The sequence below is a fragment of the Corapipo altera genome, unplaced genomic scaffold (assembly GCF_003945725.1).
Source record: "Corapipo altera isolate COAL_440 unplaced genomic scaffold, ASM394572v1 61305, whole genome shotgun sequence".
Classification (NCBI taxonomy): Eukaryota; Metazoa; Chordata; class Aves; order Passeriformes; family Pipridae; genus Corapipo; species Corapipo altera.
Genome location: NW_020884909.1, coordinates 310,294 through 370,947, shown reverse-complemented (window position 1 = coordinate 370,947; position 60,654 = coordinate 310,294). Strand labels below are relative to the sequence as shown.

At 44.2% G+C, this 60,654-nt stretch overlaps 3 protein-coding genes across 7 annotated transcripts; 1 reads left to right on the top strand and 2 right to left on the bottom strand.

Moving 5' to 3' along the window:
* Positions 1 to 2,689: 2,689 nt before the first annotated feature.
* CLTA (clathrin light chain A) lies at positions 2,690 to 18,466 on the bottom strand. Of its 5 annotated transcripts, none has more exons than XM_027653218.1 (7): positions 18,223 to 18,466; positions 11,684 to 11,721; positions 8,255 to 8,372; positions 6,829 to 6,940; positions 5,382 to 5,435; positions 4,160 to 4,195; positions 2,690 to 3,133 (listed from the first exon to the last, which is right to left on the bottom strand). In XM_027653218.1, exons 1-7 carry the CDS (start codon positions 18,431 to 18,433, stop codon positions 2,962 to 2,964), a joined length of 741 nt encoding a protein of 246 aa, XP_027509019.1. In that variant the 5' UTR covers positions 18,434 to 18,466; the 3' UTR covers positions 2,690 to 2,961. The 5 variants fall into 5 exon arrangements, with proteins under 5 accessions (XP_027509019.1, XP_027509020.1, XP_027509022.1 ...); XM_027653219.1 differs by having other exon boundaries at positions 8,255 to 8,369; positions 18,223 to 18,459; XM_027653221.1 differs by lacking the exon at positions 4,160 to 4,195 and having other exon boundaries at positions 18,223 to 18,463.
* Positions 18,467 to 32,843: 14,377 nt separating this feature from the next.
* NANS (N-acetylneuraminate synthase) lies at positions 32,844 to 41,962 on the top strand. Its single transcript, XM_027653095.1, has 6 exons — positions 32,844 to 33,027; positions 34,477 to 34,692; positions 38,062 to 38,161; positions 38,431 to 38,585; positions 39,624 to 39,890; positions 40,963 to 41,962. Exons 1-6 carry the CDS (start codon positions 32,896 to 32,898, stop codon positions 41,170 to 41,172), a joined length of 1,080 nt encoding a protein of 359 aa, XP_027508896.1. The 5' UTR covers positions 32,844 to 32,895; the 3' UTR covers positions 41,173 to 41,962.
* Positions 41,963 to 43,720: 1,758 nt separating this feature from the next.
* TRIM14 (tripartite motif containing 14) lies at positions 43,721 to 53,166 on the bottom strand. Its single transcript, XM_027652985.1, has 6 exons — positions 52,684 to 53,166; positions 48,379 to 48,474; positions 47,273 to 47,506; positions 46,541 to 46,703; positions 45,479 to 45,571; positions 43,721 to 44,317 (listed from the first exon to the last, which is right to left on the bottom strand). Exons 1-6 carry the CDS (start codon positions 53,164 to 53,166, stop codon positions 43,782 to 43,784), a joined length of 1,605 nt encoding a protein of 534 aa, XP_027508786.1. The 3' UTR covers positions 43,721 to 43,781.
* Positions 53,167 to 60,654: the final 7,488 nt, after the last annotated feature.

Sequence of the window (60,654 nt, the reverse complement as noted above, 5' to 3'; positions counted from 1 at the left end):
AAGCAAGTTCTATACCAGGATGTTATTCAGCAGGAGTATGCAGCTTCTCTCTCAATGCTGCATGAGATCTTTGCAGATTTGAAGGATTGGAAGTGTCCAGGTTTTCTTCCAGTTTTCACACTGAGTCAATTTTCTATGGAGATAAACAGCAACAGTGGGAAGCTAAAGCCAGTAAAAAGAGGAATGAGTATGCTCAGTTAGGCCAGAGTTAGCACAGAATTGTCACATGAAGTCAGAAAACGAAGTGACAGATACTGACTGACCTCTGAAGAAAACAAGTCAATGTTCAGAAAAACAGACAAGGCTTTGATTTGCCCAAATAAACCCTGAGTATTATTCTGCTTACTGTGACAAGGTCTAAGTATCCAAAATAACTCTCAGACACAGAAAGCATCCAGACCCCAGGAGTGCCGAGTGTAGTTCTGAGCTCCCCCAAGAGAGACATACACACTGAAGAGTTCAACAAAAAGCAACTAGAGCATTTCTCCTGTGAGGGAAGGCTGAGAGAGGTGGGACTGTCCAGCCTGGAAACAAGAAGGCTCAGGGGGATCTTACCAGTGTATATAAATATCTGAAGGGAGGGTGCAAAGAGCACAGAATCAGGCTCTTTTCAGTGGTGCCCAGTGACAGGACAAGAAGGCAACAGGCACAGACTGAAATGCAAGTTCCTCCTGAACATCAGGAAATACTTTTTTGCTATAAGGGTGACTGACCAAGCACTAGCACAGGTTGCCCAGAGAAATGATGGAGTTTTGCTTCTTGGAGCTCTTCAGCAGCTGGCTGGACATGGTCCTGGGCAACAGGCTCTAGGTGGTTCTGCTTGAGCAGAGGGGTTGAACCAGATGATTTCCAAAAGTCCCTTCCAACCACAGCCAGCCTGTGATTCTGTAACAGCACTGATAAAGGAGACAGTGAGCTAGCATACTTGAATGTAAAATTAAGGAAGAAAAGGTAATCTACAAAATCTCAGCACAAGAGCTAGAGGAAATAACCCAAACCCACAGAGCTGCCTTTTAAGTGTTCCAGCTAGATGAAATACATAAAAAAAACTGCAAAGACCTTCTTAGCCTCTGCAAACCCAGCTTATAAAATACTCCTTTAATATTGCTGTAATACTGCTCTAATAGTGCTTTGGCCTTGAATTTGAGTCTTTGCCTATTTTCTTGGATTGCAGCTCAAAGCCATGCCTATAGCTAGAAAAAATGTCCTGTAAGACAGGGCAATGTGATGATCAATAAATTCCATAATTAAGTGTGCAGAAACCTCTCTAATACATTCATTTTTCAAATCCTACTAAATTCATATTAACACTTTTAAGACTCTGAATTTCACATAGTGGAGTTTTCTTTATTAGATTATCAATTCATTTTGAAAGCCGTTGTTTTTAGAGCCTTGGAGTCAGCAGAAAAAAGGAAGTTTTCAGCCAAGGTGCCAGCATTAGTCAAGGCTAGCAATGGACTTGCTCTGTGTTTCAGTCCTATTAGACTCACCTGGGATATCCTTGTGCAGTTCAGAAAATATCTTCCTGCTTTAATATATTCCATGGAATCATCAAGCTTCCAGACCTGTCGTCAGCAGCAGACTACAGCAGGTAGTTCCAGACTACCATTCTCATCACCACTCATCAGCGGCGTGTGAATACACTTGCAAAGATGAAAGTAGCTCCAGTCACTACAAACAACAGTAAGGTACAGCTTAACTTCTGAAGCCCCACTGGAAACCATTTATTCTCTGTCTTACCCACCCAAAGTGGGGACAGCTGCTAGTAAGACAGTACATTTCAGTCTGCATCTGCAACCCTTTTCAAGCTGCCAGGTCCAACCTTCCAGCTTGTGTGTAAAAGGGATTAAAGCAATTATGCTACACAGTAGTTAAGATACTGTGTCTTTGATAAAAATGGTGGAATAATATATGAGACTGAACAAATTATTCTGACAGGAGAGACAACTAAGGTAAGCCTTAACAGAGCAAGGCTGGAACAGAGTCCCTGTGAATGCAGGGTGACCAAGGAAGCAGAACGGTGATTTTCTGGAATATTTTTTTCAGATTCAACCACCTTGGCAGACAGAGCTCCAACCCGCAGACAAACAGCAGTAAGAGCAAGCCTTCCCTTCTCTTGCTCTCCAACTCTCCAGTTCACCACCCTGGTGGGAGAAAGTCTCTGCAAAAGTTAGTAAGGACAAAGACACAGTTCAAAAACATCCAAGCAGCCTCTGCACAACTAATCTTTTGCACTGAATACTTAGCAGAACAGAATATGCAGTAGAATATCAAAAGCTTTGAACTACTCAGTGCCCTGTACTGTATATTGAGTCTAAGATGGGCAGCCAGAGTGACAGCAGAAAACTACACAGAACTGCTTACCTGCAGAAGTCAGTGTCCTCAGTTCCACTGAACAGAGATAAGCTCCTTAACAAGCCTGCTGCTGCAGTTTCCTAGAGCTTTTATCTAGTATGATAAATTGGATAGGGGAGCAGTTTTTAAACTAAAGCCCTCAAGAGCTTTAAGAAAGCTTAATGAAACAAGCAGGACAGCCTCACAGAGACCAGGAGCACTGCTGCCTGGACTAGTCACCAACAAGGTGAAATCACTAGGCATTATGAGAAATGTTTGCTCACACCCAGTTCAAACACCATCTGTCAAAAGGGAGCAGGACACCACCTTAATTCATCCAAAAGTCAACAACACATTTTGCTGTTTAACAGATCTTTAATATCAATAATGTGGGAAGTGACACCTCAGTGCACAACAGCACAGAGACTACAGTTTTGGAGGTTCTCCCATTTCAGACACAGAAAGGAAACATTGGGAAGAACATGCAATCAAACAATGATCAGATCTAGATACATCATGATGTTGTCCAAAAAAACACATTGAAACAATTAATCAAATTACTGCAAACATAGCTTCTCTGAGTAAGGTTAAGATATTGCATTTGTAGTGTTTCCATTGAGCTTTGCTTCAGCGAACCAGCGGAGCCTGCTTGAGTGAGATGAGGACCGAACGCATGCGGGACACATCTTTTGCCTGCTTACTAGACTTGGGATTAAAGTCACAGAGCTGAGCCACACGTTCCCACTCAGTGCCCGGAAAAACGTCTTCTGCATCATTCACAAAGGCTTCTTCAGCTGCCCTAAAAGCAATGCAATGCACTTTGTGTTAATGCCCAGCATATAAGACACTCCTTCTCTCTTACAGGATGCAGTTTCTTTCATAAGAATGTGACCTGACAGCTGTTTGTGGACATTATGGCCACTTAAGATCCCACTGCCCCAATCCTGGAGATGAAAGTAGATTGCAATAGTATGCTATGCACAAGCAGTGCTGAGGTTTGCTGTGTAAAATGTTGGAATACAGGTGTTTGGTTTTAAGAACAGTCATTGAGTCTTTGCCTAAGGAGTCACCACACAAACTGCCAGGAAGTAAGGTACTTCTATGTAGGCATTTTATTTATGGTAAAATGCCCAGGTCTTAACTAGTTAAGACCCTGCCACTTGATGGCTTATATTGGACATTTGCCAACTGGAAATTTACAACTGCCTGCGAGCATATCTTAAAACAGATTCCATTTGAGGATTTAAATCAGCCCCAAGGCCTACAGGCCATCATAAAACTATCTGCTGATGATTCCCAATGCTGCAGTGAAGCAGCACGAATCATAAGAATTTTGTTATGAATCCCATGCTTGTGAGTGCTATAGACTATGCTGTATTTTGGCAGAGGAGATGACTCGTTTGAGGTCAGCTCACAGAATAAATATGTTTCCATTGCTCTCACCCTACGGACACTCTAAGGAGGCTTTGTATATTACGTACAGGTTAGTGCCAGTGGCTTCCAGTTGTATTATTTTAGCATTTCTGTGCTGCCAATAGCATTGCTTCAACACAGGGATAACACTCCAGCATCTAGTTTACGTGAACTGTGGGGCCCTGGTAGCTGCCTGAGTGCAAGAGCAATAAGCATCAAGAGGTCAAACCAAATCCATCTACTCCAACAAGCAGTACAGAGAAAGCAGTGAAAATGACTTTCCCATGAGGGTTCAGCACTATTCACAGGGATGATAAGGTTACAGACACCACTGAAGACAAGGATCACTACAACACTGCTACTTTATGTGACATGACACTTTTAAGGGGCAGTGAAGATTTTTTTACTTAACTGTTCTAGGCTGTAGCAAGGATGATTTATGTTTGTGCTTAAAGGTGAAGAGAAGAAAAGAAACAAGGAGAGAAAGTTTAAGTCAGATATAGAAAATGAGAATGAGTTTAATGCAGATGATTAGCTGGCTGAACATGCACTAGTAGCTTAGCCTACATTCAGGAAACAGGCAGCCAGTTTTATTATGCAGCATTACACTGCACATTTGCATTGGACATATGAAAATAAGGGTTTTACTGCAAAAAAAATTTTAACAAAATCAACTCCAGGAGACTTCAGAAAAGTTAAACACCACCTGTAAGTCCATCATTTCACAAGTCTTGGTTTACATCCACCTACAGTTAGCTAATGAATTCCACACTGAACCTTCAATATTAATCCAGTCAAAGCCACAACACGGCTCACCAGTACACCTTCTAAAGGTGTCACCTTACAATCTGTGACGTCCATCTTTTAATTCAAGTCTACAAATTAAAGGAAGAAATTAAAATACATGAACAAGCCAATGACCACTGCATTCCTTCTACCCCTTGGAAACAAGCATACTCACTGGGGCTTGAAAGTCATGGCTGTGTTCTTATTGACCCATTAGGCTGGCAAAACATCTACACAGAGCTGCTCCTAAATGTCTTCCCAGCAGCTTTTGCTGATTTTCCAGTACCACCTTCTTGTACTTTTCATCTGTTCTCTTAACAGTCCCCCCTATTTCTACATGCACAAACCTCTTCTATCCTGATTTACGTCAGGTGATTCCTTTCTACCTTTCTTGGCTTACAGAGCTTTATGTGCAAGCACTGCTTGAGTATTTTTCTGATTATGTAGGCAAATGCCTATTACAGACTTAAACACTGCTTTTCTGTGGAAGGACTAAATACAGCATCCATGTGAAACTCTAGTCCCTAACCCACATACCCAGCAAAGCATCTTGCTAAGCAGTGTTCACTGGCCTGGAACCAACTGTAAACCCCTATGTCATTACCAAAATTCCAGTGGTATGTACACTACAAGACTTAATCTGAAAGCGCTACTTTGTGCAGCGCATACAAGAAAACTGCACTTAATACTGCAGATCAGAGTCGGTCCAAAAAGTAAAGGCTATTTACTTATATGAGATTGTACTGCCCTGATATATTCAGAATTCACCTTAAGACACTCAGCACTACTTCTGATCCTCCTCAGTATCTCGTTGACTAGCAAAGAGAATTAGTAGTTAAGCAACATACACATAACCAATCACGTCAGCGAAGGGTTGTTTGTAGAAAGCTTCATCTGCCACCCTAGGTAGCAAGTAGTCCAACAGGCAGGCAAGCAGGCAGGAGAAAAGAAATAAGGATGAGAAGTACAGAACACAGCTGAAGGCAGTTTTAACAAGCACATTAACCTTGCATCACCTAGACTTACTGTAACAGGAAAGCAGTTATCACATGGAATATATTAATTAAGCCATTGATCAGAGGGGCAACACAAAAGTTTTGCTACATCCTAGAAGTGTGGACCAGCTAGTTGAGGACTAGAGCTCCAATGTTAGCATTAGACTACTTCCAGTGAACAGAAACTACCATCAGGCAAGAGATCTCACCAGGCTCATGAGAACGCCAAAGACTCCAGCACAACACTTGTTTAATGGGCCCTGCTCCAGAATCCATATCCTGCACTCAAACATTGGCCATAATAAAGCTGTGGGGGTATCATGAGCTCTGCTCACCACATAAAAAGTACCAAACCTGTTTCCCTTTCTTGGCCCAACAAAAAGATAGTGGATTCCTCAGTGAATGGAAGTGGCAAAGCCATAATTCTGTAGGCAGTGTAAGCCTCCTTTCTTCCTTTAGAAAGAAGAGTAGTCTACCTAGGACTCCACTTACTAAAGACATCCTTGATGGCCATTTTCAAAGAAAAATGGTGTTTCAAAAAAAAACTCCAACCAACCAAACAAAACAGCAGTTCATCTTGAAGTCTGTGAGTTCCCAAAGTATACAGCAGTCCTGATGACTACCTGGACAGAATGAAGTAGAAATCTAAGTGGTGTTACATCGGTACTATCACATTTAGCTTTACGTAGGCTTGAAGTCAAAATTCCACAGGGAACCTCAGAAAGTGTAAGAGCTTACTGGACCAGCAGCCAAGTCATTAGTTTCTGCCACAGGGCCCATAATTAGACAATTCAAACCACCACAGACACAGTCAGCATTTAGTTTTTCACTAGTAGAACTGACTCACAGTATTTCTGAAACACTTCCAAAAGGAGCGGCAAAAGGTTTTAACATATAAATAATTTGTAGCAATGTCTAACTAGAACTCCATTTCTACGTGTTCTACAGATGGCAATAAGAATGCTGGTCTCGGGGTAGATAAATGCTAAAATCACTGAAGGCCTGTGCAGCCAGGAGCATGTCAACAAGTGGATAGAAAAAACATTTTCTGGCCATGTTCAAACTTTGTGTCTTAAGGAATCTTCAGTGATTCCGGATCATTCTTAACGCTTCCTCTTGCTATTCTTGGACATTTAATCTAGATTCCTTAAAAAAACTTAAAACTATAGTTAGTAGGAGTGTTTATTTTAGTGATCCGGAGGACTAATGCCTTAGGACATACCAGAAGTATTCTAACCTCCCTCCCCAGTTATTTTCATCTCCAGTACTGTAACTCTTCCAATGGCTGGACAAACTTTACCTGTTACTGGCTTTTGTTTTCTCAAGCTTTTCATCTTGCCTTGCATACCACTCTTCCAACTCCTTTATTGCTTTCTCTTTCCATTCTGCTTCCTGCTTTCGTGAGTTTGCATCTGAAGATTTAAGAATTGATTTGTCAGTCATGTTTGTTCCAGACATAAATTATTAACATTTCAAATGATGGCTCAGGATGCACTCCAGACAGTTGCTTCATCTACTCAGATAAAGGTAAGGAGATTTCCTGATTTATGCTATGAGAATTCTAAATACTATGAGCATTCAAAGGATTAGCTAAACAGAATTCCTGTGCTGCATAACTGGGACAGTCCACTTCAGTTCAGGATAGTGTTGTATTTGTAGACTAGTTCAGACTCAGTAAGTCTATTGCTCTGCAAACTGCTCAAACCTTGCTATGCCAGTATGAGAACAAACCTCATCAAACTTTGTCACTTTAGACAAAGTGAGGGAATCTGGCACTCAGCATACTTTTACAACAACCTACAGTTCAAGACAAGCTCATCTGCTGTAACTAGCCCAAAAGAGAATCAAGGTCAGCTCTGTCCAGAACCACATTTTACAGAAGTTTCTATCCTAACAATTTCAAGCAAAGGCTCTTTCACAATGCAAGTGAAAAGCATACCAGTTTATAGGCTCTTAGCATGGGTAGGTATCACTGCATTTAGTTTAGTTAATAATCCGCTACTGTCTTAATTTAGCTATTAGATTAAGATCTATGTGGCAACAGATGGCCTCAGCAATTACAAAATAAGCAATCTTTATACTTTGGAAAAAAGTACTGAGGACTGCAGTATTTATTTATTATTATTACTATCTTGTTTTACTTACAAAAGCTGTTCATTTTCTGTCAGCTTATCTGTAAGTACAGGTTCAGAGAGCCACTTGCTTGCTGACTTCCACACCAGTATTAAGTCTGCTTGCTGGAACACTCATCCAGACTTGCTGCTCAAACTCAAGAAGCATGTTAAGACTTGGAAGAGGCAGAGCCATGGCTGAGAAATCCACTGCTTAAGAATCACAGAATGGCTTGGGTTGGAAGAGGCCTTAAAGATCATCTAGTTCTAAGTCCTTCCTTCCACTAGACCAGACTGCTCGAAGTCCCTTTCAACCTGGGATGGGGCATCCACAGCTTCTCTGGGCAACCTGTGCCGGTGCCTCACCACTCTCACAGTAAAGGATTTCTTCCTAATAGCTAATCCAAACCTATCCTCTTTCAGTTTAAAGCCATTATAAAATGGTAAAAAGTCCCTTGTAAAAAGTCCCTCTCCCGCTCTCCTATCGGTCCACTTTAGGTACTGGAAGGCTGCTTTAAGTTCTCCCCAGAGCCTTCTCTTCTCCAAGGTGAACAACCCCAACTCTCTCGGCCTGAGAGCAGCTGACACTAAGTTACTCACAAATACCTTCCTTACCAAGTTGCTCCAGGCGTTCCTTTTGCTCCTCTCTCCACTTACGAATACTTTCTGGTTCTGACTGCAGTCGATCTGCTTGGGATATGGCAGCATAGCAGTTTGTAGGACCATTAGTCTCCTCAGAGAAAAGGAACAGTACAGTCATTTATACATGGCAACCGAATATTTCAGATAACTGCCTAGAAGCTACGCAAAATTAGTCTCTGTTTGAACTGAGCCCATTCATCTGATGTTATAACACACTTCCACTATTAATAGGAAAAACATCTTGCCAGAAATTACATCACGACTGAAGGAAATTAATACAGGACTGTCTCTAGAAATCAAACAAAAATTCAGGATGACTGGCAAGACAAGCACCACATGTACTTAGTGGCAGAGCACCAAGCCTGAAGAACACAGAAGACAATGCCTAGCGCCTTACTATACATTTGTAAGCCTAGATATTATCCAAGTTCATTTCACCTTAAATTTTTACTGTGAAAGTAATTTTTTTTATTATTTTGTGCATAGGAGTTTAAAACATTCTCTGCAACTTACTTGTCTACATCAGAGACATTTGTAAACCCAGCTGATACATTACAAAATTTGGATTGCTGCGTGCAGCTTATAACACTAGAGGCATTTCAATATTTAAGCATCAAAACAGGTTGAGTACTAGCATACTTTTTCCTATATAATAGCTCAAAGACTTGCAATGAATCATGGCTGGGTTTCGCCAACGAAGATTTAGGAAGGCTCTATCCACATTTGTTACAGGCACGTTGGTGGCTAATGAGGCCAGTATGAGATAGACACGTCTGGTTGCAAAAGGCACAGCAGAAAGACTCCTTAGATGGTATATTCTGCAAGACACAATTCTTTCTGCGTTGTCTTTTCTCCTCAAGGGTGATCCTGTGTGTGTTCTCAAAGGAGATAGCTGCATTATAGATGGTGTGTCTCCAGGCCTCCTGATTGGAGGCCAGAGTAGACCAGTTCTGTTGATCAATATGGCCAAGGCTGAGATGTTGTTTCAGGGAGTCCTTGTATCTCCTCTTCGGGGCTCCTCTCTTGCGGCAGCCGGTGGCAAGTTCACCATAAAGCAAGATCTTAGGGAGGCGGTGGTTGGTCCTTCATCCTTGAGACGTGCCCTGCCCAGCACAGCTGTGTTCTCATGAACATGGCCTCAATACTTGTGACTGCTGCTTGTTCTAGAACAGATGTTTTGGTCACAAAATCTGACCAGTGGATGTTAAGGATTGTACAGAGACAGCGTTGATGGAAGTGTTTGAGGAGTTGCAGGTGGTGGCGGTAGATGAACCATGATTCAGAACCACACAAGAGAGTAGACAGCACTATGGCTCTGTAAACACTGATCTTGGTGCTTTTCTTCAAGTGTTTATTACGCCAAACTCTTTTATGGAGTTTTCCCAAGGCACTATATGCCTTTGCTAACCTGTTGTCTACCTCCCCATCAATCTTACCATCCGAGGAGATGAGGCTACCTGGGCAATGAAACTGCTGGACTGATTTGAGCTCTGATTGGCCAATGGTGATATGGGGATGATGGAAGACTTCCTGAGGTGCAGGTTGATAGAGAACTTCTGTTTTCTCTAAACTGACTTCCAGCCCAAAGAGCTCATCAGCGTCTGCAAAGCAGGATGTTAAACGCTGCAGAGCTGCTTCTGTGTGGGCAACAAGGGCGGCGTCATCAGCATAAAGCAGCTCCTGGACAAGATGGTTTAAGGTCTTGGTATGGGCCTTCAGTCGCCTTAGGTTGAATAGGCTTCCATCAGTACGGTATTGAATGTAGATACCGTCCTGATCATCAAGGGCTGCCGTGGCCCTTTGGAGCATCATGCTGGAAAAGATTGTGAATAGGGTAGGAGCGAGAACGCAACCTTGTTTCACACCATTGGTTATTAGAAAGGGCTCAGAAAGTGCATTGCCATATCTGACTTGGCCGTGTTGATCCTCATGGAGTGAGATGATCACTTTAAGGAACTTGGGGGGACATCCTAAACGTTCCAAAATCTGCCACAGACCTTTTCTGATCACAGTATCGAAAGCCTTGGTGAGGTCGACAAAGGTTACATAGAGACCTTTGTTCTGTTCCCTACACTTCTCTTGCAGTTGTCTGAGAATGCAATGAATAGTGCTATCATTAATACACCGAATTCACAAAGCTAATCAATATTGTGCTATTTGCTATAGAGGATACTCCAAGTTTAACAATTTCTATTGCTTCATCCTTTCTTAGCCCTTAACAGAGCTAAGAAACCCCTCTCCTCAAAGTACCAGATTGACTGCAGTTAACAACAGATTTATTTGGCTGTGCCTTGCCCCTCTTTGGACCTCCTGTAGTCCTCAAGGAAGGAATAATGCAAAGAGAAGGAGTTAGCCTGGTGCAACACCACCAGGCTTCATATTCCATCCAAAGCAAAATACACTGGCCAGCTGCAAAGCCAACTAATAGCTAAAACAAAAGTTATATATAGACCATTCAGTCCATTTTTCCTCATAAAGAGGAAGCTCTATCAACCAAAGCAACTGGTCTCTTAGAATTTCAAACACAAAATCAAGGTATTTCATCTACCCTCTGTTGTATAAGGAAGCACAAAGGGCCAATAAAATACAATTTTCCCATCAATCTCACAGCAATGCTGAGGATATAGAAATATTAGCAGCAGTGAAAGTGGTTTGTGTTTCCACAGAGCTCCGCATTCACTTAAAATTCTAAGGAGAAGTAAGTAGCTCATATGTTGCTTCCTCCCCAAGCATTCATTTAATCAGGGCTAACCAGCCAACTGTGACACCAGGCAATGACAATGCCTTGGACAAACTGGTGTGAAATTCAGTTACAACACAGTGATTGCCTTAGCATGCCTCATTCATCCCTGACACTAATAAAGCAGGTATCTCCTCCTGTTGTCATTACCATGGTTGTCCAACATGCTTTCATATTCTGATTGAGCTATTTAGCCACCAGCTTAATTTCATGCAACTCTGTGTCACTAAGAAATAAGTAATGTTTTCAGTCAGCTCCTTGTAAGACCAATCTCAATAAGGCAACCAGGATGCATGAATTATCTTTAAAGAGCAAGCAAATCTGAAAACTCTGCCTTAAACTAGGTAATCAGAGCATGCTTTTAGCTTATCAGTGGCAAATCAATGTGAAGCCATATCACACAGCCTGTCAGCCTGCTTTACAGTGCTTATGTACTACTAAGCCACAATTCAAAATAGAGGCAACTTAAAGCAGCAGTCCAAGTTCAGAACAGGGGCATATTAAGAGCATTGACAACTTTATGAGATGAGCTACTAGAAGTTCCTTTTCAGAGATGAGACAAAAGTACATTAGAGATAATAAACGGGAAGTGTTAGTCTATATTAAGGCAAAGTTCTCAGAGTAGAACAGTACATTCTCAGTACAGAATATTTCTGTCTTACCTGAGAGACATCCCCGTTAACCACTCCATCAACAGCATCTGCAAAGAGGTGACTTGTTTAGTCATTTGAGAAAAGACAGAACAGCCAGATTTACTGATTTCAGTAACTTGTATGAAAAGCTTTACTAAAGTATCTAATGTGAGAGCTGTGAAAATGAGTGTTCCTTGATACCCTACAGGACACTTATTTTTCCCTGCACTTTTCTGGACAGGCATGAAAAAAACAGGCAGGTCATTATTTTGCAGAACCAGTAATATGAGGGAATTTCTTCACCATAAGATCCTACTTCAAACTGTATAAACAGTAGAGCTGATACTGCCGAGAAGCTGCTTCAGCATTCCAAAGATACTCCCACTTTCTCCTCCCAGTCTTAGAAGCTGACTGCTGTACAACTGTTCCAAAATTAAAATGGATGACTGTCACTGTTTCAGTGTCTACTTGGAAGACTGATAATCTGGCAGCCAACACTCAGTAATTCTTATCCTAGTCTGGTTACATCCTAATCAGCTCAAAAGATATAGCTAACATTCCTAGCAGCCACCTCTCTGCTACCATCTGTGATGACGTGCTTGGTAGCTTCCTACTTCAGCTGCAGCATTATTATCCCTGAAGTGACACTGGCAATTGATCCTCAGGAACTGATAAGCTACAGAACCTTAAAATTTCACCTTATTAAAACAGAGACATAGGGAACACATGTCAGTTGTGAGAGAAACTTCTAAGTTTGTGAAACTATTTAAATCTCTGGACTACGCAAAATACACCAAGATTTTCAAGAACTGCTAAATCTCAGCGGGGCATCTCTCTGGAGCAGCATCACATAACATCTGCCTGCATGATACACCAAGTATCTCTCACCCGTAATGCCACCATGGATAAGCTTATCACACAGAATTGTTTCCACCATCTTAATACACCCTTCAGTGAAAGAAGTGACTGTACCAAGCCCACACTACAGTAAGCAGAAATATTAAGTTATTTTGCACCATCTTCTTAAAAACAGATAGCTGACCCACGTAAAACTAAGAGCATTATGCTGCTGTATCTTTTATTTCTTTATGGCTAGGGGTGTACCAGTTTCATGCTACCAGTGTTAATGGCACACAAGAAGCTCTTTATACTCCCTTACCAGGGAAGTAGGTAAGTATTTTAAGTCTTTATCCCTGAGCCATGAATAGCAATCATTAACTGTGCTAGGTAGAGGACTGTAAACTCATCAGTTCAAGAATGGCAGTTAAGTTGGAAGATACATAGTTACCAACTTCTGTAGAAAAACACTCAAGTTAACAAAAATTAGCTTTTCAGTTATTTTTCAGAGAACCTAGTATTTTATAACTAGTATCCTGTATCTCAAACATGGTCGCTACTTTGTCTGATTGCTACTCCTCTGCAAGGTACAGGAGCCTTTTTGAAGACAAAAATCACCAGCTAGGTAAGAGGGCTTTTAAGTTTTGAAGATGCTTCCAGGAACAGTGGTAATATAATGAAGTTTTCTTGTCACGCCAACAGACACTCATGGTCTTCACTACTCAGGCTGGTAGACTGAGGTAAAAGGAACAACATCATTGCCAAGGACTGCAGCTCAGATGAAACAGACAGTTTGTCTTAAGGTCATTTTTCTTCTGCACAGGAACAGCCACTAACTGGCACTGAGCTGTCTCCAGAGGGCAACCAGGTCAGAGGCACCAAAAGTATTATAACAAACTTCCCATCTGTTTTGAGCTCCCTAGAACTTGTAACATGCAGAATCAGCATGCTGACTGAGCATACTGCAAGCAGAAGAGGAAATGGAACTGTACCAGTATGCTGTCATATGGCAATACAAGTATGGTAATTGGAATGAGACTAATAGTCAAACATCCCTTCATTTCGGCTCTCCAGTCTCAGTGCTTGTATAATTAAGTATGAAGTCTAGAAAAAGCTATCTGTTTGCCAGCCTTCATATGAATAACTAATGCCAGTTGTGTATCAGATATTTTTGTGCAATTTCATAACTGACTTCCTGCAGAAAAACTCTGAATACTGGTACTGCCATCATAATGTTTTCATCGGCCCTGAACAACGAGACCCCTCTACTGGCTTCAGAGTTCATTCAATTCTATCACAGTACTGCACCTTGAAGCTCCTGAAGTTAACAATCCACATTTAGAACTATCCCTTTCTAAGAAATGATCAATATTCCTTGTTGCTTGCTTCTGAACTTTTATTTCTAAGGACACTGTCCCAATGAACATGTCCAAACACCTACAGTTCTGCAACACGTGCTGACAACAGGATAACAGCGAACTTTCACACAGCAACCCAGACATTGTTTAGAGTCTGGAAGGGTTTGGAGAGGATAAGTCATACCAGCTACCTTGGATTCACAGGACAGACAAAACACTCAAGCTTGCCAGAAACACAAAGCTAGCACCAGGGCCTTCCACATTTACTACAGGTTACAAAAGAAAGGGTCGGGTAGTTTGAAGATAAATACAACCACCATTTTGTCACTTCAGTCCTAGAAGTCAATTTATGGCCTCAGAGGCTTTTCACAATGAGGATCAACTACTGTGAAGGCTTCCACATGCATTAATACCATTCAGTACCACTAGGCTAAAAGGAAGTTTGCTTAACCTTGTTCACCCACCTCTCTGAAGTCTTACTGTCAATGCATGAGGACTGTTATCAGAAGAGGCAGAGGCAGGGATTTGCAGACAACTGAAACACTTTTCTTGTGCTCTTTTAAAATGAAAGTACTTTTAATGAGTTACCTTCAGCATCTCTTTTAAACAGTAAGTATTCTACTTCTTCATTGCTACCTTCAGTGAACTAGTAGCTGTAGTTAAAGCAACAGAAGAACATAACCAAGTGTAATATATTCTGACATAAGGTTAAGTAACATCACCACTCAAGCTCTACTTTCCCATCCTTTTTCTTCTAGACACAGTCATGCTTCCCCTTTACCTACCTCTCAACTGTAAGACAATAAGAAAGTAGACCTTTCTACAAAGTTTTTGTTTAGATAGTTACACAAGAACCTGGGGAAGAAACAGTTTTTCTATGCATAACTCACCCACGTGCCTATGTGCAAAATAAAGCTAAGCAGCTTAGGAAGAGTGCTTCTTTCCTGTGTTTTAGTTCTAACCTGCTGTCATATCAAAACCCATTAGAGTTCCCTCAATAATCAATAAACAAGCACTAAACCACACCTGCAATAACACTGTGCCATAACAGCTTCTGTAATCTCCCAGTAGATGTAGTATTCCCTTGCAAACCAAAAGTTGGGTTTTTCTGCCCTGAGTTTCATAATAAATAATGCAGCATCACTAATACAACTTAAACAGATACCATTCCTCCATTACACGTTTCTTGGTGCTGCCTTATGGTGCTCCGAAGTATCAGATGGTGATTGCACAGCAAAACCTAGAAAAATGGCTGTTCAAAAGATTAAGAAAAAATATCAATAGTCACAGACAAGTAACTCGTTTTGTCTGTGGTGCTAATTACAGAGACAGGAGGAATAAATTCTTTGCCAAATAATTTTCAATTAAATTGATATTCACTTCCTGAAATGCTATTATATGCAGTTTCTTGACAAACACAAAACACAATTAAGTTTCTTAATTGCTAGAGCCTCGTGAATGTCTTCAGTAGACGGAGAAATGTCATTCAGTCAAGTTCATATAAAATTAACAGAGTTGTTTAAAAATGTGAAGGCAATGAGACTACTCAGCCTACATTAAACTTGTGTGTGTTTGCATAATTGTTAACATATATAACTGCTTGTCTTTGAATGAAATTTTCCATAGGAAGCTACTCAATAAACTGTCACAAGGTTTTTATATCGACATACAGGACCTAGAAGCCACACACTTCCACTTGAACTCACTCTCTCCTGCTCAGAGAACATAGTAAGTGAACTGATAAAACCTGAAGACCTAGTATTGTCAGACTGGAGAGAAATTAAGAATTTGACTGTAAATATATGTAAACATCGATTTATCACTGAAATCTCATGAGACATCAAGTTACTAATAACTAGGCAACAGCACTGTATTATTTGATTCATACAGCACTTCCTGCTTTCTGAAGCAGTGGTTATGCTTCATCTTTCACGGGAAATCAGTTTTTCACATGTCCAGGAAGCTTGAACAGGACAGCTCTCTACATAATGAATGGCCTACTGGATCAGGCCACTCTTCCACCCCTGACCAAGGCAACATGAAGTGATGCTGTGTGAGACACACGAGCCTGGCAACGCTCTGCCATTCCCCCCATACTCACCCAGTATCCACCATTACAACAATTAACAGAATTCCCAATACTGATATTAACAGTCCATGAAGCTCCTGTCCATGTATTTATCTAACCATTTATTAAGAGGCTTCAAATTAAAACCTGTCTGTTGACGAGACACTATGATTCTTAAAAGAGTATGTCAAGAAGCTGGTGATTGCTTGTCACAATATTTTGAAGTTAAGATCTTCAAACTTCAGTTGAGAGCTGCCCAAGTTATTTGTTACTTTTGGCCCAGTATTTAGAAAGAAAACTTATCCAACTGACCTGTGACCAAGGAGTTCAAAAAAGGTTACAGTTAAAAAAAGTAAATCCACAAATCCCTGATCACGACGCTTAAGCATTGACATAAGAATTAGTATTGTTTCAAGAAGAAATTTGCATTCACCTATTTAATTACAAAACAGCTTAATAAGCTAACATGCACTAGAGACTACGAATTCCTGATATTTATTAAGGTACTGGTCAGATGATAGGAAATCTCTAACACAAATGGCAACAGATCATTTGTCACCACGACTGAACCAGGACATTTTGCATGGCTGCAGTCTGCGCCTTTTAACACGGAGGGAGAGAGTAGAGGCTCTGACAGTCAACAAATCAATGTTCTGTTAAAAAACAAGACCATCAAAAGTCCACAAGCACCATCTCCTATCCCTATTTAATGGGCCAAAGCTCAAATGCAATCACAGTGCATATAAGGAAAGATGACACAAAGCTCACACATACACTTCCCAGATCCTGAGACCATATTATCATATTTATTATTTTATGAACCTCTTTCTAGAGAAAGCTCTCCAATAACACTTCTGCATTTCATGACAAATCAGTTGACGTGACTTGACAAAAAAATCTCTTGAAAAGCAGCTTAAGAACCACTTTTAGATATCAATTCAATCTAGAAGCATTTAACAGATTGACTTTTTCACAAGGAAATACTCTGCAACAGTCACACTGAATGCATGTCGAGCAGGAATGCCTCTTGCTGGTTCTAGCACCTTGTGAGAAAGACCAATAACAGAAACTTCTTCAAAGAAATTGGTTCCCCAACAGCTACTTTAATGTTCCATAGACTGTTTGGAACATAAAGCCAATGTTAGGCACAGTGTTTGTCTAAGGCTTTTGAAAGTAAGAAGCAAAGTGTCCACTGTGTCTGTTTCTGCACTACACACAGAATAACGGAAGTCAAATTATGTTTGATACCAAAACAGGATGGTGGTCTGATAACAATTATCCTCATGTTCTAGTGCTGGAGCAAGTTACTCCCTGGTAAACACCCTTTTTCACAGGAAGTATGTAAGCCATATGTTTTGGACTTCAGGAATGAGCTGGTCTTAAGGGCAGTGCTACCACTAAATAAGCACTGGAAGCAGCAGGTCTCCATTACTCAGTTTATCTAATTAACCTTTATTCCAAGAGATACTATAAACCTGCATCCTCATACGTAAGATATACACTGTTAATTTCAGAAATCAGGTTGCAAAATGAAGACTTCATTCTACAGATGTTCTGACAGGGAACTGGAGAGCAAAGTTATTCAACTTATTTTGAAGAATCAGAGTGGCATCCTTCCGCCATGGGAAAGGAATGTCATATGAGAACAAATATGTTCCTGTGGACCTAGTGATAAGCAGAAGCAAGGTCTTCCGAGAGTGCTGGAAGATCAACTCCTTTCCAGTCAGACTCCAGTTAAAACCTTTCATAATGATAAGTGTTTATTCAGGGCTGCTCTGGCTACCATCAGACTAACTGGAAACATGCTGATTCGTAGTTCCCTCCTCTGAACGAGGGTTCTGCAGTGTCAGGTTTGTCACATTCAGTACAAAGGTTACCAAGGAACAAAGGCTAAAGGTTTACTAAAATTAAACATTAGCTTAACTGCTCTCATACTTTAAGACTAAGATAAATCCCGCTGAAGACAAGAAACCCAAGGGGCAGATTTATTCTGCTTTCAGCGGCCCTTCCCTTCAGGCAGGCTCCTGGATTAGAGATCAGCGCCGTTCTCATCGGGATACACCTCGGGCATCTCCAAGACAAACTGCAGCCGAGGGAGTAGGGAGGCCGCTCACCTTGTGGCACAGCACACTCGGGACGGCCCTGACCCTCCCGGGGCCACCTTTGGGCAGCCGAGACCTGTTCGGGGCAGGAGCCGGGGCGAGGGTCCCGCCGGCACCGCCCCCGCCCGGACACGGCGCCCCCGAGGGAGAAGGGGAGCCGGGACCCCTCGCCCCCGTCCCCCGCGCCGCCCCCTCAGGCCGTACCGTCGCCGAGGCCCTCGGAACCCTGCAGCGCTTCGGGCACCTCGCCGTTCTCCAGGATGCCGTAGCCCTCGTCGTTCTCGATGCCCGCCATCTCGGTCTCCTGCTGCGCGAGGAAAGCGGCGGCAGGATCCTCCTCGGCGCCGTCGGGCGCCCCGTTGCCGGCCGGCGGCTGCTGCGGCTGCTGGGCACCGAAGAGCTCCATGTCGGCCATGGGGGCGGGCGCGCGCTGCGGCTCCGCACCGCGCCTACGCCGGGCAGCGCGCGGGCGGAGGAGCGGCCGCGCCAATGAGCGGCCAGCGCTGCCCGCCGTGGCCAATCAGCGCCCAGAGCGGCGGCGGGGCTGGCGGAACGCGAGCCAATCAGCGCCCAGAGCGGCGGCGGCGGGCGGGGTCTGTGCCTACCCGGCCGCGGCCCGGCCCGTGCGGGCCCGCCCTGCCCGGGGAGCCGCGCTCCGCTGGGAGCTGCTGCGGGCGCTGCTGCGGCCCCGCCCGCGCCCCGGAGAGGAGTGCGAGCCTGCGGAGCACGTCAGTGAAAACACCGGGTCTTCCCCTCTCGGGGGTTTTGGTTTTTTTTTTTGTATGTGTGTTTTTTCCCCAGCATTGGGAAGCTTAAAGCACGGAGTCACAGAGTGGGTCAGGTTGGAAAGGACCGCTCTGGGCCGTGTGGTCCAACCTCCCTGCTCGAGGAGGGTCGTCCCAGAGCACGTGGCGAGGGGTTGCGAGCGGATGGTTCTTGGATGTCTCCAGTGAGAGAGGCTCTGCAGCCTGTTCCAGTGTCTCCCTGCCCTCACAGTAAAGAAAATATCTAACCTGATTTTCCTGGTTTTCACTTCGTACCCATTGCTCCTTGTCCTATCAGTACTGTTCCTGATGAACAGTCCCAGCTTCCTCAGCCTGTCTTCATACCGGAGGTGCTCCAGTCCTGTTATCAACTTCGTGGCCCTTCTGTGGACTTGCTCCAACAGTTCCATGTCCTTCCTATGTTGGGGACACCAGAACTGTTTGCAGTACTCCAGGTGGGGTCTCACAAGAGCACAGTGGAGGGGAAGAATCACCTCCTTCAACCTGCTGACCACACAAATAGCTTATTGGCACAGCAGAGTGTAGAGGGAGGGAAAAATATTGCTGAAAGAAAGGATAAAATTACAGCCGCAGCTCCTAAGCTGATGCAGTTGCTGCAAGAGGTAGCTGTTTAACTCCACTTACATGCTGCCGTAAGTCTGTGTGTACATTTCATGGTATATTAGAGGTAATGCCTCTGCCTGCAGCCCACCGGGCTCCAGGGACACATGTCTCCAGGATGAAGGACCACTGCCTCCCTAAGATCTTGCTTTATGGTGAACTTGCCACCGGCTGCCGCAAGAGAGGAGCCCCAGAGAGGAGATACGAGGACTCCCTGAAACAACATCTCAGCCTTGGCCATATTGATAATAACTGGTCTACTCTGGCCTCCAATCGGGAGGCCTGGAGACACACCATCTATAACGCAGCTGATGCTTTTGAGAACGCACGCAGGATCACCCTTGAGGAGAAAAGACAACACAGAAAGAATCGTGCCTTGCAGAATTTACCACCTAAGGAGTCCTTCTGCTGTGCCTTTTGCAACCAGACATGCCTGTCTCATATTGGCCTTTTTAGCCACCAACGTGCTTGCAACAAACGTGGGTAGAGCCCTCCCCAAATCTTCATTTGCAAAGCCCAGCCGCGATGAGAGGTAATGCCACCCAGACCTATGTTATAGTCCAGCTGAAACACCTTTCGGAAAGAAAGGTTTCCCACGTGATCTTAACGGTGTGAGACAAACCACATGCTGAGTTACACTTTTTCTGCCACCCGTCAGCGTCATTTGCTAGGGGAAAAAAGCACAAGCAAACTCCTGAAGTGTGACAGAATGCTCCCTTCACCTCACTTAGTCAATTAAAACACATGCCTAGTTTCTCCTATGAAAACTCAATCTGGCATGGCAGGAGGCTAGACTTGCCTGAATTTTGTCTCCTAGGAGAAACACAGCAAGGTCATTTATTTTAAATAATCTCCAGCTGCCACAGGAAAACTAAAGAATTAAAAATAACAGCAGTAAGCAGGCCTATAGCTCACAATAGGAGACCGTAAAAATGAAATACCATCATGAAGTGCATGCCATGCTCTCACAGAAACTTGCTGACTTTGTCCCATAAGTTCCTCTAATGCACACTCCCATGTGCATTTTCATCACTCTTTTCTCCTTATGTGTAAACAAAAAGAGAATATCGCACTGCTTCCCTTTAACTGTGAATAGTGAATTTTGGACGACAGTCTAGCCACTTCCTCTTTTGCTTTTCCATCGCCTCTAAACCCTCGGGGGGGATTTCTGATGACTTAATGGCACAAACACAAATAGAACATTGTGATTTAAAATGAAAAGCAAATCCGGTTACTTGCTTGTCTTTAAATTGCAGAATAGGGATTAAGGCCTACGAAATATAAGCAGAATTACAATTTTTCAAATGGCCCAAGAAAATTGTTATCTGTGTTCCATCAGAACGAGTAACTGAGTGTTATTTGCCTTAGATGCAAAGGAAAATACAGTGAGTTGTTAGATCTGTTTTGATGATTAATTCAAAAATTTCTGTTACCTATAATTCAGATGCACCATGAAGTCCTTTTGCACTGACAAAGCTATTATTATTTTCCTGCTTTCTTACCCTGCAAAACAAGTCAAGATACTACCTTTTCTAAAGGCAGGTGTTACTGCTTAGAGACCAGTACAGAACATAAGAGTACTATACCCTTTGCAATTCATCCATAGTGGTTTGTTGATGTGTCACACTGAAGAGAAGTCTTTACTACAGAAATATTAAATGAATAAACCCTCATGGAAATATGAAATGGCAATCAGACTACAAAAGAGTTTCAGGATCGTTCTGTTTCTCTCCATTCTTTGAAAGAGGATGACATATAATTCCAATTTCTGTATGTACTGAGATCTGTTTTAGATGTAGTTTTAAAAGACATTTTTGAGCATTTATGAAAATATGGGTTTACAGTTCTGCAGTTCGAACATTAAGGAAATCATTGTAAGACTAGTGGGATTTTTACTGACTCTCTCAGAATGTTTTCCATTTAAGAAATTAAGAAATCATAGAATCAACTGGGTTGGAAAAGACCTCCGAGATCATCAAGTCCAACCCTTGATCCAACTTAATAAATAATAAATAATCAGTAGAGCAGATGTTCCCAGAGCAGAAAATTTAAATGCAAGTACTTACAGTCTGTAAGTATGCAGACAAGAAAGGCCTTGCACAACTGACATCTGGACATGAATCATATCTCAGGAAATCTCTCTATCTAGGACCTCATTGCACAAGAGCCCACAGTCAATGGCAAGTAGAATGTGAGAGCACTTAATGACTAAGATCTGGTTCAGGTCCCACTGAAATCAATTAGGACGTTCCCTCAACCTGCTGATGGCTAGGGACTTTCATGCTGTAGACAGAAGTTAGGAAAAACCCTTAGCTTTTCAGATAGGAAAACCTAGTATTTTATAACTACTCCTATATCTGAGAGATGGTCGCTACTTCATCGGATTGCTACTCCTTTGCAAGGTACAGGAGCCAGAAAGAACTGCTTTGAGAGGCACATAAATCTAACAGCATCTCTCTGCTCCACAGCAGCTACCCTGCACACCACTTCACATCAGTCTGGAAGCTCCCTCAAAGCAGATTTGTAGAGATCACTGCACAAACAGTGACTTGGGCACATAAAGCTACAGTTAACAGTTCTACTGAATGGGTTTATGAAGACTAAAACCCATGAAGAAAACATGCTTACACTTCACTGTCCTTCAGCTCAAGCCCATCTGCACTACAGACTCATGCTGCAGCTGTTCACCTTGTTTTGATGGGGCTGGAATTAAAGCTAAGCCAGGGTCTATAACTCATGCTGACATCAGCGTCTTAAATAAGCCAGCTGCCCACTCTGCCTACCTTGGAAGAGCAAAGAGCAAGTCACCTGGTACAGACAATTAAACTGCAGCCATGTGCTTATTGTTACAACACCCAAGAGAAGCCAGCCCTTTAAATCTATGTAGTTCTCATCCCCTGAAGGAAGGTAGTTGTCTCCCAAGAGAAGCTGCTTGAGTGCACTGAGTCACCAGCTAGGCAAAAGGGCTTGAAGCATCTCTGTGAAGCAAGCCACAGTGCTTTCAATTTATCATGCTGATTTGCTGTCATGAGAATTTAATTAGATGGAGTAATGAGGAGACAATGGGAGTAGCGTCCACAGTGTTAAACACAAACATTCCAAGAGGTGCGGCTGCTTTCCAAAGAACATCCAGTAGTAGATAAAATAAGAAATGTACCTACAACTAATAAACATGTGATGCTGTGGTGCTACTTCTTGCTGCTGTTTCAGCTGTATCTCTAATCATCACAGCATGCATGGTATTCAAGCAGAATCTGGGTAAGCAAAGGATAGAGATTGTTCCATGCCTAAGGGAAGCATGGAGCTGCACAAAGATCAACAGAGCAGAGGGACAGACTGTCAGAGGAGAACAGTAGGAAGTAATATGACAAGAGTAGCATAAAGAGGGAGGTTTGCAAATATGGGGTCAAGATACTTGAAATAATATTGTTGCCTGAAAGACTGCAGAGAAAAAAGACTCCAGGCCAATTTAGTGTATAAGATAAGATAACGAGAGCAGGTCCTTTAATCTCAGGCCTAAGGCCCAGGGAATATGTACCATGCACACTCCTCTAGACAGTGTTTCTGTGATTTTAAAATAAGGTCCATCCAATCCCAGATTTGTCCACCCCTGTTCTGCCCTGTTCTGCCTCCTGACATGCCCTGTCAGGAATTGGGTCTGGAGGAGTTTGGGAATCATCTTCTTCACAGCACACACAGTTGTTGGAGTTCCTCCAAAGTTCTGGGCTTGAAGGTTGCTGTGTCTGTATGATATCTTCTGGTCCAGGCCTTAGGGTGTTTTTCTACAATTCTACCTTGAAAAGAAGACTAAACATGCTAATGGAATTTTAGAGGGATTGAGATAAAATGGGATAATAGGGTTGGGTATCTGTAAACCTTATGCTACAGGGTAAGGGATATAATACAGCTACATTAAAATCTACATTCACTACACATCTAAAACCCATAAAAGTTTAAAAATCAAAAAAAAAGCTCTGAGGCATCAACATGAATTACAGGGTAAGCAAGATCACGAAGGTAAAGTCTTGGGAACCTTTTGAATGGATAGAGTGGAGCTAAAGAACCCAGGGAACAGAATGCAGTATAGAAGGTTTTTATAAGGAATTAGCCATTAACAGTGACAGGTGAATCACAGATTTGCTTTGGCTGGTTAGTCCAACCTGCTTGTTCAAGCTGAGTCAGAAAACACAGGAATCCCAGTACTGTCTCCAGTCTGGTTTTGAGCGCCCTCACAGCAAAATAAATAAATAAATAAGTGTTTTCTTGTGCTCAGATTAATTTTTTATTAGTTTTTAAATTTCTGTCGACTGGCTGCTGTCCTGTCACTGGGCACTACTGAAAAAAGCCTGTCTTTCTCTTCTTCATTTCTCTCCCATCAGGTTTTTATACATATCAGAGCGTCGGGGCCACAGGCAAGAAGACCCACAAACAAAAGGCTCTGATGTGTGGGGTTGGCCAGTTTTAAAAAGAACCCTCTCCCACTCCCGTGCCCCTCTACACGCGACCCTGCTCCTCCCCACCTCCCCAGGCTCCCCTCACCCCAGAAAAAAAAGCAGGGTGAGGGTGTACCCTACCCAGTGCACACTACCCAGTAATTGATATTGGGAATAAAAAAAATTCCAACATCTCTTTTCAAACTTATAACAGGAAGTCAAGTGAAGAAGTCTTTGGTACAAGTGAAAAGCCATTCTTTATTGAGAGGGATTTTTTGTTTTACCTTTCCAATTTAATTGCGACTTCTAGAAGAATTTTAAAAGGTAGTTTGACTACATGGAAAACTGGGTAGTCAAGAACTTCTGAAGGATCTGTGAGAATTTTCCCATTTCCCTCCTCTCTGGTGTAGTCAGAAAGTATTTGGACTGAGAGAATATTCCTAAGGTCATTTTTCATCTGCATAAACAATGCTTTCATACAGGACAGACCTCCTTGTAGTCTCCAACTGAGCACACCAGATGCAACTAATCTAAAGTGCAGGAATCTGGTAATATCACAACCATGTTCATTAATTTATTCTCTTCTTTTTCTGCAAGTTGATATCTAAAATATTTCTTTGGAGATGTACACACTCAGGACATTTTCCTGTGGAAAAGACAACAACAATTGCATGATTGGATTCAATATGGAAGGTGTATTCTGAACACACAGGAAGCATCTACTCAACTGCCTTGTCACAATATAAATTAACTTGACTGTTGTTTTTTTTCCCCTTGGTGATCAAAGCATCCATGGGAATGCTTATTTTCCCAGTAGAAGTCAGGAGTTCTCTTTGCTCCTATCACCATACTCACAGGTGTTAAAAACGTATTCACTTGCATCAGCATATCTAGACTGATCTGTTGGAGAAAAGAAACTAGATCCACATTCAAGATATGCCCCTCACAATGGGCATGAAAGCAAATTGTTGAGAACTTGTGACTAACATCTACAAAGCAGCTGGGAATGGGTTTGGCTATGACCTCAGCCCACAGACTGTAGTAATGAGGTGGGTCAGGCTGTTATGTCAGCCAGGCAGGCCAGGAGGCTGAGCTGTGACTGGTACTCCTACAGCACCACTGAGGCAGGACTGACAGACCCCAGCTGAGCTGACATGGGACTGCTGGGAACATGGACCCTGACACCAAATATTCTGTTTATTCTCACTGCCTTGTGCGTCACAGGTTTTCTGCACCACAAACTTTTCAACTGTTACTCTGACAAAAGATGTATTGTTTTCTGTCCTATGGCTCTCCCCTGTGCCTTTTACGAGAGTGTGGAGGCTTTTCAAAGCAATAATTTACTTTTACACTTACATTTACATTTACACACCTCTCGAAAAGGTGAGAGAGAATTATTTGTCCCCCTCACACCTTAGAGAGTGTACCCTCCTCTCTCCTCTGCCCCAACAGAGTAGAACTGAAATACAACCAGATTGGAGTGGATGGTGGTTTTTTATTCCCAATTCAGAGATGCCAAAGACCAGGTATTTTATGTAACTATTGTGTTACTTCAGCACACTTCTCCTAGTCATTTGTAGCTGCAAGAATTCAACAAATCTGTAAACTAAATAATAGTGCCTTTAATAAGCCAGCTGTAAGAATTTGATTTGGGAATTGGATGTGAACAGCTTGTTTTGGTGATTAACCCAGTATCATCCAGCAACTTGGTGGCAAAAACAGTGAATCAGAACTGAGTCAATTTAGGGACCAGCTTTTCTCTTCCCTGAAGCTTAGTCACTGTCTCCCTGCTGTCTTCTAAAACCCAGAATATACAGACTAGGAGAGTCGCCTCCACTACATTTGGTACAGTCTGGGGCAAAATTGCTCTTAAGGGGAATATTTTAGTGATTCTTCACTAAGTATGGTAAAAGAGGCAAAAATGATGGCTGAAAAACAATCTTAAAACTAGCAGCCCTTATCATCTGAGGGCTTTATAGCCCTAAACATGTGCTTTGTGTCATAGCCCTAGTGCATGTCAAATCAAAGCAGCGCATCCCTGTGATACACAGACTGTTGGAACACAGAGATCTCTGTTCCTTCAGCACAGGAAATACCTGAAAGAGAGGAGAGAGAAGAAGGGATACTGAAGAGGGGGAAAATGTGCTGATGGTAGGCATCTGACTAATTTCTAAATCTTGACCAATTTTGAATATGTTCTAATGGATCATAGTCCTTCACATGTAATATTTTAGTAAAAAAGATTATGTTTAACCTCATCTGTTCTGTATCCTTCACGGTCTTTCTTCTGCCTTTTTCTCATGCACGCTCCTTATTTCTAGTCCCATTTGTGTCATATTACTCACAGCACTAGGGAAAGAATCTTTGATTCAGTCCCCTCAGCTGCTATTTCCAGCAGCATTTCTTCTGAAACCAGTCTCCTTCAAGTTCTCCGATCTCCCAAATTTCAGTCCAGCTTCTTGGTCTCCTCAGATCTTGGGCTTCACACCATTCTAACCCATCCACTGACCCAGTATCAGCCAGTGTCATTCCTCATTCTGTCATTATTCCCTGGTTTCTCCTTATATCCTTTCCCTTCTGAATCCCTTCCTGCCTCTGCAACACTTAGTCCTTGGTTATCAGTAATAGTTGTCTCACTCACATCATCCCAGCCACCCCTTCCAAATATTCTATCCAATCTCAGTCTCCCACTTCTTCCTATGGAAGTCACTTAAACAGTAGCTTAAACTCTCCAAGATCTCCTTACAGGATAAATTGATCCATTGGTGCAATTTACTGAACCATTAGCACATCTAGACTCATTCACAACACACAGGCTTCTTTCAAAGTTGCAAGAGAAAGTTGCACAGAGCAAAAGGGAAGCATGCTGGTCATCTTGGCTTGTCAGAACTTGGGTGGAAACTAAAATTCAGAAGCTGTGCTGAAATAGAGAAAATCTGCAGAAAACAGATCCTTGGTGTCACCACAAGGAGGTATACTGCCTGTCACCCTTGTCTGGGTGGCCCAGTAAAAATTATACTGTCATTGCTAGTAAGAAACCTAATTCTACCATTGCAAGGCTACAAGAACTGGTGGGCTGTTGGTTTTTTTATTAGCTTGAGTGAATTTACACTGCAAACTGAAGCTTGGTACAGGGTGCCTTTTGTTATGATGTGGAGTTTAAGTGTGACATAATACTAGAGACCTTGAAAATGTGTGTACAGGCTGAAAACTGAAACCACAAGACTATAAACATCTCAGTGGCAGTCAGCTTCTGGTTCTTGAAGAGTTATAACCTTAAATGCTGAGAACACTGCTTTAGACATAACAAAGAGGATAAGGAAGCAGTCAAACAACAGAATGAGCCAAATAAATTGTGTGGCCACAGAAGTTAACACCCACCAGCATTGCAGAGTATATAGTCCAAGGAAAGGAGACCAAAGACTTAAAATCCACTGAGAAACTCAAATCTTTTTAAAATGGACTAGATCTTGATATTTGAAAAGAATTGCTGCTGACAAATGGTCGTCATCACTGGGTCATTGTGGAATTCTCTTCCTACAAACTATGTCAAAGCTTCAAGCACATTACCTGCTTCAAGGATTGTGACTCTTCAAATGTCTTTTATCATGCCAGTCAAGCTTCAGGACTGTATAAAAGTCTGTGTCTGAGTGCGTAAACTACATGAACTTCTTGTCTCAAGCTTTGTAATTCCCGAATAAGGCACATAAATTCAGTTTGGTTAGTGTGATAACTATCAGTGTGACAACTATCACACTGATCAGCCCTGAAATGATCGAGCAATTGCACTAGACAATAGTTGTTGGTCCTTTCCAACTGGAAGTATTCTATTGTATTCTATGTCATCATGGCTGGGCTTCGTGAATGAAGATTTGGGAAAGGTCTCTACCCACATTTGTCACAGGCATGCTGGTGGCTAAAAAGGCCAATACAAGACAGGCATGTCCAATTGCAAAAGGCACAGCAGAAAGACTCCTTAGGTGGTAAATTCTGTAAGGCACAATTCCTTCTGCGTTGTCTTTTCTCCTCGAGAGTGATCCTGTGTGTGTTCTCAAAGGAGACAGCTGCGTTATAGATGGTGTGTCTCCAGGCCTCCCGATTGGAGGCCAGAGTAGACCAGTTATGGTGATCAATATGGCCAAGGCTGAGATGTTGTTTCAGGGAGTCCTTGTATCTTTTCTTTGAGGCTCCTCTCATGCAACAGCTGGTGGCAAGTTCACCATAAAGCAAGATCTTAGGGAGGCGGTGGTTGGTCCTTCATCCTGGAGACGTACCCTGCCCAGCACAGCTGTGTTCTCATCAACATGGCCTCTATACTTGTGACTGCTGTTTGTTCTAGAACAGATGTATTGGTCACATAATCTGACCAGTGGATGTTTAGGATTGTATGGAGACAGCGTTGATGGAAGCGTTCGAGGAGTCGCAGGTGGTGGCGACAGATGACCCATGATTCAGATCTATATAAGAGAGTAGACAGCACTATGGCTTTGTAAACACTGATCTTGGTACTTTTCTTCAAGTTTTTGTTTCGCCAAACTCTTTTATGAAGCTTTCCGAAGGCACTATATGCCTTTGCTAACCTGTTGTCTATCTCCCCATCAGTCTTACCATCCGAGGAGATGAGGTTGCCTAGGTAATTAAACTGCTGGACTGATTTGAGCTCTGACTCGCCAATGGTGATATGAGGATGAGGGAAGACTTCCTGAGGTGCAGGTTGATAGAGAACTTCTGTTTTCTCTAAACTGACTTTCAGCCCAAAGAACTCAGCAGCGTCTGCAAAGCAGGATGTTAAACGCTGCAGAGCTGCTTCTGTGTGGGCAACAAGGGCAGTGTCATCAGCATAAAGCAGCTCCTGGACAGGATGGTTTAAGGTCTTGGTGTGGGCCTTCAGTCACCTTAGGCTGAACAGGCTTCCATCAGTACGGTATCGAATGTAGATACTGTCCTGATCCATATTCTATGTATGCTTCTTATTACTGTGCATAAATACATCCATAAAATCCTCAGTGTTAGTCTTCCACTGAAACAAAAGACAAACCTCCAACAGAACCAGGATTTTAGACATCACACAGGAATATACAGTTTCACAGAATACAGTGCTGGAATTGGTGTGGCCAGACCCCCATGAGAAAGTGTTACATAGTATAAAACTGTCTGGGTTGGAATAGTTCTCTCACTGTTGCACAGTTTCTGTACTAACATTATTTGTTTCTCACTTTTGTACTTTACATTAGAAGTATATATATATATATAGCTGCATATCCTCTTACCTCCACTACTACTGCTTTAATACAGGATAAAGAAAAGCACAGGGGCTCAATCTTCTGTCATGTTTAGACTACGAAAGGCAAAATGGTATTCTGCCCTTGTAAAATTATTCCAGAAGTTAATTATTTGTGTTCTGGAGGCATTTCTTTTTTCCTGCTTCTTTACCTGATGGTTGAACAAGGAACATGCCCCAGGAAAAAAGGGTGTGTCTGTTCTGTGAAGCTGGAGGTAAGCATTTGTGCAGGAAAAACCTAAAGCACATAAAGAACTTCAAGGACCAAGCTGGGGCTTTGAGCCTCAAGCCGTGTAGTTTAGTTGGAGAAATTCTCATATGGTAGTGCATTAGACTGTAAACTAAAATTGAGTGAGACGTAGCACACTTGAGACCTGCTTCAAATATTACAATTAAGAAACACTTACTTAATGAACTGCTCTTTCAATCAGCTAACTTTTGAGGGAAACTTCATTATGACTATTCTCAGCTCTTACATGCATGCTGTATTAAGGTTACACTCGCAAATTGTTTTACATGGCCAATAACAGTGTGAGGTTTTTAAATAAAAGGTTAGTTAATTCTTACAACCTTAAAATTCAACAGACCATGGTGTGGCTCTCAACCTTATGTAACTCCTTAAATTCTACTGTTATGGCCCATTGTGGGGTATATTAGTAATTCCTGCAACATATTTCCAACTTTTTCTTCTCTCCCTGGATAAATTTTCATGAAAATAAATATAAAGTATGTATTGGCCATTACACAAAATGCAGCCATTTCTGTGGGGATTATATTTTATTCATATCTCTTTCAATAACTATCACTCACTACCCCTAAATAAACTATGCCTGCATTTGTATCCACCTGTGACTGTAGTCAATGTTAATGACCTGGCAAAATGCTTAGTTAGAGTTCTGTAGTCGTGAAACTTTCCTGTCTGTGAGACAGTCTCCAAATGGACCTTTTTTTAGAGAACTGGTTGAATTTATATGTATACACGCATTTTATATTGCCTATAATACTTAATAAGACAAAGCAAAAAAATTATATTTATACGGTGTCCCCTTCTCACCATAATTTACAAAGTTCAGTGCTTGGTAAAAGACAGCATCCATTCTGTGTGTCACTTCAGCACTGACACATCATGGTATGCCATTCATCAAAGCCTTTTCTGATTTGAAATTGAGGCAATTTTTTATGCTATTTCTCATATAGTACTATACAGTTGAGAGTCTGTTGGTTGTGTTCAAGCAGTCACTGCAGTCTCTCAGAAAAATGCAGTTCTCCTTAGGAAACAGCCAATACCAGCATAAAGACTTACTACACTACTGCAACTGCAGTTGTGCAAAGGACAATATGTTGGTGCTAATATTGTGTGTAGATAATGTCTTGAGACTCATTTCAGCTTCTCCCCCCTCCAACAAAAACAACAACAACCAAAACCAAAAAAACCAAACAAACAAACAAACAAACAAAAACCCAAACAAACAAACCACCAAAAACCAAACCAACCGATCAAGAAAGAAAGAAACAAAAAAAAGACGCATACCTCAAAATCATAACAATTGAAATAACTGATTTGCAGTTCCACTAAAAACCTCACAGACAGGCCCAAAATGTCAGAAGTGTGTCTGCATGTCTGTCAGATTCTCCAGCTCCTCCACCTTGCCTAGCTGAGGTGTGGATTCAGGAGTGCTGAGAAAAGGGGCTAAATCCCTGAATGTGCTATTTTTTTAAAAGTACCAAAACACAAGGCTATGATACACATAATCAGGACCTTGGAAGTAGCAAACCTTACCCTGGCTTATTTGACCAACAGATATAACTCTGCTAATTTAATGTTTCTCCTCTTGCCCACGAAGGTATCCTTAAGGAGAAAATTATGTTCCTCTTTTTCCACCTCCACGAGTTTTGTATTCCCTTTTCTTACTATAGCCCTGATGGCTTCTCATGATATTTCTGATGTATTTTCGTGTTTGTGCAGGATGGATGCAAATAAATCTGTTATATACTTCTCTAGTTTTACAATGAGGAATCTAGATTTAAAAAAACAAGCTATCCAAGTGTTGCTGTTCAATTTCCTCTGGTATAGTAAGTTTTCTTACAAAGTTAATACATTGCTATCACTTGAAAGCAAGAAATGGAGAAAGCAAGCAAGAGCATCCTAATTGTAAAAATGCAGGACATCCTCTGTTCAGAAATACAAAGCTTTCCAAAATATGTACCAAAAAATGCAAATTTCTCACCTTCCCCACTTCCTGAAAGTAGGAGTGGGTTTGTTGTTTGTTTGTTGGCTTGTAGTTTTGGGGGTTTTCCCCCCATAATATTGGGACTTCCAGCAGCAGAACTGTTGAAACAGCTGCAGTCCTGTGTTTTATATCACCAGCACCTGGAGTTCTTCCTGATATTCTCCATCTCATTTCCAAGTTGAACCTCACTCCGATCACCTGAAATCTTCTAGTATGGTCTTCTTTCCATTCTAGGAGCACAGTGTTATCTATCTCTGTGTGTTCTGTGGTCATATCAGAGATTGCTGGCTATGGTCAGCAGAAATGACTGTAGGGACTTTCCTGTCTTCAGTGATTTTGATTGTCTAACCATTAATTTGAGCTCCTTACCAAACACAGCTGGCAGCTGCTAGGGGAAATAGAGGCTATTTCTATTTCTATTTTCTATTTCTATTCTCTACATATCTTCATCATATCCAGAATATTAATTCTTAATTTCTGGGGCTTTTTGATCAAGTCTATTACAGCAACACCTAGACTTGGAGCTCTTCAGCAGCCTGTCAAGTAGCCACTACCCACTTTCCCATTTATTTCAGTGTATCACTGGAAGTTTTGTCTGAACCAAATCCCTACAACTACCTCAAAAGGAGATTGTAGCGAGTTTCTTCTACCACGCCTGCAGTGAGAGGAGCAGAGGAAATGACTGTAACCTGAGATAGGGGAGATTCTGATTAGAGATTAGAAAAAATTTTTCCCTGTCAGGGTGGTCAGGCATTGGAATGGGCTGCCCAGGGAGGTGGTGGAGTCACCATCCCTGGAGGTGATCAAGAGGCGTTCGATCTGGCGCTCGGCCATGTGGCTCAGGGGTTCAGGGGGTCACAGTGGCAGTGCTGGCCTGGATGATCTAAAAGGTCCCTCCCGATCCTGATGATTCTGTGACTATAATTCTGAGTCCTTCTCGTAAATCCTCTCTGTATCAACGCATCTTCACGGTCTCTTAGGTGCGGCTCCCAGCTAGTTTGTGTTTCCTGGGAAGTGGCGTTCTGCCCGCGCCCAAAGCGCTCCTTCGGCGAGTCTGGCGGTGCCCCCGCAGGCGCTCCGGGACCACGGGATCTGCGGCGGGCCCTGGGAACGGGCACGGCCACTGACCCAGACACGGACACAGACACCGACACGGTCCCGGACAAGGGCGGAGCGGAGCCAGCGCGGCCCAGCCCAGCCCCGGGCTCTGCCTCGGCCCCGCCCCTCGACATGGCCCCACCCCTCGACATGGCCCCGCCCCTCTACATGGCCCCGCCCCTCTACATGGCCCCGCCCCTCTACATGGCCCCGCCCCTCTACATGGCCCCGCCCCTCTACATGGCCCCGGCCCCGCCGCGGCGCCACGGCGCCCCCTGCCTCCCGCCTCCTGCCAGGCGTTGGCCAATGGGGGAGGCGGCCACGCCTCCGGCGGCGCTGATTGGTCGCGGCCGGGAGGGTGTCGCCGCGGGCGGGGGAGCAGCGGCGCAGTCGCGGGCGGGCGGAGGAGGCGGTGCCATCTCGGCGGGCTGCGGTGTCGGCGTGTCACAATGCCGAGGGAGATCGAGCTGTGCCCCGGGCGGCGCGTCGGCGGCGACCAGCCGTGCTTCATCATCGCCGAGATCGGGCAGAACCACCAGGGCGACCTGGACATCGCCAAGCGCATGATCCGCATGGCCAAGGTGCGCGCGGGGAGGCGAGCGAGAGAGGGCCCCGGGGCGCTGCCGGGGGACGCGCCCGCGGGGAGCGGCTTCTCCTTCGCGCGGTGGTGCCGCTCGGGAGGAGCGGGGTGACTTGCTGGAGGGCTCATTCCTGAAGCAAAGTGTCTGCAGCGAGACCCTTGCACTCGAGTTTGGGGAAGGGTCTGGAGCGCGTGTCCTGTGAGGAGCGGCTGAGGGAGCTGGAGTGGTTTAGCCTGGAGAGAAGGAGGCTTTTAAAGGGTAGAGCCTGGAGAAAAGGAATCTTTTAAAGGGGAGTTGTGTCGCTCTCTACAGCTACCTGAAAGGAGGCTGTGGCCAGGTGGGGGTCGGCCTCTTCTCCCAGGCAGCCAGCGACAGGATGAGAGGACAGAGCCTCAGGCTGTGCCAGGGGAGGTTTAGATTGGGCATAGGAAGGAACTCTTCATAGAAGGGGTGATTAGACACTGGAATGGGCTGCCCAGGGTGGTGGTGGAGTCACTGTCCCTGGAGGCCTTTAACGACAGGCTGGGCTGTTTAAGGAAAGGCTGGACATGACACTCCAAACCGTGTTTGGCCATCGGTTGGACTCGGTGATCTCAGGTCTTTTCCAACCTAGTTGATTCTGTGATTCTGTGTGACAGTCACAGCCCTGCAGCTGTGGTGTGAGGGAATGTGGGAAGAATCGGGCAGCTGCTGAACCATTTCTGATGAACCTCCAAGTTTGACCTGGTTGCATGAGGGTTTTTTTTCAGGTAATGCTTGTGCCATCCAGGAAGACAGCCAGGTTGCTTTGAAATTCAATGTTATATCTGTTAGATAGAAAACGGTACATCACTGAAGAACAGCTCAGGGCACAGTGTGTTCAGAGCTGTAACTGTCATGTAAGTGCAAAATAGTGTAATGAGGATATATCTTTACTGTGTGTGTCACTTCCAATGGATTGTTATCCCAGGAGGTGTTCACGAGGCATCTGGATCTTGCACTGGCTGATTCAAGGGTTACAGTGCTGGGTGGACGGTTGGGCCAGATGGTCTTGAAGGTCTCTTTCAACATTGATGATTCTGTGCATTTCACATTCAAATTCCTTGTTCCACAGAATCCTGTATCTTGTTTTAATGTAAAATTATAAAGTGACAGCTGAGCTGGAAAAAAACACCACAGAAATCAGCTCCTCAAATAAGTGGCATTCATAGCAAGAGGCTATGCAGTTTTGTAGATTTAGTATGATGTCCCTCTGGACTGCTGCTCTACTAAGTGTTGAAGTAAAAGGGCTTGTATGTCTGCAGGTCCTCAGTCACTCTGTGTTCATTACCATTTCTGTGATTGCTGTGATGATACTGTGAAAACTCCACAGCAAATGAGCACATCAGTTGCTCAGTTCTTGTGTTCACACTCAAGATGAGTGCAGTTTTTCTTGCATTGCCACTCAGTGTGCACCACTTTCTTTTGCAGGAATGTGGAGCAGACTGTGCTAAGTTCCAGAAGAGTGAACTGGAGTACAAATTCAACAAGAAAGCCTTAGAAAGGCCCTACACCTCTAAACACTCCTGGGGAAAGACCTATGGGGAGCACAAGCGCCACTTGGAGTTTAGTCATGACCAATACAGAGAGCTAAAGAAGTATGCAGAGGAGATTGGCATTTTCTTCACAGCTTCTGGCATGGATGAGGTGTGTAAGCCATACTGGAATGACAGTGGGAGTCTGGCTGTTGTGTCTGTTGGGTGTTATTAGGTGTGATAGTTCTTGCATAAAAAGAGTATGTGGATGATGAATTTCTACACGAGGGGACTAGAGTAATTTGCAAATTCACCTGTATGGTGAACCTGCCATGGTTGAGTAGATGGCTGAACACTTTGGAAGACTTGCTGTGTGTGCTGCTACTACTGTTTATACACAGTAAATAATATTAGAGACAATGTCTCAGTTTGAACTTCATAAAGAATCAAGGCTTTAAGAGTTTAGATCAAGTCAGTGTGATCTGATTACTCACCAGTGTTGTCTGGTATGTTGGCTCCAAGAATTTCAAAATTCCTTCTGTATTTAAACCAGATTCCTTTCTTAACCTAATCCAAGTTTCCCACTTCTTTTTCCCCTCCTTCCTGTCTACTAGGACCCTGTTGGTGTTTATAAGCAGCAGAAATGTTTATACCCCTTTTTTTTTTATTAATCTCATTGAGAGGGCCCCACCTTGCCCTGTTACTCCTGAAGCATTTACTGATTTTTGCCAGTGAGCTCTTGAACAGTCCACTCCACCTTGAGCTTGTCAGCTGCATGAAGCTCATCTGCTGCTGATCCCCCTTAAGATGTGAATACTTCTAACTGGGCATGTTGCCCACCTCAGAATAGTGTTAGTTACAGTATTAAGAAATGCAACACACATTTGAAATGTGTAAACTGGAAAGATCAGGTAACAGTTGAACTTCAGTGTAGATCAGAGATTACAGATTGCTTTACTTTTCTTTGTGGCCTAGAAAATACAGAAAAGCAAACTGAAAGAGACCCTAGCAGAAGGATGCTAGCCACTCTTGCATATGGCCAGCAGTTCAATGTCCCTGGCTTCCTTCCTGCAAGTAGCCTCATCCAGGATGGGATAAGGATGTGATTTACTTAACATTTTAAGGTGATCTGTTCAGTGCCTCACTCTCTTACCATCAGAGAGAATTCCTAATATATTAGGGTTATCTCCTTCCTCATAATTTTTTGTCCTGCCTTATCTGACTGAAAAGTTCATACTTGTACCTCCTCTCTGGTAACTGAACACAAAAATTATCATACCTCTTCTCTTTTGTAATCTCTGGTGTAGGCAATTTCAATTCCTTCAGCCTTTTTTATGCTGTCTTTTCTAGTGCTCTGGCCATTCTTACTGCTGCTATCAACTTACTGTCCTCAAAATCCTTGAGTTGCTGTTCCTCTTCTGAGGTGGTACAAGCACCAAATATTGTAAAGAACTTCTTCAGATGCGTGATAGACAAAAAGATGTTTTGTGTGTATGGCAAAAGCTCGGTGCCATGGATTCAGAAATAGACCTGTGAAGAGAGAGTGGTGCCATGTTTTGTTTGTCATGTCTTCATATGTAGAAGACCTGCTGAAAAACATGTACTCCTTTAACAAAGGAGTAATTGAACCCAGGATTCTTGGACTTCTGTATCTGGGACCTTAAAAGACCCATGTGCCTTTGCATGGGGGAGAAAAAACCCACACTCCTTCTTTGATATTAAAACCTCTGGGTTTTAAAGGCTATAGTGCAATACAGAACACCTGTCATATGCAGCAGCTAAGATCACTTTCTGCCTCTGGGATCCTTCTTTCCCTTTGCTGTGCTCCATTGTGTGTGACCTTATCAGCTAATTAACAAAAGTGATACATGTTTGTGCCCTCTTGCTTGAACAGTAATTACATTACACATCTCTTAAGATTTCTGGTGGCATTTCTGCAAGATGTGGGTTTGGAATTTAAGGAAAACATTGCATAAATTGACATCATAAATCCTCAAGAATATGTTAACTTCTGTAAATGTAACATAATCTCTGGAACTCCAGCTATGTCAAAGAGGTTAAATTGTGTGTTAACTGTATGAGGAAATGGATGAACTGATGTGTGAAGTAAATACAAAGGCTATGAATAACTTCTTTATCTATTCTATTCCAGTGTGTACTGGAGACAAAACAGGATCTTGTTGAACCACTCCCTTTAATGTCATTCCTGTTGCTTGAAATTACTTCCTGATCCTTGAATCTCCTACAGAAAAGCTGCCAATTTTCAAGAGATGAAGAGTGGCTTTAGATATGAGGCCTATTCTGTTATATTTCATTTTGTGCCATCTCCTGAGATTAGGTCTGTGGGGGTTTAATATAGTGTATTCATTGTCTTTATGCACAATGCATTTTAATGAATAAACTATATTAAAGAGATGTTATACATCCTAGGTACAAGAAATTGCATCTCCATCATACTGATGATAGAAAAATTAGACCAAATGAGTTTCTCCTGTGGACATTAGTGCTCTTTCTCTGGCACTAAGTAAATTTAACTGTAACAAGGAAAGAGCTGAAGAAATTAGAAGTGTTTGTAAGTGATTGATGGGGAACAAAGTTAACTACTTCACTGTTTTCCCTGGAGGTGAAATGGAGGATTTAAATATCTCTTGCCTTTAATAGGTTTGGAATTAGAATTTTCTTCCTTGACAATACTAATTTTTAAAAGGCCCTTACTAATGTAAAACCAGTTTTCAGGGAGCCTCCAGTAATTCCTGAATTGTCTTCAAAATAGCACACTTATTTTTAGGCAAAAGCAGAGTATAATTAGCATTTGAGTAAACTGCTTGATAGCCTTTTCCTTGGCATATTTTATTTTGTAGTATCTCTCCTACAAGCAAGCCCGTATTGTATTTCCCTTTTTGGGTGCTTCTTTTTTTTCAGGCGCTCATTTAATATGCTTGTACGATTTTTCAGTGTGGCAGATCCATTTGGGAAAACTACCTGTAGTTTTAAACTCCCTGTGGTTTAGTATTTCTGACCTGCAGGAAGTGTGTGGCTGGAAGACTGCCTGCGTGCCTGTAACACGTTCCTTCAAAGGGCAAGCTCTCATCTGCAGGTAGTTGCTCTCTCTGGTAGTGCTAAAAAAAAAAAATAAAAATCAAGAATGTTGTGGCCCACAAGTTCATCCTTGAGTTAGAGGAGCAGTGGAACTCTCCTGTACTAAGCAGCAGTTCCTAGAGCTGGCTGACCAGCTGTGGCTGGCAGACCAAAGAGGCTGCCTTCCGACTGTGATCCCAGTCAAAAACCTGTAGGGAAACAGTACAAGTATGAAAGAAGGCACCATAATTATACTTTCACCTGGAGGGAAAGCAGAAACCAATATCCTCAGGATAGCAAATGTTACTTCAGGAGCAGTGTATTTTGGGGAGATACCTATAATGTCTACCTATTTAACTCAGCCTTGATTTTGCTGTTCTGAAGGGTTATTTCCCGGCACAGTGGTTCTTTATCCTTTGATCCAGCTAGTGTGTTAAAATGCAGTGACTTCTTTTCCTTGTAGATGGCTGTGGAATTTCTTCATGAGCTGGATGTTCCATTTTTCAAAGTAGGATCAGGAGATACAAATAATTTTCCATATTTGGAAAAGACTGCAAAGAAAGGTAAGCATTTTCTTTGGGCCGTCTTGGTAAACATCACTGTGTCTCAGTATTAGTATCAGTTTTTAGATCTTTCATCCAGTTGATTTTTGGGAAAAAAAATCTGAAGTTTCTTTAGAAGAAACTCAACCTCAGGCTTGGAAAAAAAAAAAGGTTCACCCAGCATTCTTTTCTAGTTTGACTGGATTAATTCACTACAAGAGCTTAATCTACCCTTGTGTAGCTTTCTTGCAGGCCTGCGGCAAAATTTTTGTGTATTTTCTAACGGCTAGGTCGCCCAATGGTGATTTCCAGCGGCATGCAGTCCATGAACACAATGCATCAGGTCTATCAGATTGTGAAGCCCATCAATCCAAACTTCTGCTTCCTGCAGTGCACCAGTGCTTACCCGCTTCAGCCAGAGGATGTCAATCTCCGTGTTATATCGGTCAGTGAGTAACCCATGCGTAGGGTAGCAGAGAAGGGCCGTGCACTTCTGCTGGGATACATTTCCAGATCTTTGGCAGGCTGGAATTTGCTTCTGAGAAGTTAGAAGATGTATCGTGTTCCTCTAACTCGTGCAAGTGTTGAACTAAAAACACCCTAAAAAGATCCTTTATTTAGCAAAACTCGTCTCTGAGGAATATGATAAAGGATATTAACTGGAGTGTTCACAGCTCAACAGAGGAAAGTACGACATTTGGTTAACAGGTTAACCCTGTGCTTTATATGCAAAGAAAAATTATGTACCGTTAAGAAAGTGCATGGAAGTGAGAACATAACTCTAAATAGGGAGCTAGACCAGCAACTTTTGGTCAAAAAGTTTCATGTGAGTATCAGAGTAGAGAAGGAAATCGATTAGACCCTGGTATAGTTCCCTTCACTGGAAATATTACTTGGATATGCCTAATAATGATATAAGGAAGTTTTCCCAAATTGACCAGTGTTCAAGCACCAGCTTAGATTTATGCACATGTAGTATGGTATTTTTAGCAGAATGCAACATGGCTGCATTTAATTGCCTTTAGGCTTGGGTGACTGTCCCCTATGTATGGATTAAAAGATTGCTTCAGAATTGAAATACAGAGTTGAAGAAATCTGCTTTGGATGTAGGTTAAGTTTTACCAGTCCACTGGGTTCTCTTGTGAAAATAGAACAATGCTCTATTACTGTTACTTACAGTGATGTAGGCTTTGAAGACCTGGAATAGTAGAATTGAATTAAAAGGAAAAACATTAAGTGGTAGAAAAGAACATACCTGCTTTCTCTTGTTAGTATTGATAATGTTAGTGAAATTGGGAACGTGGCAGTTGGTAATGCAGTGTGACTTGTTGAATGTAAAAAAATGCATTCTCAGCATAACCAACTGCTTGTTTTGTGCCACAATAATTGCCCTTGGGTTTTTATTGCAGTTATCACTGTTAAATTTGCTTTGTCTTTGAAATTGCTCCCTTGGTAATTAAGACCAACTCTGTCGTGATTCAAGGCGTATCAGTCAGCTTTTCCTGATATCCCCATTGGCTACTCGGGACATGAAACTGGCATAGCCATTTCAGTGGCAGCTGTTGCTATGGGTGCTAAAGTAGTGGAACGCCACGTGACCCTTGACAAAACATGGAAAGGAAGCGACCACCAGGCATCTCTGGAGCCAGATGAACTGGCGGAGCTGGTGAAAGCCATCCGTACCGTGGAAAAAGCAATGGGTTCTCCAATCAAACAACTCTTGCCCTGCGAGATGACTTGCAATGAAAAGGTAACTTTTGCTTCTGATTCCTGTAAACCTGCAGCTCATTTAGACCTATAGCTAATAATCTGTATTGAGAAAAATAGCTTGCTGTTTGTTTATTGCAGTAGTGTTCCTGCCTCTGCACTCAAAAAATTTCTCACCGCGTTACGTTGGCAGTTTTGAGTATAATGGAGTTCTGTGTTTATCATCCAGTAGTTAAGTAAGTTGAGTAGAAATACGGAATGATTTAGGTTGGAAAAGACAGTTAAGATCATCGAGTCCAACTGCTAACCTAACCAAGTCCATAACTAAACCATGTTCCTAAGTGCCACATATGTTTTAAATAACTCCAGGGATGTTGACTCAACCACTTCCCTGTTCTAGACTGTTTCAGCGCTTGATAACCCTTTTGGTGAAGGAATTTTTCCTAATATCCAATCTAAACTTCCCCTGGCACAGCTTGAGGCCATTTCCTCTTGTCCTGTCTCTAACTGCCTCGTAGAAGAGACTGACCCCCACCTGGCTACAACCTGCCCTTCAGGCAGTTGCAGAGAGCAGGAAGGTCCCCCTGAGCCTCCTTTTCTCCAGACTGCACAACCCCAGCTCCCTCAGCTGCTCTTCATAAACCTGTTCTTTAGACGCTTCAGCAGCTTCGTTGCCCTTGTGTGGACTCAACTCCAACACCTCAATGTCCTTCTTGTAGTGAGGGGCCCAAAACTGGACACAGTATTCGAGTGCGGCCTCACCCGTACCAAGTACTCAGTAACAGTAATGGGAATAATATGTCTCTATGACTGTATATGAGCTGCTTTTACATTAAACTAAAATACCAGTCCTTCTAATGAGATTCCCTCCACTGTGATTTCGGAACATTCCAGTAAGCCACCATCCAGTTTCAGAAAGGACCTTGATGTTCCCGGCAGCCCGGTTATAGTGAAGGTGTCTGTGGCTAACTCAGCCTTCCTTTGGAATAAGCAATGCAGAGGGCACAACCTGTTCCCAAATAACTGCAGAATATTTTTTTATCCTTTTTTCGTATACTAAGCCTAGCAATGTGTTTGACTTAAAACTTTTTTTTTTCCCCACCCTTCTCCTGTAGCTGGGGAAGTCTGTTGTGGCGAAAGTGGCAATTCCTGAAGGTGCCGTCCTGACACTTGACATGCTGACCGTGAAGGTGGGAGAGCCGAAGGGATTTCCCCCAGAATCCATCTTCGATCTGGTGGGCCAGAAGGTTAAAAAAAGTATCGAAGAAGATGAAACCATCACTGAGCAAGTAGTGGAAAACCATGTAAAAAAAGTGAAGTGCTAAACCAAAGCACTCCACTCCGCGTTTCACGATGTACTACTGCACAGCATATTTAAGTGTAGCAAAGAAAGGGGCATAATTATGGGGATCCAAACAGGTTAGCATTTTCAGGTTCTCATTAGTAGGAAGTTTCTGAAGCAAGGGGATATAAATTACGAAGAGCATTTTATTAGAAACTGTATAGCATTGTGCCTAGGTAATACCATGCTCCTCCCTTCTCCATTCCACTTAACCTAGATTAATTTGGAGTTTTGCCAAATCTGAGACCACAGTCTGTGCTTTCTGGCTTCCTTTTTCTGTTAAGAATGCAGTAAATCATAAGAATTTTTCCTACTAGAAAACTTTCTAATAGAACAGCTTTTGAGTTGTTCTAACCCCTTATCTTTTGATGTTCCTTTCTTTTCTGCCATTTGTCTCACCCCTGTAATAGCAGGACTCTAGCTGGGGTTGAAGGCAGCTAAGTGAAAGTTCACATACCCTGAACTGAAAACTACACATGCAACCTGATGAATTTTTCTCAAGATGAAAGCCTTAAGATGAAAAGTCTTGTGATAAAACAGTGGGTTGCAGGAATCTGCACTGTGTGGGAAAATGGGCTTCTTGAGAAATGTGGGTTTTCAAGAGACAGTACCAAGACAGGAAGCATACTGGATATGTAGAAAGGTCCCATTTAAGGGGCAAGGGAACCTTTTTGTGAACTGAAAGGCAGGAGGGCAAGCCAGACAGATTAAGCAGGTGAGAAAAGTAGTTCTGAGATGAATCAGTGGAAATAAACTTAACCTATGCTTTAAAATTTGTCAGAAGCATCTGTTGTGAGCTGAGTGAAGACTAGATCTTAAATCAGTTCTGCAGAGCATTTGGATACCTCTGTTTGGACCTGGGGGGGGGGGGGTAACTTCTCGGGTAGGAAGCCAAGTGCTGGTGAAGATTGAACAGCCCTTTTCCTGTACTACCAAGCAAATACATTATGTTAGGGTTTTTCCCTCAACACTGGAGTTTGAGATGGCCAAGGCTGACTGCCTGACTACATCACATCCTTACATGATGGTAGGTCCACCTCTTGTGTGCTCTACCCTTGCATCCCAGCTTCTCACTTTCCAAGTAAGAAATGCAGTCCCACTGCTGTGAGCCTGCTGCTTCTCCCTGTGACCAGGAAGGAGCCATATGGAAGCAGCTGCAAACTGGGCATTCCCCAGTTACCTCTCTGAGCACAGAACTGCTTCAGTGTAATTCATCTGCTTTTTTTTTTTTCTGTGGTGGAATCATTTACTAGTGATGGTTACTTGGAACTTGCTACTTTTATTTTCATCATGAGGTGGTGAAGTACCTTGAATTTGGTGGTGGGTGTTTCTGTACCTGTGAGCTGTTCACTTTCAAAATGTTCACCCTTCTGCAATTCTGAGGAAACTGTACTCATATCTTCAAATGGGGAAGCAGAGATTGAATCATGTGCTTGAACATATGTGAGCTGTGACTGACACAGTATGCTTGATTGTTAAAAGATTCTTTTTTTTATTTCAAATTTGAAAAATAAATTTAGCTTATAAAACAAGCTGTTGTTTCTCCATGTCAGCCTATGGCCAGACCTTGCCTTTGCTAGCACTGTTGATGACTCCAGGGCATCTAGGATTTGAAAACTATAAGATTACCTGACCTGCTTCAAATAGCAGTGGTTCTTGAGTCTAGCAGGGCTGGTCCTAGAGACTGCTGTAAACATAGGCTCCAAAAATTTCCAAGACTTTAATTAATGTATTGGGGGAAAAAATATCCATATACAGAAAATTGCGAGCTGTGTCTCCTAGTTTTGTGTGAACAGATGTTTATCCAGCTGCAGTTAAAGAGCCTTTGCAAAGTGGACAGAAAAATAAGCTGAGCATAAATGCCCCACTGACCTAGTGTTTTTATTGCCCCTGTGGGGGCCTTCCAGGCATTTTGGACTCTGTTGCAGGTTGTACACAGCTGTTTCTCACGTTTCCACTTAATAGGGAAGAATAGGGCCATCCAGAAGCCCAATTCAAAGTCCCTGTCACAAGTAAGACCAGTCAGTGGCTATTAAATGTGGCCTCAAAAGCTCCTACTTCAGAAGGGACCTTTCCAAAAGTCCGTGCCAGTCTTTGATTTTTCCAAGATGACATGTAAGTATAAGGTAATTCACTTAGTGCATTTATTATCCAAATCTGACCTTGTCAGCTATAACAATATACAATATATAAACTTGAGCTTGAACCAAACTAAACCCATTACTGTACACAACTGCAGCCTCTCCAAACAGATGAGGGGAGGAAGTTCATAAAAAAATATGTTAATATCCCCATTCCAGTCTGAGCTGTAATATGCTTCTTTCAACTAGACTTTTTCCATTTTGCAAGTTGAAAAAAGTACAAAAATATTATGTATGGCACTTCAGGTGGTACATCAACACCATTTATAAGAGCCAGATCACCTTCCCCCATTGACAGAGACATTAAAAATTACAGTTGGTTTTCTTGAACTTACTGTTACCTTCTAAAAGCATCATAGTTACAACTTTCATACAGAGATTAATTCATGCTAAAGTGGTTTTCACAGAGAAAGCATAAAATAGTAGGCTTTTTTTTTTTTTGCTTCATGCCTTATGGTAATTTGCATATTCTAATGGACCCTTCCCAGAGTCTCAAGGCTGGATATACTGGTTCTGTGAACTTGCAGTGGAAGGTGTGCAAATGAGCCATTCCATCACTAACATTGTAGAATGAAAGGATTCCTGCTTCATAATCCAGAAAAATGCCAATGCGGTCAGGATCATCCTCTACCAAGATGGGGATTCTCTCCCCCTTGTGAAATGCCCAGTATTCCAATTCAAACTTCTTAAGGCACCAAGATGCTCTATTCCAGCCCAGCCGGCAGGTTTCAGAGTCTCCTTTCCTGCCAATGGAAGGGTAGGCTGCGCCAATCCACCAGCCGGCTCCAGCATGAAGCAGGTCAACTTCCCAGTAATGGCTCCCAGAGAGGAATGCATCTTTGCTTAGCACTTGCCATAATTTATCGAATCTCTGGGGACCACAGGGGTAAAATATCCTCCTCCAGCTGCAGCTTACTTCAAGACGGTCATCAGACAATTTCAGTCTTGGGTGAATGCTGTCGTATTCCCAGGTTGGTGATCTTGCATCTGCAGCCAAAGCCATAAACATACTTACTATGTTTATCATGACCCTTGGAAGAAGTCCGAGTTAAAAAACGCCTGTAAAGAAGCCCACAGCTGGCAGTGTCTTAGGACAGAGACAGAGGCAGAAATCCCACTGTCCCAGGGGCAGAGAGGCTGGAAAAGGCAGGGATCACAGCAGGGCACCAATATTGCTGCCTCCACACATATGTAATCTGGGCTATTCACAGTGATGGGGACCTCAGGCACAGCACCAACACTTCTTTACAGGGTTATGGCTCAGAGAATCAGGAAGCCTACAGGTCCAAGGACACTGGGTCTGGAAAGGGCGTTCCAGTCTAAATAAGGCAGGGTACCAACACTGCTGACTGACTCCACACTTTTCAGATCTGGGCCACCCCTTGTGATGGGGACATCAGCTGTAGCACCAAGATTCTCTTAGGGATAGAGTTCAGCGAGTTACAGAGCCTACATGCTCCAAGGATGCTGGGGCTGGAAAATTTATGCCAAGCATATCATGGCAGTGCACCAACATTGCTGCCTCCACACCTTTCTGATCTGGGCCACCAAGGCGATGGGGACCTCAGCCACGGCACCAACCTGCCGTTAGGGTTAAGGTTAGGCTTCAGAGAGCCATGGAACCTACAGCTCCAGAGACAATGGGGCTGGAAAAGGCATGCCAAGGGAATCACGGCAGGGCACCAACACTGGTGCCTCCATAGCTTTCTGGTCTGGGTCACTCATGGTGATGGGATGAAGGGAAGCCGTACGCAGAGTGGCTACAGTCACTCAGCTTGTTCAGCTCGGAGAGGAGACTGCGGGGAGACCTCACTGCAGTCTACAGCTTCCTCATGAGGGGAAGCAGAGAGGTAGGCACTGATCTCCTTTCTGGAGACCAGTGCCAGGACCCGAAGGAGTGGTATGAAGCTGTGCCGGGTGAGGTTTAGGTTTAGGAAAAGGTTCTTCACCCAGAGGGTGGTTGGGCACTGGAACAGGCTCCCCAGGAACTCGTCATAGCCCCAAGGCTGACAAAGTTCAAGAAGTGTTTGGACAACAATCTCAGGCACATGATGTGATTCCTGGGGTTGTCTGTGCAAGGCCAGGACCTCAGTGATCTTTGTGGGTTCCTTCCAACTTGAGATCTGAGGATTCTGTCATCATACTTACGTTTTAAGAAAAGCAACCGATCAACAGGAGTCATGGTTTTCAACACTGTTCCAGGTTCCTTCTTTGCAGTGGCGTTAAGGCTACTGAAAACATCTGGACAGAGATGAAAAGGGACAGTTCAGGGAGTCTGCTAGTTCTTCAACTTCCATTTTCCAACTTCATGGACAAACTCTGTTACTTTTTCTGGGGAAGGGCTACTCACTCTGTAGGCTTTCAGTCTTATGCTCTTTGGATAGCACAGAGATGCTGGACTCCTGTGTTGCCAATGAACTACACAACTGAGCACAACACCAAGTAATCACATCTGATTCCTTAAAAAGCAGCCCCTATCAGACGAGAGCAGTCAGGCAGCTGAAGACAGCTGCAGATGCTAACTACAGAGCACCTCCACGATGCTGTCTAGCAATCCTACACACAATCTGCAGTGGCCTTTCAGATCTGGTCTGACCATTTACCCCAGCACCCTGCTATTTTGTTCTTGGCGATTCTCAGAAAAGGGATTATTAAAAGGTAGCTGGGTGAAATGTGATGGCCAGTGTTGCTCACTCAATGAGCAGCAGGGTTTTTCCATGGTTATGTGGCTTTGTGGTTCTGTGTCCCATTAGAAACTCCTGCCTTAATCATGACAAAGGTCACTTAAAGATTAAATACTAGCTCAAAGACAAAAGTAATTCTAAATAGAACATGATAGCTCACCTTTAGAGTACCAAAAAGCACAGAACTTTTTCTGACTGAGGCAGAAAGATCACTGGGTACATCAATTAGAAAAAGCTTTCAAATTTTACAGGTAGCCAATGTTCAGTGCCAGAGCACTCAGACCCAACAGTAACTGAAAGGAGAGAATAGATATATTGTGCAGGTATGACGGTCTGCAGAGAAGTAAACTGTATTGAAATAAGTGCACAGAACTGGAGGAAAAAAGCATCAGACAAACAAAAGACTGACTGAAGCATTGCTGTTTTCTCCAGCTGATTTGGTAAAAGTCCTGTTCTTACTTGCAAACCACACTTTATTTACAAAGAGAGCAGATGAAAGCAAAATTCAGAGCACTCTCCCAGATACCTTTTTTAAGCCGGGCTTCTAGCGGTTTCTGTAGAATGGACTGAAGAACTCTGAAGAAGTGCTTATAATGGTTAAGTATGTGTTCAAATGAGAGAGGTATTGGATGCCACTGTTCTCTCAGGTGCCTGGATTCCTTCATTTCCTTCTCGATTTCTATGTACTTCTGAGGGCAGAAAGCCAAATTCTCCAATTAGCAGAGACAGTGACATGAAAGGACTCTTCCCTCCCAGCTCCCCCACAAGGCAGAGCAAGGACAGCTCCATCACTAGGTAAACCTATGGCCCATAACAGGCAAGCTTTGCCATGTTCAGACTGCTTATTAGCTCATTAGCCTGCCCATTACTTCTCCTGCCACTGGAGCCAGGGGCCAGCCCAGCAGTCATGGTTTAAAACAGCTCCCAATAGGGCTGCCTTTCCTCAGATCTTCATATGACACTGGACAAGGAAAGACCCGATACAGCATTTGTCTTCAAGATCAAGAGACACATCTCTCTATTCCATATATGCTTAAAATTAACATGGATTTCGTACAGATCTGAAATCAATGCCATGGCAGGAACACCTAACAAAAATCAGGTAACAAACTGGTTCACCAAAACACCAACACAAAGAAAATTAAAAAGCTGTTAGAAATATGCTGCTTATACACAGAAGGATCTACAGAAGAGATTGCTAGAGCAGTTTATCAAGGACTATGAGGGTAAGAGGCAGAACAAGACCATACAATACCACCTCCAGCAACTGAATAGGATCCCTGTCCTGTTGTATTTGTCTGATCCGACACGAGAAGGTCTCTAGGGCTGCAAGGTGTTCTTGACAGGACTCCAACTTCTCAGCATGTGCTCCTAGGGCTTGCTGAGTCTTTTCATCAATGAAGTTTTTTGCCAGACTCTCTTCTTCCCGAAGAAGTAACTGGAGCTCGGTCACTTTTTCTGACAGCTGCCGTTTGATCACATTGGCATGTGCCTATAGATGAAGCAGAAGAGTGTCTCCCCACACTCACCAGACCATAAACATTTCAGATAATTCTCTCAGGCTTTCAACATTGCCTATTGGTTCAATTTTACTGATTTTTCTGCATCTCTTCATTAGCATGTGTCTACCCCTTAAGGGAGGGCAGACAGGATTTACCTGCTGATGTCTGGATGGAAAAGCTTGAGGGAAGATTCTAAGATGCCTATTAATGCAGAGAGTGCTGTTTTCAACTGGAATTTACAGGGTCAGGTACTAAGTGCAACAAGAGGCAGACGTGGTCCTTCAGTACCAAGACTCTGACCTCTTTCAAAGCAAGCTAGAGACAAGGAGCTGCTAAAAAGAGAAAGCCTCCAAAAGAAAGTGACATCAAACCTCTAGAGCTCCCTCCAGCTCTTACTGATACTTCTGTGATAGAGCTGCTTAGAGATGCTTCTTAGGGCAAAAGCCATTTCATGCTCTATAAACGAGGTGCAGTTTAGCACATATTCCCATTCTTAAGACAGAATCAATAGAGCTCTTCTTGTGTTTACTCAAACTCTCAGTAATGCAGCTCAGTGCAATGTAACATACATCAGTGAAGCCAGAATAACATAGGCAGCTCGGGCTATCTGCTATTCCTCTGCACAAAAATTTCAACACTGTTCTTCCAGAGATGTTCAGCTGATCAGGGAATGAGGACCAGGTCTTTGGAGACTCTTTCCCTCTTCTCTCCCTTTGATAGTGTAATATATTGTGATGCACACAAGGAATACACTCTTTTCCTGAGAAGCAGTAGGTGTCTGGGTCTTTGGATAGCTACAGAGAAAACAAAATGTCTCTCCTTGGAATATGACCATCCGGTGGGGAAGGAAACCACACTTTACCTTCACATCATTCACAGCCTGCTCTACACTCCTTCTGTTACCAGCTTCTTGCTCTTTTCTCTCTTCTAGATCCTTCAAGCGCAATGCCATGAGTTCCTATACAGCAATGAAACAAAATAAAACACTGCTTCACAACAAGATCTGTAAAAATCAGAAATCAGTATCCAGCTTGTTTTCCATATAGGGGAGTATATCACCAAAATACTGAGTTTGTGAGGCTTACTGGGGCCAGTACAGTGATGAACCAAAAGGATTTCAACATTTCACCTGGTGGTTATACAGGTAAAATTTGGAGAGGTCTCCAAATTAGTACCACCTTCCTAAGGAACACGGAAACCTATGGTGAAAAATACATTTTCATCTTTAAATGAAAATGTAAAGTGCTGTGCATTTCAAGACTACATGCTAAAGCACTTAGCAGCTAAAGGGCAGCTAACCAAGTACTTTTATTCAGCGAATCAGTGGAAGGCTCCATCTACAGTCAAACTCCAGTGAAAGTTCAGGATGCTTCCCAAAAAGACCAGTGAGATATACCCCACTATCACTTCAGTGATGCTGTAGTCTGAATGCCTACAACAGCAAATATTATCACTTGGCTGGTGATCACACCATCTGTGATACTTGTGGTGTGCCCAGCACATTGTTCATGTTCTGCTACATCCAGCCCCACAGTTTCTCACTCACAGCTCTCTGAAATTGGCTGTCCTCTGTCCAGCAGGCTGCAGTCTTGGTGCACCTGCTGATTCATTTTTGTCATCAGTACCATAAAAGATCCAGGCAATGCTGCCCCATGCTCTCAGTGCACTAGTGTTAAAACAGAGCCTCTCAGTAAATACCAGAAAATGTAGCTCCAGCTGCACCTGTTATCAGTGTCCTGTTCTGCAGCTGGGACCCACACAAGAGGATCTACCTGCCCATGTACCAGCTCACTGCAACATCTCCAGGGCAGCATAGCATTTAAACTCTGAAGGGCTGACAAACTGAGCTTCATGAAGTGTTGCTTCATGGTCAAAATGTTGCATTTCTGACATGTGCCTCCTTAGAAAACACATGCAGTTTTTCATTTGATTACGACAGAGTCAGAAGAAGATGGGCTCCCAGCAAAAGTCAGAAAATCTGCATCTAGAAGGCCCTTGGCAAGCAGGTAAATGTTCTTGCATAGAGCAAGACACCTCAGTTATGCTATCCATTCCAGCCACAGTTTTCCAGTCTTGTTTCTGAAGAACCAGAAGAATTCTGCATTGCTTGAAGATTCAGGAGTTCTACTCGGTATCTGCCTGCTTTAGTTTATTTTGCAGCCTAGACCTCATTCCCTTCATCAAAGACTGACAAAGACCACAGGGCAAAACCCAATCTTCCTTCTCTGCAATTAAAACACAGGGCACTCACTCCCTCACAAAAGTGACCATATGCAAATACTTATGCCAACCCCAAGCATTTCTGGTTAAGCAGTACTTTCTTTACAGAGGTAAATAAAAGAGCTGGTTTTTAGCAATTGACACACTGCCAGGCAACCCATGTCATTCACCCTAAGGATTCAACTCCAAAAACATTCCTTTAGGGATTGCCTGGATGCCTTAAGTCATTCAAGTGAAAACACTGTAAAAGCAAGGATTTCTGAGAGATGAGACTCCTAGCTCCAGTCAGGCTCACAGGACACACACCAAGTGCAAAGAATGCTGATCTTATATCCTGCACTCAGGAGGACGGGGAGAGTCCTTCCAGATGATTTTATACAGCCTTAGATCCAGGGATGAAGCAGCTGATGGACCTCACACAATGGTTCTCATCTCTTCTTAGCACTCACAGCTAGGATTTCCTAAAAGCACGGTGGAACATTCTCTGTGGAAGCAGGGCTGCCTGGCTGATGTCGTACCACAAGGGCTGTACAGAGTAACTGCTCCCAGCAAACGAAATCACGAGCCAAAATACCATCTCTTAGGCTACAACTACTGATAGTTTTCGCCTGAAATCTCTGCAGCCCCAAGCCAGTAGATGTCAGCAGATTCTTCCTAGGGGCAGAGTGTTTCCACGGGAACACAAGTTTCCACACTGCTCAATTCCTAATATGGCACAGAGCTAACTCTTTATCAACAGCACGTGCTCCCCTGTGTCCATCAGACACTCAGGGAACCAGCACAACTCGTAGCTTCGTACGCTTTACCTTGGCTTAAACCAGGTTGCCACAGCACAACACCTGCATCCACATGCTGCCCTGGTGTCATGAAGGGAATGCGAACACTGTAGTGAGTTCCCAGCTTCAAAAGGGATACTTTGGATGAAAGCACACCAGCAGGCAGGAAGAGTGCTCTGCATTGCTCAGACATCTTCAGTGGTTTTACCCCCATGCTGCTGTTTACTCGCAGCTTAGTGCACTGCCCTCTACCCTTGTAATGCTCTCTAACATTAAGTGCAGTAAAATGCCAGAGGAGTTTAGCATGACCTGTGTATCTGCTCAAATCTGTGTGAACTTCCAAGCAGGAAGTTCTGCAGGAGCTGTTTTTTCCTACTGTTTTCTGTAGGAAACCTCTTAGTAACATTGCTCCAAAATACCACAGAAGGAGAGGGAAAGAGTTCTCTGAAATTACAGACAGAACAAACAAAAAAAAAGGGCAAAAAAAAGCACAAACGTACCTCAAACCTCTGTGTTACAACTTTTTAAGCCTCCCAAGCTTAGCATCACAGCATGCAGGCCTCAGCAAGCCCCCTGGTAGGCTCTCCAGAGTGAAACAAAGCACAAGCAAGAAGTATTGGGCAAGCCTGAAAAGCCTCCTGGGGATATTCGATAGACTGCTACAGTGGGGTGGAGAAAAAAAGCTTAGGGAAGAACCGCCAGTCTGATTGTTAATTTTCCTCACAGGAGCTCGTGTGGCACTGTGTTTCAGATGTGACTATACTGTGAGTGCACAAAAGGCTGCGAGGGGATGCAAGCAGGCAGATGACCAGTACTAACCAAAGAGATGTTCCATGCCATATAATGACATGCTCTGAAATAAAACTGGAAGGGAGGGGTGGTTAGGTGTGTTATCCATATTTTGGTAGGGAAGTGTCTAGGTGTTGGTCTACACACGGGAGGTGGTGAGTGACCACCTTTGCATCTCTTTTCTTCTGTTCCATTTCTCTTTTCCTTCACTTATCCTTCACATATTTAACTATTTTTATGCCATGAATTTTCTTGGTTTTAGCCTTCATTTCCTCTTCCCCTGTCTCTCTTGCTCCCAGTGGGCAAGGGAGGGGAGTAAGCAGGCAGCTGTGTTGTGCTTAGCTGCCTACTGGTTAACCCACAACCACCCCTGCTCCCCATCCCCCAGGATTATCAGAGAACAGGTACTGTGTGTGGGTAGTCACTGTGGTCTAGTAAGCTACAGTGGTGGGGGGAAATGATAAACAGAAATGGCCTTTCCCCTTCCCCTGTGGCATCTATGTTTCTGTCAAAGGTGCTTCCAGTCTAGCAATAAAAACAAGTTCCCCAGGGCACCCAAGTTCCACTGATTCCACACACAAGGTCTGCAAAGAAAATACTCAGACACGAAGCCAAAGTCAGAGGATAAAATGGTGCTGCATGTGACCTAACAGTCAATCTCACTTCCTCTTCCCTTGATTTATACACCTGTTACGTGGGTACTGGGTGCGACTGGTTAACTCTTTCCCTCCCGTGCTGCAGTGGCAGCAGCCTGACCCCTGTCCATAAGGGATTTACAAAGCACTTGTCGAAGTAAGGGAAGTACAGAAACTTTGTTATGCTAGCCAGCACAGCCTACAAAACCGATGTGACAACAAACCCTGAGCTCCACAAGCTGTTCATAAGGCAAGCAAAGAAAGGCTAAAAGCTGAAGATACTTGGCCTACTGCTGTTGCACTGCGCTGATACTCACAGTTGCCACCACCTCAACCCCGGCAAAAGAAATCCCAGCTGCACAAGCACCAGAAACGAAGGGGAAATCGGCACGACATTACAACCAAATCGGGAAGGTCCCTGCTCCCGCTGCCGGCTGACAGCCCTGTCCACCCGCCCCGCAGGCGCTGCCCGCGCTGCAACCCGGCCCTCCGCAAACCTGTCCGCTGCAACCCTGCCCTCCGCAACCCTGCCCTCCGCAAACCTGCCCTCTGCACCCCTGCCCTCCGCAACCCTGCCCTCCTCAAACCTGTCCGCTGCAACCCTGCCCGCTGCAAACCTCCTCGTTGCAACCCTGCCCTTCGCAAACCTGTCCGCTGCAACCTTCCCTGCTGCACCCCTGCCCTCCACAACCCTGCCCGCTGCACCCCTGCCCTCCGCAAACCTCCCCGCTGCCACCCTGCCCTCACCTGCGTGCGGCGGACGGCCTGGGGCAGGAGGCAGGCTCGGTGCCCGCGGTGCGCGCCCAGCGCCGGGCACAGGGCGCACACGCAGCGCCCGCAGTCCTCGCAGAACAGCTCCAGAGGCCGCCCCGCGTGGGCACCGCACACCCGCGACCCCGGGCCCCCGGCCCACGGGCCCCCGGCCCACGGGCCCCCCTGCGCCATCGCGGCCGCGGGGGGGTGGAGGGTGCGGAGCGGCCGCCGCTGTCCCGCCGCGCCTCTCGCCCTCCGAAGGGGGCCGGCCCGCGTCCCTCCCCGCCGCGGGATCGATCCGCGATGTGTCCGCGGGTGCCGAGCAGTCAGTGCCCGCAGGACCTGCCCGTGGGAGCGGCAGAGGCGGTGCCGCGGGACCTTGCCTCCGTCCGGTGCCCGCGTTGGAAAATCGACTGTTCTGTGGGGTTTCGAGGGGGGATGGGAGTCAGTGTTACAGCCGAGCAAAACAGTTATCATAGAATCATAGAATCGTAGAATCATAGAATAGATTGGGTTGGAAAAGACCTCTAAGATCATCAAGTCCAACCCCTGATCCAACTCCAATTACTATATCATGGCACTAAGGGCCACATCCAATCTCTTTTTAAAAACCTCCAGAGATGGTGAATCCACCACCTCTCTGGGTAGGCCGTTCCAATGCCTGATAACCCTCTCTGTAAAGAATTTCTTATCTGATACAAAAATGGAAAACAAATAGTCACCAGGACTTCCCCCCCCCCCCCCCCACCTTCTATTTCTCAATCACAATTGTGTGCTCCGTAATGTCTCATTTATAGAAATCGAACTGAAGTGCTCAGCCTCATATTCCCAATCTAGTCCCATAAGGCAGCTGTAGACAGCACCAAGTTCTCCAATGGAGGCTGAACAAAGTCCAGTTCCTTCCATGTCTTTTTGGAAATGTTAAGCTTCAGCTCCATTGCTGTCTTGGTGCCTTCTGCAGGAGGGTTTGCTTAATGGACTCAACGTGAGTCTTGACTAGGGGAATGTGTGTTAAGTAAATTTTCCTGTCTGACCATTCAGGAGCACTCTGGCAGTCACACTCCCACCACCAGAGACTGTCACTGCTGGGACCAAAGTCCCTTCACAGTGAGTGACTCCCTACACACACCACTCTCACGCAGTCAGACAAGGTTTCCTTACAGGATCAATCCTGGATTTCCCATTGCAGAGCCTCAGATCTCTGGATCCCTAAAGCGGCTTATTCCTGGTGCAGTAACACAGTAAGAGTTTGAGCAGATGTCTTGGAGGAGGGACCCTGAACAAATATCTGGGGGTTTATACCCTCACAGTCTGAGCGTGCAACAGTCTGGGATCTTTGTGCTGAGTCCTTGGCTCCTGCTATGTCTGAGTGTCTGGTCACCTTGCTGGCACCACAGGTCCCTGTGCCATTTGTTGTGCAAAGGGTCAGTGCCAGTTCCTGGACTCTTGCCTGGGGCTCCAACTCAGAGCTCAGCCCGCAGCTGCACACCGAGCTACCTGCACTGAATGCATTCCTCAGAAGTCCTCCCTTTGTTTTGATTGACCACACTTGCTAATATGTTAGAAGGGAAAAATAAAAATTTCACAACATTTTTCCACTGCCCTTACATACAGCATTACTACAAATAACAGAATTAAGGCTAACAAGATTGTCATAGGGCAGAAATTGTTATCAAGACAACATCACGAAAGATTGCAGAAAGTCTGTTATTGACAAATTGGTTAATCATTCACTACATGCTTGGTGTGAGACTGGTGGATTCAGTTTCCCTAACTCAAAATTTTAACAGCAGAATAAGAACACAGTAAAGCAGTATATGCTCCCTCCCATTTAGGTTCATATTTGGATTTCTGTGAGAACATCTTGATTAACACTTCGTGCCCAGGTTGTATATCATGTACTTGTATATCAGACCGGGCTGGGCTAATGCACATAATAGGAACAGAGAGTGAACTACTTCTTATGGTGTCTTGTGCATTCTCCAGAGACATGTTTTGTCTGTGTACCAATTGCCTCACAAAGAAGTCGTAGGAGATGGGCTGTTCACCTTGAAGACCTGCTGTGGATATGGACACAGCCCGGTGCAGACTGACACCCCCTCCCCCACGTGGCCATGGGCTGGTGAGAGCTCGTGGGGTGCTGTCAGAGCTGTCCTCAGGGCTCCTGACAGCTTCTCTGCGATGTTTTATGTCACCACACTGGGCGCCCCACGGCACCCGTCTCTGCCACCCTGGATTCAGGAGTCTGAGCCCAGCTCCTGACTCTGGAATGGCACTTGCCTGTCTCTTTATAACCTACTGACCCACGTTCAGCTGCTGCTGATGGTGCACTGGGCAGCAATTACATCATGTCTGCACCTGCTGTGGGCCTTTGCCACACTTCATTCCCCTCACACAGCCCCCGGTTTGCAGCAATTCTAAGTCAGCTGCTGGATGTTGGCTGAGGCTGGGTACCAGCCCAGTCCCGTGGAATCTCACCAAGGCCAGCTGTGGCTGCTCCTGTCACAGGAGCCCTCTGGACTCCAGTGCTGGATGCAGACCAAAAGGGCAGGGAGCAGAGTGGGGAGGGGGGGTGGTGAGCAGCAACAGTGCCTGACGCAGGCTGGGGCGACCCATGGGAATGGCCCAGTGTGTTCAGAATCACTGCCTGGCCCAGCTTCATGCCCCAGCCCTTAGAGCCAGTCCTTATCCCCAGGTCATGGGTAGAGCCAGTCCTTATCCCCAGGTCCCATCAGCTATTCCAAGGTGCAAGTATTTACAGTTCAGTTTCTCCCAGTTTTGCACAACCTCACCCAAAGGCATCTCCTTTTCCATGCCGGATTAATTTTCCATCATTTCAAATGGTAAGAGGGGCTCCAAATCCCCTGTGTCATACAAGAGACTTGAGCTTTCATCAGCACCTTGCATCTTACAAGGGACTCTTTATCTCCCCTATCTGGTCCTTACACTGGTCAGGCTGTGCATCCATACTCAACCCCCCGCCAGTAATTTCACCATATCTGTGCAAAATGCTGCACCAACAGCAACAGGGGGACACAAATCCGCCCTTATGATTTATACAGAATCTGCTCAGGGAATTTTAACATTCACCCTTTGGCTCTTTTCTGCGATAGTGACCCCAGGTGAACTCACCCAAGTGTCCTTGGATATTTGGGGAAGGGAGGCTTCAAAGGTGGTGGCCTGGGGTTCCATCTGGGTTACCAAACTGTTAGGGAAACTTCCCTGTCTGACCATTCAGGAGCACTCTGGCAGTCACACGCCCACCACAAAAGACTGTCACTGCTGGGACCGAAGCCCCTTCACAGCAGGTGGCTCCAGTGAGCTCTTGGCTGACCCAGACTGACTCCAGGTTTCCCATAGCACCCTCCCAGACCTCTGGTTGCTTTAAGTAATTTAGTCATTGTGCAGCAACAAAGTAACAGCTACAGCTTGAGCTGGTTGTCTGAGGAGGGTTCCAGAACAAAGGATTACCAGGCTTTTATACACTCATAGTCTATGTGCACCCAAGTCTGGGGTCTTCCTGCTGAGTTATCATCTCCTGTGGTCTCTCACAGTGGCTGGGCCGCAGGTCCCTGTGCCCTTTGTTGTGTAAAGGGTCAGCACCAGTTCCTGACCTCTTGCCTCAGGCTCCCACCCAGAGCTCAACCTTTAGGTTACACTGCAGCTGCACACCAAGTTACCTGCACTAAATATATTCCTCAACATGTGGCTGGTCTTTGCCACCACAAAACCACACAACACTGATGGAAGATAATCAGACCAGGACTCTGGTTCCTCTTCTGGCAAAGTTATTCCCCAGCCTGTTGGTGCCCAGCCTTAATTGTTGCAGAGTTACTTCACTGGTTGGATAAGCCCAGAGGCCTGTCTTGATCTCTGTGAAGTTCATGCTGTTGCATTTCTGCAGCACCTCACAGTGAGTGATCAAAAGAGTGACCCTGCCTGCCACTCGATCTGTCCTCAACCGCTGCTCTGGCCCCTCCTTTTTTGTATTCAGACCAAGTTTGCTGAGGGCATATTCCATGCTATTGCACTGGTTGTTGATAGGAACATTAGGGTGCATTGGGCTCAACATCAATCCCTGAGGAATGGCACTAGTAACCAGCTGCCACTTGGACTTTGTACATCTAATGACAGCACTCAGTGTCTGGCAGTTCAGGCGTTCTACTCTGTCTATGCAAACAACATTGTCAGTTTGTCTGTAAGGACATTATCAGGGCCCACGACTTGCAGGGTTAAAATTTGCAGGTTATTAGCACCTAGGACATTTTCCATTACAAATGAACTTACTGAGCTAGATTATCTGTGCTTTTTAGTGTTTTAAATTGTTTGGTATGGAGGACAGAGTTGCAATAAAGCTAAATAATGCTTGTGTAAACACTACTGGATGATCAGGAGCTGCTATAATGCACTAAAATAAGATGTACTTTTGCCCCAGTACTTTATTGTCTACCACTGGGGGGAAATGCTGCTGCACTGTGTCTGTGTGAGGTCTGAAGAGCAAGAGACACCCTGCTCTTTGCATTCCATGTTCATCTTTCTGGAGGGAACAATTCTAAACTCTCAAAACAGAGTTTAAATGCTTCAGAGCATGTCTCAGGCTGTTTTTGCCCAGAAGAATCATCCTCCAGCCCAGGCAGTGGAGAGGAGTAAGAGTTAAATCAAGAAGAAAACAGGAAGTTATAACGTTTTCCTGGTTCAGCACCATCTCATTGTGAAAGCCAGCTAGGGAAGAAGGGTGGGTTGAGCTGGTGGGGTCAGAATGCCTTTCAGTCTTCATCTGTTAGTTTTGAGGTGAAATGACAGTTTCCTTCTCTGGACTTTGGATCTAATAAGCCTTCTGCAAGCTAGGGGTGCATTTCTGCAAAGTTTGTGTGTGAAGCTGGCAGCATGCAACACACAAAGACCTGACTTTGATTTAGCCATAGCATTCTCTATTTCTTTGCATAAAAATTTACAATTAGAAAAATGTCTTAGCAGTGCTACATGAATTAAATTTTCAAGTCTTTTCTCCCGAAAAACAAATAAAATTTTGAAGCTCCTGCCTTTACTGGTACTGAATGCTCATTGTGCTTTAACATTCCATTAACAAAGTAAACAAAAGCAGGAATTATTTTGTGGCTAAGTTGCCCACTGCTTAACCTAAAAAGATAGAAAATCATTCTAGGCTATCAGAAAAAATATTGGTGTATAAATTTCTTGCTAATTTTAGCAAAATATACTCTCAAACACACGCTTTTCAAAATATATTTTCTGCAGCATTGTGGAAAGATAGCATGCTCTAAAGAAGTGTCAAAATTGCTTCAAACTTACATGAAAATTTTGTCTTTCCTTGTAGTGTCACTGAGTTGGCTGGGTAGTGGCCAACCCTTTCAACACACACATTGTAAATCACCAAGTAACCCAGACAAATAAGGATGAAAAAAAAGTGAAGGCATTCAGAGCTTTTTATGCCTCAGTTTTTAATACTGACAATAACCCTTGTGCTGCCTGGTTCTCTGAGCTGCAAGGACCATGACTGTGGGAACAGTGACTTTCCATCTGGGGGCACTGAAATTGTCAGGGACCAGTTGTACCCATTGACTGTTCATAAATCCATGAAGCCAGATGGGTTTCATCCCAGAGTACTGAAGGAGCTGATGAATGTTACAGCAGGACCTTTCTGAATCATGCACCAAGATCTTGGGAGCGTGGGGAGGTCCATGCTGAGTGACAACTAGTCAGTGTCATTCCAGATTACAAGAAGGCCACAAAGGATGACTCGGGGAACTACAGACCTTTCATTCTAAACTCAGTACCTGGAAAAATTTGGGTGAAGATCATACTGAGTGCTGTTGAAAGACATTTAAAGGACAATGAAACCAATTTTCTTCACAGTAACTAGTATGGGACTGTGTTTTGGATTTGTGCTGAACACAGTGTTGATGATACAGTGATGGTTTTGATGATATAGAGAGGACTTTACACAGAGCCTTTTCATACTGCCACACTGGGGAGGAACTTGGGGGTAGAGGGGAGGCTGGGAGAGGACACAGTAGGGACAGGTGACCCAAACTGACCAAACACATATTCCAGGCCATGTGGCACCATGCTCAATGAGAGGAAGAAGGATGAAGGGGGAGGCATTTGGAATGATGGCGTTTGTCTTCCCAAGTAGCTGTTACACCTGATGGGGCCCTGCTCTCCTGGAGCTGGCTGAACACCTGCCTGCCTGCATGTGGGAAGCAGTGAATTAATTCTTTGTTTTGCTTTGCTTGTGTTAAACTGTCTTTATCTCAACCCATGAGTTTTCTGCCTTCTATTCTTCCAACCCTCTGGTGGGGGGAGTAAGCAAGCAGCTATGAGGGACCTGGATGTTGGCTGGTGTTAAATGAGGACACAGGGTAAGGTGTCCCCTAAGACAAGCCAAACACACCAATGCAGTTACAGGCCAGAAGATGTTCTCCCTGAGAACCACAGCCTCTAATGCTGCACCATGAAACGATGCTAATTGAACTGCCATCCTCCCCCAGGGTTCCTCACTAAACCTGATTCTGCCACTGTCACAGGGGAACGGTGTTCAACTCACATGGCTTGAAACTACCCAGGATCAAAGCAGTTTACTGTTTTCTTGACTACATGCAATTAGCTGTCAATGAGCTTGCACTTCTGGTCTCCTGAGGGGTCTTGGGCTGCAAGTGGGGAGGGCAGCTGGGCAGGCCCTACCTTAATTCAGATCCCGGAGTTCTCCCAGAGGGGATCGGTGCTCAAAGCAGAGCAGAACAGGAAAAGGCAGCTGTAATTGTTCCCTGTGGCAGGAAGAGAACAGCCTTGTCACCATCCTGACCCAACTTCAGGTACCCCAGAGCCACTGTGTGAGAGAAAAACATAGCCCTGGAGCCAAACATCGCCATGATCTCCCAGCCGCTGGGGGACAAAGGGCAGGAGAGACGTGGGTCTTCCTTCAAGGATAGTATTTCTCCAGAACAGCTTCCTGGGAGGCAGTAGGCCTGCCTGGAACTGCCATCAGCCACCCTGTCTGGGCAAGGCTTCCTCAAACTCAGTCTGACACACCAGAACTCCACACTCATTCTGGGTTGGTGAGGGCTGGGAGCCCCTCTTCATCAGCAGGCTGTCACCTGGACAGGTACTCCTAGTTGTTCCTTATCAACTTTTCCCAAAACTACTATGGGCAGAGGCATGTATGATATGGTACAACAAGCCCTTCTCAGTCCTGACAACTGTTGCTGGCAGCACAGGGAACTCAGAGAGAGGAGGGAAAATTAAAGATAGAAAAGGGGGGTGCAGGGGCCTGGCAATGGCCCCTATATCCTTTGGGAGTGAGCACACACACAGGGAACGGGGCACAGCCTCAGCTGCAATCCTGTTCTCTTTCCCTGTTGTGGTGTCTAAGAAAGAGTGTCCCTGACAAAACTGAGAGAGACATGTGTGCTTCAGAAAGGCTCTTCTCCTTGCAGAGTAGGGCAAGGAATCACCTCTTCACTCAGCCACAAAGAGTCCTTGGCAACACAGTGCCATTTAAAACAATATGTTTCAAAGCATTCCTCTAAGCAAAAGTCTCCAACTGCAGTTCAGACTCTTATACAGCAGCATGGTATGGCCACAAGCAGCCCCTCCAGAGAGTTTGCCCACACCTTTTTGCAAGCAAACAGATGCCAGGAAAGGAAAAATATGCATCCCCAGCTGCTCCCCAAAACAGTACTGTAAGTCAAACAAGAAAGAAGGGGTGAAGGAACCTGTCCACCTCTCACTGCAGCAATCCTATTCCCCTTCAGAGATAGTTCTTAGTTACACCATCAAGCCATGTTTTGCTCATGTCCTGCCATGGGCATCCACAGAGCTGCTCTATCCTGGGCTACCTGTTCCTGCAGGAGTCATATTAGCATTCCAGTACCCCTTTGTGTCCCCAGCCACACACTAACTGTGGCCTGTAGCTCTCGGAAGAGCAGCTCTCTGCAAACCTGCTGT

Excerpts from the sequence above, each read along its gene's own strand:
- CLTA (XM_027653218.1), bottom strand. The coding sequence starts at position 18,433 with ATGGCCGACATGGAGCTCTTCGGTGCCCAGCAGCCGCAGCAGCCGCCG. Across the intron at positions 11,722-18,222 it reads TTCCGAGGGCCTCGGCGACG|ATGCTGTTGATGGAGTGGTT; the intron begins GTACGGCCTGAG and ends ACCTCTTTGCAG. Across the intron at positions 6,941-8,254 it reads GGAACGCCTGGAGCAACTTG|ATGCAAACTCACGAAAGCAG; the intron begins GTAAGGAAGGTA and ends TTAAATCTTCAG.
- NANS (XM_027653095.1), top strand. The coding sequence starts at position 32,896 with ATGCCGAGGGAGATCGAGCTGTGCCCCGGGCGGCGCGTCGGCGGCGAC. Across the intron at positions 34,693-38,061 it reads CAGCTTCTGGCATGGATGAG|ATGGCTGTGGAATTTCTTCA; the intron begins GTGTGTAAGCCA and ends TTTTCCTTGTAG. Across the intron at positions 38,162-38,430 it reads GGAAAAGACTGCAAAGAAAG|GTCGCCCAATGGTGATTTCC; the intron begins GTAAGCATTTTC and ends TCTAACGGCTAG.
- TRIM14 (XM_027652985.1), bottom strand. The coding sequence starts at position 53,166 with ATGATAACTGTTTTGCTCGGCTGTAACACTGACTCCCATCCCCCCTCG. Across the intron at positions 48,475-52,683 it reads AGGCCGTCCGCCGCACGCAG|GAACTCATGGCATTGCGCTT; the intron begins GTGAGGGCAGGG and ends ATTGCTGTATAG. Across the intron at positions 45,572-46,540 it reads AGAAGCCCGGCTTAAAAAAG|ATGTTTTCAGTAGCCTTAAC; the intron begins GTATCTGGGAGA and ends ATCTCTGTCCAG.